The sequence below is a fragment of the Tachysurus fulvidraco genome, chromosome 18 (assembly GCF_022655615.1).
Source record: "Tachysurus fulvidraco isolate hzauxx_2018 chromosome 18, HZAU_PFXX_2.0, whole genome shotgun sequence".
Classification (NCBI taxonomy): domain Eukaryota; kingdom Metazoa; phylum Chordata; class Actinopteri; order Siluriformes; family Bagridae; genus Tachysurus; species Tachysurus fulvidraco.
In genome coordinates this window covers 17,891,342-17,963,430 of record NC_062535.1, presented here as the reverse complement: position 1 = coordinate 17,963,430, position 72,089 = coordinate 17,891,342, and the positions used below count along the sequence as shown (strand labels likewise).

Below are 72,089 nucleotides of genomic sequence, written 5' to 3'. Positions count from 1 at the left end.
CATCATAGTCTCTTGTTGGAACATTTTGCTTGGCCTGTTTTTTCTGCGACTGTTTATTTCTGTGTTGGATTATTCCCTGATATAATATAAATTCCCCTTATTAAACCTATTTTTGTGGAAGTCGTATGTGTTCTGCATTTTTGGGTCCATTCCCCCCTGCACTCTGACAGTATAATCTGGCCAACCATGGACTCAGCAGAAGCACCAGACTTGCCCACTATTCTCTCGAACCTATCACAATCTTCTGCAGCCCATGAGAAGCAGTTACAGGCTCATACTACGTGTTGGCTCTCTCTCCAGTCCCGCTGCTTCAGCCCCCACACCGCCCGAAACTCCTCCAGTCATGCCCCCTGTCCGAGAGCCACATCTGCTACCTCCTGAACGCTTCAATGGTGAACCAGGATTGTGCGGAGCCTTCCTCATGCAATGTGCGGTCGTCTTTGAGCTCCAACTCTCCTCTTTTCTCTCAGAGTGCTCCAGAGTGGCCTACATTATCTCCCTCCTGTCTGGCAAGGCAAAGTTGTGGGCCACTGCAGAATGGGAACGGCAGTCACCCATCTGCTCCTCAGTCGAAGCTCTCTCCTCTGAATTACGGAGGGTTATTGACACCACGCTCCCGCAGCAAGATGCAGCCCAGATACTGTTCGAGACTGCACAGAGAAGCTGTTCGGTGGCAGAGTATGCGGTCGGGTTCCGCACAGCGGCGGCTGATAGTGGATGGAATCCCACGGCCCTCTATGATGCCTTCTATCGGGGACTCTCTCCTAAGCTTAAGGACGAACTCGCTGGCCGGGAGCTACCCCATGGATTGGATGATCTCATTTCTCTAGCCACTCAAGTCGACCGAAGGATCCGGGAGCGAAGGGCCGAGAGAACTCCTCAGCACGTCTGGAGAACTACCCCTCGCCCCAGCTTTTCTCCTCTGCCAAATTCCCCACAACCCTCATCCTCTGCCATACCCATGGAAATTGGTCGGTGGCACATTCCAGCCAGTGAGAAGGAGAGGCACATGGTCAACAGACTATGCCTATACTGTGGACAGGCTGGGCATATGGCCTTCTCTTGCCCGGCAAAAGGTCGGGCTCGCCATTGAGCAAGGGGGCAGTGGTGAGCCAACAGCATTCAGTCCCCTCTAAGCCTCTTCTAAAGCTTCGGATCACGGTCGACAGCCAGACCCACGACTTGGCGGCCTTTTTAGATTCAGGAGCTGATTCACAATTCATGTACCATGAACTGGTACATCAACTGGGTATTGAGACTGAACATTTGCCGTGTTCACTCGTCGTTCGTGCCCTGGATGGTCATATCCTCCATCAGGCCACTCATCGCACCAAGCTGCTCCAAGTCACCATAGCAGAGCATCATCACGAGAGGCTGTCATATCTGGTCATTGCTTCCCCTCAGACACCTGTCATGTTGGGCTTCCCGTGGCTTTGCCAACACAATCCTCATCTGAGCTGGAGCAGTGGGTGTGTCCTTAAGTGGGGTACCCATTGTCAATCTCACTGTCTCCAGCCTCCTGCACCCAGTTCCTCCTCTGACCCCAATGATTTTCCGGACCTCAGTTCAGTGCCGCCTGTTTACCATGACTTCAAGAGGGTTTTCAGTAAAGCACAGGCCTCCTCCTTACTCCCCCACCGACCATTCGATTGCGCCATTGATCTCCTTCCCGGGACTTCTCCTCCTCGTGGTCATCTATTCAGCCTCAATGGGCCGGAATGGGAGGCCATGATTACATACATTCAGGAATCACTGGCTGCTGGTCTTATTCGTCCGTCCTCCTCCCCGGCTGGCGCTGGGTTCTTCTTTGTCGGTAAGAAGGATGGTTCACTGCGACCCTGCATTGACTATCGGGCACTTAATGCCATAACAATTAAGAACCGATACCCACTGCCTCTTATGTCTTCTGCTTTTGAACTGCTCCAGGGGGCCACTATCTTTTCCAAAGTCGATCTCCGGAACGCCTATCATCTGGTGCACATCAGGGAGGGTGATGAGTGGAAGACTGCTTTTAACACTCCCACTGGTCACTATGAATATCTCGTCATGCCGTTCGGCCTCACTAATTCCCCGGCGCTAGTAAACGACGTGCTACGGGAGATGCTGAACCAGTACGTCTTTGTCTATCTCGACGATATACTCATCTTTTCCCGTTCTCTGGAGGAACATCAAGTACATGTCCGGACCGTGTTGCAACGATTGCTGGAGAATCATTTGTTTGTAAAAGCTGAGAAATGCGAGTTTCATGTCAAACAGACCACCTTCCTGGGGTTTGTTCTCTCAGTAGGCAGCATCCAGATGGATCCAATCCGTATTACGGCAGTCAAGGATTGGCCGTGCCCTAGGTCACGCAAGGAGCTTCAAAGGATCTTAGGGTTTGTCAACTTTTATCGGCGATTTATACGGGGCTTCAGTGCGGTTGCTGCTCCCCTCCATCGGCTCACCTCCACTCTTCAGACCTTCACCTGGAACTCGGAGGCCGAGCTGGCCTTTAATAGGCTCAAGGAGCTCTTCACCTCTGCCCCCATATTGACTCTGCCTGATCCAGCCCTCCAGTTTATCGTTGAAGTCGATACATCTAATCAGGGAGTAGGAGCCGTTCTCTTTCAGAGGTCATCCAAGGACAATCGGGTCCACCCTTGTGCCTTCTTCTCTCGCCGTCTCACCCCAGCAGAACGGAACTATGCCATTGGGGACCGGGAGCTTCTGGCTGTTAAACTCGCCCTTGAGGAGTGGCGTCACTGTTTGGAGGGGGTGAATCAACTTTCCATTGTTTGGACCGACCACCGCAACTTGGAATATCTCAGAACGGCCAAACGTCTGAATGCACGCCAAGCTCGCTGGGGTCTCTTCTTTGGCCGGTTTAACTTCACACTGTCTTATCGTCCAGGATCCAAGAACGGTAAACCTGATGCCCTTTCAGGCTTATACTCCCCAGAAGAGGAGGATTGTAGCATCCGAAGGTGTCCTTCCCACTTCATTTAACGTCCGGATTCTTCAACTGGATATCGAGAGGAAGGTCCGTCAGGCCACCTCTGGGCAAGCCACTCCCAGCAATTGTCCTGCAAACAGACTTTTTGTCCCCAATAGTCTACGCTCCCAGGTTCTCCAGAGGTGTCATTGCTCGCCTTTGTTCTGTCACCCCGGTGTGTCCCGCACCTTGGCAACCGTTCAACATCATTTCTGGTGGCCCACCCTCCGCCGGGACGTTCGCCAGTTTGTGGGGGCATGTACCACCTGTGCTCAACATAAGAGCTCTCATACTCCACCTGCTGGGTTCCTTCGTCCTCTTCCGGTCCCTCGTCGACCGTGGTCTCACATTGCCGTGGTTTTTATTACTGGATTACCTCCCTCGGCTGGCCAGACCACCATCCTCTCTGTAATGGATCGGTTCTCGAAGATGGTGCACTTTATGTCATTGCCCAAGCTCCCTTCTGCCAAGGAGACTGCTCTGCTCCTCCTCCAGCACGTCTTTTGACTGCATGGCTTGCCTAGGGACATTGTTTCTGATCGAGGACCTCGATCAGAATTTTATAATTTTATATTCCGCCACACTATATAATCACGCGGTCTGCAAACACTCCTTGCCAGATTGTCTCATTGCGTTACCGCTCGTGTATGCCTTTTCGGCCTGTAAGTTTCACTTTCATTTCCCATGTTGGATTTCAGCCGGGTGTGTGTCATATCGTGGATTTTCCCTTTTGTTATTTTTTGGATTACTCATTTTTGACTTTGTCGGCCAGAGACCCTTTTTGTATTTCTGCTTATTTCGTTTGTGGATCAGTCCTATTTTTCTGACATTTTGGTGGGATTTATTTTTTGTTTTTCCTTCTGTGGACTTAAGGGCCTTGTTGGATTATTCATTTGTTTTCTTCAAGAATTTTTCCTGGACTTGCTCTTCTTGATTTTGTTTGTGGATTCTCATCATAGTCTCTTGTTGGAACATTTTGCTTGGCCTGTTTTTTCTGCGACTGTTTATTTCTGTGTTGGATTATTCCCTGATATATTATACATTCCCCTTATTAAACCTATTTTTGTGGAAGTCGTATGTGTTCTGCATTTTTGGGTCCATTCCCCCCTGCACTCTGATACATACTGTACAATATTTCAGTCGTTTGCTGTTTTTTCACAAATCCTATACATTATCTCAGGGACATGCTGCTAAAAAACTGTGTTCATTCTAGTATTACAGCACGCAATATTGTTAGAACATACAGTATTTACATACAGTATTGACACTGGTCGATCAGCACTTTTTCTGTTTATTGTCTTTTGTGTATTGTCTTGAAAATATTCGTCTGCAGTCTCTTTTGTTCTGCACTGTCTTGTCTGTCTTGTCCTGCACTGTTTGCACCAGGTTGCACAGTTGCACATTATGTGACTAGGACTACTTACTAAGTCCCCAGCCCTGTCTTTGTTTTATGTAGCACCACAATCCTGGAGAAACATTGTCTCATTTCACTATGTTCTGCAACAGCTATATATGGTTGAAATGATAAAAAAAAAAGCTTCTTGACTTGACTTTACATTATATTACATTTCATTTACAGCATTTGGCAGATGCCCTTATCCAGAGCGACGTACATAAGTGCTTAAATCTCTAACACTAAATATATTAATGCTGGTTCTCTAGGTTACATACTTAAGATACCTTGAGTTTAAAACATTCGTTCAAAGTTACAATGAAAAAGTGTCAAAGTTGTTGTTTTTTTTTTTTTTAAATGCAAAGGATAAGGAAAGAAGTGCTAGTTGAAGTGCTTCCTGAATAAGTAGGTCTTCAACCGCCGCTTGAAAATAGCCAGTGACTCAGCTGTCCGGACCTCTAGGGGAAGTTCATTCCACCACCTTGGTGCCAGAACAGAGAAGAGTCTTGTAGTATACTTGCCTCTTACCCTGAGAGATGGTGGAACCAGTCGAGCAGTGCGGGTAGATCGGAGGTTGCGGGGTGCAGTGCAAGGAATGATGAGGGCTTTGAGGTAAGAGGGAGCTGGTCCATTTTTGGCTTTGTAGGCCAGCATCAGTGTTTTGAACCGGATGCGTGCAGCTACCGGAAGCCAGTGGAGGGATCACAGCAGCGGAGTGGTATGCGAGAACTTTGGCAGGTTGAAAACAAGTCGGGCAGCTGCATTTTGGATCATTTGCAGAGGACGGATTGCGTTCATAGGTAGACCTGCCAGCAGTGCATTGCAGTAATCCAGTTTAGAAATGACAAGAGACTGAACAAGTACCTGAGCAGTCTGTGTGGACAAAAATGGCCGAATCCTTCTAATGTTGTAGAGAAGAAACCGACATGAGCGAGTCACATTTGCAACATGAGAGGAAAAGGACAGTTGATTGTCCATGGTTACCCCAAGGTTGCGAGCTGTGGCTGAAGGGGAGATCAGATCGTTGTGCAAGGATATAGCAAGATGAATCACCTGGGATGAACAGCAGTTCAGTTTTGCTAGGATTGAGCTTTAACTAATGAGCAGTCATCCATGATGAAATTTCTGCCAGACATGCTGAGATCCGGTCAGAAGCTGTGGCATCTGAGGGTGGGAAAGAGAAGATAAGTTGTGTATCATCAGCATAGCAGTGGTAAGAGAACCCATGTGATGAAATAACTTCCCCAAGAGAGTGAGTATACAAGGAGAAAAGAAGAGGACCAAGTACTGAGCCCTCATATCAAGTAACATGGAGGGGAGTGACATCTGCTCCACGCAGACTCAGCTGCTCCACGCGTCCCGCCAGTGGAGAGTCTGCATGGAGCAGATGTCACTCCCCTCCATGTTACTTGATATGAGCGTCCTTCCAGGTAGGAGGCCATTCCCAAGCTGATCCACAAATCCCAAAACTCTTGAGGGAGGATAAGAGAGTCTTGTGGTTGACCGTATCAAATGCTTCTGAAAGGTCAAGGAGGATAAGGACGGATGATAGTTTGGCTGATCTAGCAGTATGTAGCTTCTCAGAGACATCCAAAAGGGCTGTCTCTGTAGAGTGAGCTGCTTTAAAGCCAGACTGTTTGGGATCTTGGAGGTTGTTCTGTGAGAGATAGACAGACAGTTGATTATAGACAATGCGTTCAAGAATTTTTGAAAGAAATGAGAGAAGTGATACCGGTCTGTAGTTACTGATGTCTGATGGATCCAGAGCAGGTTTCTTTAGGATGGGAATAACCCGTGCTCTCTTGAAAGTAGTTGGTACCTGACCAGATGGTATGGATCTATTGACGATAGTGGAAATGAAGGGCAAGAGGTCTTGTGAGATGGTCTGGAGCATAGTGGTAGGGAGTGGATCCAATGGGCAGGTGGTAGGATTGCAGGACTGGATGAGTTGTAAAATCTCTTCTGCTGCCACAGTTGAGAAATGTGACAACGAAGGTCTAGGGGAATCCATACTCTGAAATGTAAGTGCAGTCGGGGCTGAAGTGAAGGTCCGGCAGATTTCCTCAATCTTCTCTTGGTAGAAAGAAGCAAAGTCTTCTGCAGTCAGGGAGGATGAAGAAGGTGGAGCCGGGGGGTTGAGCAGAGAAGAGATGATGTTGTGGAATTTCCGAGGGTCATGTGAGGAAGCTTCAAGCTTTTCCTTGTAGAAGGAAGTCTTGGCAGAAGTCACATCTGAGGAGAACTTGACAAGAAGTGTTCTGTAAAAATCAAGATCTGCATCAAGTTGTGATTTCTTCCACTTTCTCTCTGATGATCTTAGCTCTCTTCGATTGTTGCGCAGCACATCTGAAAGCCAAGGAGCAGAACCAGAAGTTTTCTTGGGTTTAGTGAACATAGGGCAGAGGAAGTCCATAGTTGAGGAAAGAGAAGAGAGGAAAGTATCTGTGGCTGAGTCTAAGGGTAGTGAGGAAAAAGACTCAGCATCAGGAAGGGAAGAAAGAGTGCCAGAAGCTACAGATGAAGGGGAGACAGAGTGAAGGTTGCAGCGAGTAAGAGCAAGGGGGTGAGAGGTAGTTTTAGGTAAGATAGGTAGAGTGATGGTGAAGGATACCAGGTGATGATCAGAGACGTGGAGTGGGGTAACAGTCATGTCTGTAGCTGGAGAAGGATGGGTGAAAACCAGGTCCAAGACATTGCCTCCTTTGTGTGTGGGGATGTAGCTGTTGAGTGTGAAGGTAAATGAGTCGAGAAGAGACAGGAGGAAAGAAGAATGTAGCTTGTCAGAGAGGAGGTTGAAGTCACCAAGCACTGTCAGGGGGGAGCTATCGGAAGTGAAAGCACTAAGCAGTGAGTCCATTTCTTCCAGGAAGTCTCCTAGGGGACCAGGAGGGCGGTAGACAACAATGATAACAAGGTTGATAGGAGAGGTAACTGAAATGGCATGAAATTCAAAAGAAGAGATGGTTAAATTAGAGAAGAGTAGAGGTTTAAAGCACCATTTCGTTGACAACAATAAACCTGTACCAAAGGAGTAATGGGAAGTTAAAGCAGAGATAAAATCAGCTTTCTTTACCGCAGACTGACAATTCCAGAGCCCACCTACCACTACTGTTTGAGACTTACACAACAGAGGAGGGTAGATGAGGTTATTGGGATTGTGACCTCTGCTTTGTGGATGAGAGCGTCTGCGAGAGTAGGCCTTGAGTACAGAGATGGGTTTAAGGCACATATTTGTAGTCAAACAAGAGTGAGAATTAAGGTCTGGTAGAATATATCAAAACAGTACTAGACACTAATGTTAGAGAGAGAGATACTAACAAACTGCTACAGACGCTATCGTCTGTAGCGGAGAACCTTCAATTTAAATAGGTAAGCCCTGCCCCCAATTCACACCTTAAGGGAGACTGAAACTACACCTGATTAATCAGCTGAGAGAACAACAAAAACCAACACTATAAAAATGAACAATGCTATAGAATATAACACAATTCAAATCACACTACTCTAGAACAAAGTGAGTTAACCAGATAGTATACAAAAGACAGGAACCTACTTTACCAGAAGACAATATAATCAAATGTAGAGAGTTAAAGCACACATGACTTTACTTGACTTGACTTTACTTGATGAGGAATATTCAAACTGAATCTGCATTTTGATCCTTTATTCACAGAGAAATAAAAAAAGCAAGCACATATTTTTTTGTGTATTTTACACATGATTCTTAAATGGACCTTAAGAATCACAGATTTGGTGATTAAATCAGTTTGTACTGTCTCCAGTGTGTGACTGTGATAATATAAAGGTAAGACTCACCTGGGATCATGAGGAGAAAGATCAGACAAAGCAGAGAAGACGGTTTAAGGGACATCATTCTTCTATAAAGATTCTATATACAACCTAAAACATAAAATAATCAAGGTGGAGACAGTTTGCTTCATCACACTACTCCATCACTCAGGAGTTTACACCACACACACTGTCTGTCATTTCTTACATAATAATCACACTATATTCTACCAATAATAGGAGACTCTTTAAACATTTACAGAAATATTAATAAATCACTGTACTGGAACATTCACATGCTACAAATGAAAATCTGTGCATGAATTCACTGATACCAGCTCTGCTCAAAGCAGATAATAAATGATACAAATGTGTTTAATTGTCATGCACTAATTACAGATTAATAGATTTAGCAGAATCTGATATTTGAAGGAGAGATTTTCTAAACACATCTAAAGTTAAACACAATACATTAAAATAAAGTTAAACATGAAGGCAGGTCAAAATAACCTCACTTTAAAGTTTGCATGTGTTTCTATGGACAGAAAGTGATTTATTCCTGTGCATGAGGATGTTTGTATATTTAGAACTACTCCTGAGCTGAAACCCCTAGTGGTAGGAAAGTGTAATGACAGTAAACTGATTATAAGTAGGCTTCAGCAGACGACTGTGCTCTTGATGGAAACTTGTATTCTGCAGCTTCTTTCTTTTGTCCTGCTCTTCATTAGCATTATAACTAGTGTATGATGTTATGTAAATATAAGATCATGGAGTAGTTGGACAAAAAGCAGTGATTATGATAGTAGCTGCTTTATTAATGTCAGTCGATGCATCACAATTCATCCTCTTACAGTCTACTGTGCACTTAAACTACTACAATTACATAGAATTGAGTGTGTAGTAAGAACCATGTTTGGTTTAATTTGGCAAAGAAAAATGTCACACAACCAAAATATCTCAATATAATCTCATGATACCTAAAAACCTTTTTGTGTTACATGATATGTGTCACAATAAAAATGTCTTTGTACTGTATGTTCTGCCTCCACAGTGCCTACATGACCCTCGTGTTCAACAGCCAAATAGCAAAGAAAGAAAAGTGTGAGTTAAAGAGTGTGTGCTTAAGATGTCTGGATGATTATATTTTGCATAAACACAATTTTCTTTACTTTAATTTCTGAATTAGTCACTTAAACAAGCTGCATTTTTACCACCAACACCACAATACATCAGAAATAACTGATCACAACATTTATATTCGAGCTCATATGTGATAATTAAAAGTTGCTAAACATAAAGAAATGAGACGTGAATTCAAGTATTTTGAACGGCAAACCTGTCAATGTTCAGGAAATGTAGATATTAGATTAATGAGAAAAAATTAGCCATTAAAGATATGAAGTTTGTTCTTACCGTAAGTTATAGACTCTTGTCTCCAACAACTGAGCATAAAATAAAGTGTGAAGAGGAGTGTGTGTGATTAACAAGTGTTGCTGTTGTCTTGTCTTGTCTTTCTGCTGAAGTCACTTCCTATAAAATGAAGAAAATATGAGAGAAATAAAATATAATAAAAAAATGCTGAAAATATTATTGAATATTTTACCAATATAAATATTCAGCTTCATGACTAAACGATATCCTCTACTATAAAATGCTCTTTGTAACAGAATTGTCACCATTTCCTTCTTCTTTATGCTACAACTGTGGGTTTACATTGTCAGTTACATTCAGAGCACGTCTATTAAAAAGCTGTTTTTATTTAAAAACCGAGAAAGGAAATCACTTAGCTTGTGACGCTAACATGCTCAGCACATCCTGTGTGTAATCATGCTAGCTGGTTCGTCATGCATCTTTGCTGACATTTACTTCATTAACTGGTGATGTTTTTGTATTGTGTACTTGTGTATTTAATACCACAGCTGAATTACTGCTGAAAAAAATGGATCACAACACAATGTTATTAAAGAGAGCAGGGTGTGTTAGCATGAGATTAAACACAGTTCATGTTCTGTGTACAGAGTCGTCTTAACACCTCAGTCTATATGTGTGAACACATGAACTCTCTATTTCATCCACACCCAGTAGGACAATGTGTCAAACTGTTTAACTACAGTATAAAACAAGAGCTAAACCACACCCTTATTATAATATCGATAATATAATATGTTTTCCTGTGTTCCTTAACATTAACTGGAACAGAACCGTTCAGTGTTATACTACTTTTTTTTACCCATGTTAATGTAGATCATACATTAAATATGAAATAAAACTGACCAAACCTATGTTAAATGTATTTATAGATTACTTACTGTCTCTTACTTGTGTGAGAGAAACGATGAGTGTATGAATGTGTCAGGACTTGGACATTCTCTGCTGGAACAATAGGGTGTGTTCTGGCAGTGTGTTTTCTGTCACTTCTTATAATACTCTCCTGGTTGTAATTGGTTTAAAGGCTGTCCTGCTGCCTTCCTGGTATTCACTCTCTTGAATGCCCTCCTCACGTCATGCTCCAAGATGGTAAACATGTTTACTTCTCTAGCTGTCTCAGCGTGAATGATGTTTGTGCTGCTAGCACCGCTAGCGTGGTTAGCTGCAGCCTCGAAGCGAGCGAAAAAGATGTTTAGCTCATCTGACAGAGAGGCATCCTCATTCCCAATTCTAGAAGATGGCATTCTATAGTCTGTGATGTTCCTCAGTCCCTGCCACAGGCTCCTAGAACCACCATGTTGGAATTGTGACTCTAGTTTCCTCCAGTAGCAATGCTTTGTTTTTTCACCGCTCTGCGCACACTGTAAGATGCGACCTCCCTCTGATCTGGAGCTTCCTGTTTCAGCCTTTGTTTGAATTCAGGCATGAGGAAGATGGCTGCATGGTCCGATTTCCCAAATGTTGGATGTGATTGTGCCTTGTAGCTGTTCTTGAATAGTGTGTAGCAGTGATCTAGTGTCCTTTCGCCCCTGGTGGGGCAGGTGATGTGCAGCTGAATGTTCGGTAGTGCGCACTTGAGGTTGGCACAGATAAAGTCTCCTACCACAATGAGGGCAGCGTTCCGATGCTGTGTTTGTGTAGCGTTAGTGTCTCATGTAAGTCCCATACTGCAGTGTCTGTGTCTGCTTGAGGTGGAATATAAACGGCACTGACTATGACCTAGCTGAATTCCGGAGGTAGATAGAACCGCCAACATTTTATGGTCAGATTTGTTGTGCAGGAGCGTGAAAGAGGAATGATGCTCGTGCTGTCGCACCAGTGGTTGTTCACCATCAGACTCACTCCACCTCCCCTTGATATTTCCCAGATAATCAGCATCATTGTCTGTAACTTAGCCAACAGTTTTACAGCCTGTTTACTGGCAACACCTTCTCAGAACAAGTAGTCTAGGCCAGTGGTTCTCAAACTGGGGGCCCTGAGATGGTGCCAAGGGGCCCCGGTTCACTGACAACACCTGCTCAGAGCAAGTAGTCTATGACAATTTGACAACAACAATTTATTTAATGCTGCAGCAAAAGGCGTCTTGCAAACAGTGTAGAGTGCCAAGTCTACACTGTGAACATGTGACTTGACATACGGCTGAGTATGCTGAACCATACTCAGAATTCATTCTCCGCATTTCACCCATCCAAAGTGCACACACACAGCAGTGAACACACACACACACCCGGAGCAATGGGCAGCCATTAATGCTGCGGCGCCCGGGGAGCAGTTGGGGGGTTCGGTGCCTTGCTAATGGGCACCTCAGTCGTGGCCCGCCCGAGACTCGAACCCACAACCTTAGGATTACGAGTCAGACTCTCTAACCATTAGGCCACGACTTGCAGAGGCACACTAGGTATGTGCTTGTGTAGCCTGGTATGTGTGTGTGTTTGTTGGTATGTGTGTGCTTGTGTTTATGTGATCTCTCAGTCTCCTCAATAAAGTCAGATCTTATCAAGCATGTGCACCCACACTCTCAAAACGTTCCCATCCTTTTATCACATAGAATGTTTATGGCAGGGAAGTTTATGGCAGGAACATTTGTGGTAGGATTGTTTATGGTAGGGACATTTCCTCCTGTTCTCTCTCTCCCTAGTCTGACACACAGAATTTACCATGGAAGCACATATAAGAATCATGATATTTAAAATTTCCACTACACAAGGCACATAGAAAGTAAAGGGGCTTGAGCCGAACTGTTATAAATGGGCGCCAACATCACAAATGATAAAGGAGTCCGAAAAGGCAACAAACGCTCACAAAACAACACCAGCCATCTCTCCTCAATCTCTCTCTCTCTCTCTCTCTCTCTCTCTCTCTCTCTCTCTCTCTCTCTCTCTCTCTCTCTCTCTCTCACACACACACACACACACACAAACACACACACACACAAATTAATAAATGGAAATTAATTAAAATCATTGTATTTGGTTAAATTGTTACCAAAACATTACCAAACATAACAACACCCCCATTGTTGTCTTTGGGTGAGGGGTTGGAGATGTCACTTTTGCACGTCTTCAAAACGTGAGAACCCTGTTGATGATGATCTATATGTTTTACCTCTTCTGTAGCTTGGAACCAGAACAAGTATTTAGAGGGGCAGATCCTCCACTCAGGGGTGCAAAATGGGGTTTTAAAAAAATGATAAAAAATAGATCATCGAGGAACGAAGCATTCTGGGGCACAGAACAGAAGGAAAAAAAGAAGGAAAAGAATAAAAAAACATCCAAACACAATACTTTTCTATATTAGAATACTGAGTATTATACTACTGTAGTATTATGCTAGTGTATAATATACTGTAATTATAATTGTGTAATGCTTAATATAATACTGTAATACGGAATATAATACTACAATACTGCAATTCTGAATATAATGATATAATACAGGATACAATACTGTAATATTAAATATAATAAGTGTAAAGATGAATTTATATAACACTTTATATTGCTATATTGTAAAATGACATAACAGGAAAAAGTCCATAATTTCTGACAACAGATTTTTATTTACAAATGAAAGGGTGTTTTTATAAAATAAAAGTTTAGACAGATTACATGTGTGTGAAACTGTTCTATCCACGTGACTGTGAGAAATGAACTCAACAGCTCCTCCTTCAGGACAAAGGAGTCACAGCAGGAGAACCACTATGACTCATTTAAAGACACTATGTAAAATAACTTATATATACTAACTTAATACTGAACTTTAAACTTTATATTCTGTTTCTATACTTATGTGAAGCTGCTTTGAGACAATGTGAATTGTTTAAGTGTTACACAAATAAATTGAATTGAATTAATACACCAGTGTAAACATGATATACACTATACACATACTGAATATTACACTGAATATTGTAAATCAGATTCAAAACGAACAGAAAACACAATATAGTCAAACATTAACAGAACAGCAAAACTAGCAAGTAAACCTGATTCTAAAATCTGAAATATATGTAAACAAAAAAATATTATATATAAAAAATGTAGTCTTTTTGAAAGGAAAAAAAATAACTCTTTATTATATATTTAAATATACCCATTTTCTTGTCTTTGAATTCTGAGATTCAAACCTCCCCATCCTCAGAAGTAGAAGCTTTCACTGCAGAACTCTTATGCTTTAAATTTGAAATAAAACAAATCAAACCTACATTAAATATATTTATTGATTATTTACTGTCTCTTACTTGTGTGAGAGAAACGATGTGTATGAAAGTGGACTTGGACATTCTCTGCCGGAACAATAGGGGGCATTCTGGCAGTGTGTTTTGTGGCTTGTAATACTCACCTGGTTGTAATTGATTTATTTATTATGTGTGTTTATTTCTGTCAGAGAACGAGGGTGTCTTCAAAGAAAAAAAGGCCCAAATGCGGGGATAACAAAATAAAAACAGATTTTTTTTCTGAAGCACAGAACCCGAGGGAAAATAAGGACACCGCAAAGCTAACCACAATACAGTGGATTACAAAACACACTGCCAGAACACCCCCTAATGTTCCGGCAGAGAAGTTCCAAGCAGAAATCCTGACAGAAAGTGTGAAAAATTAAATTTCAAGACTGTGATGTTGCAGCAGAAGTTTGCCCTTTATTCACAATAACAGTCATGTGGTTACAGAATTCACACACAGAGTGAATATATTTATAGTGTTCTTCATATCCAAAGGGACATCATATGTTTTAATTTGCAGTGAGACAAAATAAAACAATGTATTTGAGTAATTTTTGGCTGGTTAACCCTGATATTTTCCTCGGGTCAATCTGACCCAGCTAGAAAGTTTCATGTGTCATAACTTGGGTTTTCTTCCACATATTTGCCTGAAATTTACCAGGATTGTTCCAAATTATGAACTTTGCAAGTAAAATTAATTTTGTGTATTTTCATTGAATTATGTGCTCAGACTAGTATATACGACGCGTTTTGGATCCTCCCGGGTCATTTTGACTAGGCCACATTTATTGGGGTCATTGGTTACACTTTTGCCCTTTTCAGCACAATGAACATGCATACAGACACAAAACAGCACACACAAAATGTCCACTAACACACGCACCCAAAACACACACTTACACACCACACACACACACACACACACACACACACACACACACACACACACACACACACACACACACACACAAATTGTGCATTGCATTTCATTAGGCCTCCAGAAAAAAAATAGCCAAACAATTGTAAATATTTCACACTTTTGATATGTCTTTGCCTAGCAGAGGGCAAAATATGATCTACCGAAATGATACTACACACACACACACACACACACACACACACACACACACACACACACACACACACACACACACACACAAAAGCATTGGGCATTGCAATTCATTAGGCTTCCAGACAAAACAAAAGCTTCTCATTTGTAAATATTTCACACTTGCTATATGCATTTGTTCAGCTGGGGGCAAAATTTGATATACCAACAAGCTTCACACACACACACACACACACACACACACACACACACACACACAGAGAGAGAGTCAAACACTGTTCAAAGCATTGGGCATTGCATTTCATTTGGCCTCTAGACAAAACAAAGGCTACACATTTGTAAACATTTCACACACACACACACACACACACACACACACACACACACACACACACACACATGTTCATATTTCTCGGAGTTCAAAAATAAAATACATGTGTTTTGCAAATCATAATTGTTTCCTCTCTCTTATTTATACACTTAGTTGCATCAGTAAGCTTTGGCCTTTCTGGCCTGCTGAGTAATGTTTGACATTTATCAGTCAATGGTTATCCAAAATAATATTTCATAATTTCTGCATATTTTACTCAAAAACATGGCATAATTTCATAAGTTTTATCGTTCATGAATTAAGTATAATAAAAAGAAAAACATAAGGAGTGTAAAAGAGGTTTTATTCACAGGAAGATATGCCAGAGTGGTGTGTGTGTGTGTGTGTGTTTGTGTGTGTAGGCAAAATAGATATTACAAAAGTAAAATAGATATTACACAGAGAATGGTGATCATTGTAGAATTTTGGATTTATAAGCAATCAAGTAAAATTGGCCTGTAAAAAAACAGGTTTTATAATTTGCTGACATTAAATTGGTCAAAATGGTTTCAAAACAATCCTCTGCCTTTGAAATATACCAGCCTGTAATTGTGCATAAACTTTTGTGCCTCTATAGTGAAAATAATTCAAAATTCAAGTAGACTCGGCACTCCTAATTTGCATAGGAGGAAAATATAAGGGTTAAAGTAGCTGTACTGTGATATATACATGTGCTTCATCCTGGTCAGAGTCACAGTGAGTCAGGAGTCTATTCCAGGATCACTGTGTGCCAATCAGGACGTCATGCTGTGTTTGACTAAAGCTCAGAACTCAGAGGAAAAACAAAGAAAACTGGCAACTCAACTCAGAATTCCTACTCAGAGTCAGGAGGGTCTCTTCATCCCAGAGTTTATCATATGACTTCAGACCAACATGGTTAGCATGGCCACTCACCATCAACACATGATAAAGTATATAATAATGATCAATAAACTTAGCTGTCTAGCTGGTTGTTAAAAAAAAACACTTTCATAAAGCGGTGTAGGGGAAATAAAATAGATATGGACATGCTTTTATGAGAAAATAATAATCGTTAATTAACAGCACACACACACAGACATTTTTTTCTTACTAAATACACATTCTCTGATGAAAATGTACATTCAGGACTTCAGTTCAGGTTGAAATATTGACAATAAGTGGAAACTACAGCAGTTTACGTAGGTAACTTGGGTACCTGAGAAGGGAGCGAGACGTTGCATCATGCCCAACACTATTGGAACATTTCTTGCAGAATCAGAAATCATGGCAATCTATTGGCTAAGGAGGTCATATGATGAAGCGGAGCACACCAGCAAGACTATATGAGGGCTTTTGCGTCACATTACTCCAGCTTCTTCTAGTCTAAAGGAAGAATAAGTGGATGCCCAGAGTGTGGCAAGCAACACAACGCTTCGCTCCCTTCTCAGGGATCTGGGTTACATATTCATAGTATAATTCCTTTTCAAGGGAGCTATGTGCTGCCTCATGGCTGATGCTAAGTGAATGACAATACCAGTGCTGCCACACACCTAGAGATGTCGTTGCCAGAGGTCGTGAATGCGGACATCCCTAGAAACCCTATTTCTCATGCGTAGGGTTCCTTTCTGGGCCACCTGGCAGAGATTACTGCTGCTGCTGGCCAGCCGCTCAGATTTTACACAGGGGACTCTGGCTACAATGCTAGCGCATGTTAGCTTTAGCCCATCACTGCAGCAAGGGAAGCACCATCAGATTGCTTCTCTGTGGCAACCAATGCAGCTCTGAAATATATAGGTATAATTTTTCGCATATTGTCATACGATAACGTGGGCCATCTGCTTTGTGTGCTAAATGATGTGTCTTGGAGGAGTTCAGACCTCATTGGTGAGCAATTCACCACAGATGAGCACCTTTAAAACATAAGCTTGGTATGCCTGCAAAAGTGCCACTGAGTGCAGCATGTGGAGGTCTGGGAAAAATTGGAGACGCCAGAATGGAGGTGGAGGTGGAAGGTGGCGTGAAGTTAGGGAGCATTCATCAAGCTCAGTGCAGACAATGAAAACCACGCCAGGCCACAGATGCGGGAATCAAGCCACAAGGCACAGGGGCTTGGAATGCAGCCAAGCAAAAAGATTGTGAGGAGGAATCTCTCACAATGCATGCAGTCGGCTCGAGAGGTGAGCACATGCCATGATAAAGAAGAGAAGACCCTGTATTTTATATATATATATATATATATATATATATATATATATATATATATATATATATATATATATATATATTGTACTTGTCTCAGACAACTAGAGAGAAAATTGACACCAATATACACACAGCACTTCCCATGCCCAAGTCAAAGAAGCTGGAGTGATGTGATGTACATGCCCTTGCTTCTTGCTTGTCACGCTGTGCTTCATCACATGATCTCCTTAGCCAAAAGATTGGAGTGATTTCACACACACTTTCAGACTCCTCTTCCGTAATAATTCTTCCCGTAACACCAGTTATATTCTGTTTCTGATGTTGCTGAGTTTCCCACTTCAGTGAGGAGCTCTCTATTCATTATCTGTTTCAGGTTTCATTGTTTCTTAGATGTTTCTAAACAGCTGAAAGCAAAAATTAAAAAAAAAAAAAATCAGAACCATCAGAAATGTGTGGTAAAGCATTTTACTTACATTTATTTACATCTGTCATCACCACACACACTCTGATATATGATCACTAATTTTACTGATTAATAAATTAATATGAAATTACCTTTGGAGTTACAGCTGTGTATTGTAGCACATCTTCATATAAAACATTTATTATCAAATTAGTATTTAATCTAGTGGTGGTTTTGGGATAAACCTCACTGCAATATTCCCATAGTCAGAGGATGTGGGAGAGTCAGCATGAGAACTGGGATGAGGAATCTGTAACATCTCGAGATTTTGGTAAATGTCATCTTTAGCACTCGACCCAGTGTTCTACAGAGAGGAGAAGTGGCGAACATGAGCAGGTTCTACTGAAGATTTACAGGTAGCCAGTATTATTATAAACAAAGCAGCCACCTGATGGACATTTCTGGAATAACTTACCTGATTGTCACCTTTATCTGCCTTCCTCTTCTTCTGTCTCTTGCTTCTGATCACACAAAGTCAAATATTTACCCACCATCAGCATCTTCAGAGTCATTAGTGATAAATTTATCAGCACAAATATTCTCACCTCAGCCAGAAGAGTGCAGAGAGAAGAGCTGCAAGCCCAAAAGGTCCGAGTCCAACAGCCACATACACAATCACAATCACAGTACCTGCTGGTACACACACACACACACACACACGCGCGCACACACACACACACACACACACACACAGATTTCATTCAAAATCTCACCCACAGCACATAATGTAGAACAGAGCAGTGATCACACAGCAATGAAAAATCATCACCTCACCATTAATAGTGACAGACACTGCAGCTGATCTCTCAGAGCCGTGTTTATTCTGAGCCTCACAGTAATACTGTCCACTCTGTACAGCTCTATAACTCTGTCCAGATCCTACAGGTGATGATTCATTCACCTTAAACCAGGTGTAGTTCTGCACAGGTGGGTTAGCATCACTACTACAGGTCAGAGTCACTGAACTGTCCTCCACTATCTCACCAGAGGGACTGATAGACACTGAGACATTCTTTGGAGGATCTAAAATGAACAGAATGATAACACTTTAAAGTAAATAATGTGAGTTTTATTTCTAATTATCTATGAGGAAATCTTCAGCTTTAACTTACACAGAATATTCAGAGTCACACTGTTGGAGTCCTGATGTCCGACTTCATTACTACATTTGCACTTGTACTCTCCACTGTCCTCAGAGCTGATCTTGGAGATGTTGTAGGTCTTTTCGTTTCCTACTGATGTCTTCCCCTTAAACCAGGTGTAGTTCTGTACAGGTGGGTTAGCATCACTGCTACAGGTCAGAGTCACTGAACTGTCCTCCACTATCTCACCAGAGGGACTGATGGACACTGAGACTTTCTTTGGAGGATCTAGGGAGTTCCATGACCAGAGTGAGGAAAGCAGTTAATGGTCATAATTAATGCTTTTTTTGTCATTTGAATGCAGTTTTTAACTATTTTTTCTGCCCCTTTTTTCATTAATACATTTGGCTATATATATATATATATATATATATATATATATATATATATATATATATATATATATATATATATATATATTTTAATCTTTATTATCTGGATAAATCAGAGACACCTTTCTGTAAATGGCTGTATTTCTTTCCGTTGGTGTCAGAATGGGATTCGACAGATATTTTATCAAATTTTCTGAAGTTCTTAGAACTAAAATTAAAACTCTTTCAACATGAAAATCACACAGATCAATAATAATATTATTAACTCCAATGCCACAATAACAAATCACCAGGGGCAGGTTGAGAGTCTGGAGCTTGAATGACTGCAGAGAAAAGCAAACTCGGCTTTTTGCAGAGTAGCTTCAGGCGGATGTTCCTCGTGGACAGCGATACCTTCTGACCTACTTGGTAGGACGGAGTGGATGAACAACGAGTATCTGCTGCCCTTTTGTTTCTTCTAATGGCTCCCTCCAATTGAAGACGAGTTCCATACCCTCTCACTCTCACGGAACCAATAGCCAATAGACGGAACATCTGTAGGTTCATCCGACCAGTGAATGAAACAGTGAAACAGTGAAGTGATATACGGCTAAGTAAAGTGACCCATACTCAGAATTTGTTTTCTGCATTTAACCCATCCAATGTGCACACACAGCAATGAACACACACAGCGTGAACACACACCTGGAGCAGTGGGCAGCCATTTATGCTGCGGCACCCGGCGAACAGTTGGAGGGGTTTGGTGCCTTGCTCAAAGGCACCTCAGTTGTGGCCGGCCTGAGACTCGAACCCACAACCTTCGGGTTACGTGTCAGACTCTCTAACCATTAGGTCACGACTGAAAGGTGGCTGGTAGCAGAGAACACACTGGAAAGGCATTAAGCCAGTAGAATGACTTCCAGACTCTTTAGGTGAATTGGATACCACAATCAGACACAATGTCTTCAGGAATACCAAAATACCTGAAAACCTGCTCGAAGAGGAGTCCTGCAGTTTCCATTGCCGTGGGGAGGCCTTTGAGGGTGATTAACCTGATTTAGAGAAACGGTCAACCACAATGAAAATGCAGGTCTTACCCTCAGAGGCAGGCAGATCTGTGGCGAAATCGACCCTTGTGACCATGGACGGTTGGGAATGGGAAGACGATGAAGTTTACCAGTGGGTAGATCATGAGGTGTCTTGGTGGTGGCACAGACTGAGCAGCCTAAAACGAACCTCCTGACATCTTGGGCCATCTCAGGCCACCAGAACTTCTCCTGGAGGAGTGAGAGGGTACGACTAATGCCAGGGTGACCAGTGCCAACAGAGGTATGTATTTGGTTGATGAGGGGCATGCTCATCATTTTTGGACATTCTGGTGGTGGGTGGACAGTATTTTCCCCTTCAAGTGTCCACTGAATGGGACTGACGATCATGGAGGATGGAAAGATTGTTTCTGTTCGGTCAGATACTTCGTCAAGCGTGTGGATGCGGGATAAAGCAACAGTTTTCTTGTTCTTCACTCCTGAAAACACTCACCAGTAGGTGATGGTGAAGTATGGTGAAGTGATGGTTGATGAGCAAGAACAGGGCCCATCAAGCTTGAAGAGGGTTCAACCTTTTAGCGTCTCGGAGATATAGTAGATTCTTGTGATCCGTGAAAACTGTGAATGGGGATTTGGTGCCCTCTAACCAGTGTCTCCATTCTTCGAGGGCAAGTTTTATGGCCAGGAATTGACCTCTGCCAGGGTGAACTTGCGGGAGAAGTAGGCGCATGGATGGAGTACCTGGGTTTTACTGTGAGGTTGTGAAAGAACTGCCCTGTCACCTGTAGTGGATGCATCGACTTTTACCATGAAGGGAAGTTGTGGATTGGGATGAGGACTGGAGCCTGGGTAAAGGCTTCTTTCAGCTTTTCAAAAGCTGTTGTAGCTAAGGGGACCAGCACAGAGATTTCGGTTTGCCTCAGAGGAGTAAGGTGAGGGGTGTGACTATGAGGCTGAAGTTGTGGATATACCGTCTGTAGAAGCTAGCAAATCCCAGAAAGCGTTGAAGCTCCTTGATGGTGTTTGGAGTTGGCCAGTTCTGAACAGCTTGTACCTTCCCCTCATCCATAGAATTTCTGGATGATGACACCTCATAACCTAAAAAGGCTATCTGGGAGCCATGGAACTCACACTTTTCAGCTTTGAGGTACAAATGGTGTTCCCGGAGCTTCCTTAGGACTTCAGTGATGTTGGATATGTTCCGGTAAAGAATTGGAAAAGATGAGGAGATCCCCGATATAGATGATCACAACTGATTCAGGAAGTCCCGGAACACATGGTGCATGAAGTGCTGAAAGACAGATGGCACGTTTACTAAGCCATACGGCATCACTAAATATTCATAGTGGCCTATCGGGTTCACAAATGCTGTCTTCCACTCATCCCCAGAGCGGATTCTGACCAGGTTGTACGCACTTTTTAGATTGTTAGTTTTTAGTTGTTCCAGGGCAGCTGGGACGAGGGGAAGGGAGTAGCGGAAATTGGTGGTGATACTGTTGAGTAATCGGTAGTCAATACATGGTCGGAGGCCTCCGTCCTTCTTGGCTACAAAGAAGAAGCTGGATGCGGCTGGAGAGGTAGATAGACAGATATAGCCTTAAGAGCCTCTTGAATGTACTATTCCATGGCCTTTTGTTCAGGAATAGAGAGCGGGCAGATCCTTCCCCTTGGAACTGGTTCACCTGGTTGGAGATCAATCGCACAATCCCATGGCCTATGAGGTTGTAGCTGCACAGCTCTCTTGGGACAGAATATGTCAGCATACTCCTCATATTGGACTGGAATCCTGGAGGGAATATTCTGGTGAGGGCTTTCAATGGAAGTGGTACATACTCGTACTCTGGATATTGATGGCCTATGTCGTAAAGGCAGTTGAGGGAAACAGGTCGACACACAGTGAGAACCACCTCTTCACCTCACCGGTTTCCCAAGAGAGCTCCGGGTGGTGTTGTATAAGCCACGGCTGCCCGAGGATGATATCCAAGGACCTGGTGACTCCGTGACACACACATGAATTCCACTTTTCATAAACCAAAAATCAAATAAAATATTTGCTCTAATTATCACTCTATTTCCCTAATCAACACAAAAATGAAATTGCTTCAAGAATTATTAATAGATTCAGTTAATACAACAATAATAGAACAATTTTTTATTGTAAGTATTAATATTGACAACAAATAGAATTTGAAATATGTATTTAAATATAAGAGGATTTGGGTCTTCCCGCATTTACTTTAATGACAGTTTGCACTCGAGTTGGCATGGACTCCACAAGTTTTTTATAAAACATACTGATAACATTTTAGATCAAATCTATGGGACTGTCATCTGATCTCAGGCTTCAAGCTATGAATGTCCGTCAATGTCATTTTGTATTTTCTTTACTTTCACCAGTACTTTATTTTGTTTTCCTTTATTAACTATCAGGATATAAAGTATATATAAGAAGGTAAATAAAGCTCACATCTGACTCTGAGTGTTTGAACAGGAGAGTGGAGATGTTCATATCCTCTTACAGCACATCTATAACTGCCTGCATCCTCACTGCTGACCGACTGCAGACGGACTTCATTGTCCTTGTTGGTCTTTGTGGTTAAATCTCTGCTGTTTTTGTACCAGATGAATGTTGGATCAGTCAGACTGCAGGTGGTGTTACAGGTCAGAACGACTGATTGTCCTTCTGTCACTTCTGCAGGAGCGATCTGAAGATCAAGATCTTAAACAACCAGAGAAATATTAAATCATGAAAGTCGTCCTGAAGCCAGTAGAGCGTCTACTTCTAAAACTCTGCTCTCAAAGTGGTTTTCTATCTGGAGACTAGTCACTATTTACCAGCCCCTTAATGATCAGATCAATCAGACAAAACACTTTGTACTTTGACAGAAAAACCTTGACATGTAGCAGTATAAATGTTTCAAGGACTCTTCATTAAGAAACTTTTTCTGTAAGAACATTGTCTTAGTCTTCAATAAAAATGTACCACATGCAAAACATTTCCCCAAAGAGAACAAGGTGAAATTTCCCCAAAGAGACCAAGGTGAAATGTACAAAACATTTTATTTTCAGTCTAACAGAGGAAATTCTGTAAAACAATGGATGGCAAACAACACAAAACCACTGTGAGTGTATGGAAGTGTGGCTGTGGTCGAGTGCTGGTTTGTGAATAGAGGGCAGTGAGTGGTAAGGTTTATACACCTGTGGAGATTTGTGTTAATAACTGTTATCTGTTGCAGTGAGCTGTGGAAGGGATGGAAGGGGAATGAGGAAGAGTGTGTGTGTGTGTGCGCTCGATTGTGTGTGTGCATGAGTGTGTGTGTGTGGGTATGTTTGTGTGTGAGCACGAGTTGCACGAGTGTGTGTGTGTGTGTGTGTGTGTGTGCGAGTGCATGTGTGCGAGTGTGTGTGTGTGTGTGTGTGTGTGTGTGCGAGTGCATGTGTGCGAGTGTGTGTGTGTGTGTGTGTGTGTGTGTGTGTGTGTGTGTGTGTGTGTGTGTGTGTGTGTAGAGACATAATGTGTGGACTGAAAACTGAATTCTAAAAATAAATAAAGGTTAAATAACGATCTCCAATCCTGCCTCTAGTTTCCTCTTTCCCTGAACCCTCCAAACACGCTACACTGTGATCGGTAATGAAGCCACTACTGAGTGTCCACTTACTTTCTGTCTAATTATTATGTAGATTTTTAAACATTTATAATGTTTTGGATGAAAAGTGAGCTTGTGGTGTCTTTCTTTAAAATAAATGGTGTTTGGTTTGAGATGTTTTCTAATGTAGAAAACTAGATGACTATGTGCTGCTTAAGGGTCCAAATAAATTCTGATGTAATTATATAAAAAAGATGCTTTTATTTACCTGTAACACTGAGTGTAACTCCAGGTTTACCCAGGTATCTTTGTTTCTGTTCATTTGTTCTGATTCTGAAGCAGTACATCTGTTCATCTGTTTTCTTCACATCACTCAGACTGAGGGGGAAGTGATTCTGTACATCTGTTAAATACGTCACTCTGCCTGAGTAACCTGGTTCATTATACAGATCAGTCGGCTCATCAGGCTGAACTGGTTTTATTACCCAAAACCTCTGTGTCACGGTAAGACCTGGTGGGTGTGTGTAAGTGACGTTCATAATCACTGTAGATCCTTTTAAAGCACAGAGATTAAGTTGGCTGTATTTCACACTCCATTCATTCCCAAGAGCTGAAACATGATACATAAAAGAGGTGAATAGAGATTATTATCCTGAACCCCATCAAACACTCAGTTCACTCACAAATAAAAACTATTCTTTACGACTGGAAGAAAACTGTAATGTGGAATTAATATTCAAACTGAATCTGCATTTTGATCCTTTATTCACAGAGAAATAAAAAAGCAGGCATATATTTTTTTTGTCTATTTTACTCATGATTCTTAAATGGACCTTAAGAACAAGCACAGATTTGGTGATTAAATCAGTTTGTACTGTCTCCAGTGTGTGTGACTGTGATAATATAAAGGTAAGACTCACCTGGGATCATGAGGAGAAAGATCAGACAAAGCAGAGAAGACGGTTTAAGAGACATCATTCTTCTATAAAGATTCTATATACAACCTAAAACATGCAATAATCAACTTCGGTAAGGTGGAGACAGTAAGTTTGCTTCATCACACTACTCCATCACTCAGGAGTTTACACCACACACACTGTCTGTCATTTCTTACATAATAAGCACACTATATTCTACCAATAATAGGAGACTCTTTAAACATTTACAGAAATATTAATAAATCACTGTACTGGAACATTCACAAGCAACAAATGAAAATCTGTGCATGAATTCACTTATACCAGCTCTGTTCAAAGCAGATAATGAATGATTCAAATGTGTTTAATTGTCATGCACTAATTACAGATTAATAGATTTAGCAGAAACTGATATTTGAAGGAGAGATTTTCTAAACGCATCTAAAGTTAAACACAATACATTAAAATAAAGTTAAACATGAAGGCAAGTCAAAATAACCTCACTTTAAAGTTTGCATGTGTTTCTATGGTCTGAAAGTAATTTATTCCTGTGCATGAGGATGTTTGTAAATTTAGAACTACTCCTGAACTGAAACCCCTAGTGGTAGGAAAGTGTAATGACAGTAAACTGATTATAAGTAGAAGCAGCTTAGAATATGTGTGATTTATCAAAGTCCATTACATACTGCTGTGTGATCAATGACAGTTTATTTATGTATCCTGCAGCTTTGTTCATTAGCAGTATAACTAGTGTATGATGTTATGTAAATATAAGATCATGGAGTAGTTGGACAAACAGCAGTGATTATGATAGTATTGATTGTGCAAGAAGAAATTCCGCAAGTACTGGCACAAATTCAAATGTCATGTAATGGAAAACCCATCACCTTAACCTTAAAAATGAACCTATAAAAAAACTAAATGAATTAATGAATTCCCAGCTAGTAAAAAAAAACCAAAAAAAACCCTCCAAATATTTAGTGTAACCAGGAAGATGACGCTTACTGAGTCTCATCTGGCCTTACATGACTTGAAAGAAAGTGTGAAAGTACACCCTTGTACTGCAAAACTGATTTTATGACTGCTTGATTAGGACTAATCCCAGTAAGCGTGAGGCCAAAAACGCGGTTATAGTCCAATTAATTTTTCAAAGTTGTGGCCCACCAACACACACACACACATACACACACACACACACACACACACACACACACACACACACACGCATGCACACAAAGAAGCAATGAATTTGATTGTTTTACTGCTGGCCCGGTGTATGAGCATGTGCGTGTGTGTGTGTGTGTGTGTGTGTGTGTGTGTGTGTGTGTGTGCGTGCACTTAATGGCTTATTGTTTTTCTCTCTATTATTAACAAGCGTCTGGATGTTTTTCTCTACCACCTGCGTTATCCATATTTTTAGTTCACAATTTATAAATCCACGCATGTTCCTTGCTTTAATTTTTTTTGTTTGTGTATTTAAAGCCTTTAAAACCGATTAACACAGCACTGTACACAATGTGGTAAAAATCTTTATCTTGGTAAAATAAATGCTATTTATTTATACATATTTTCAATGTGCAATAATCAATTTGTTTTCATATTTCTGCAAATAATTATGTAAGACACATTATGTAGAACATGATACAAATGCATTAATCTGTAGGCTTAATTTGAATCCAGTTATTTTAATACATAAAGCTTGTTTGTATTTGGATACGCCTTCTGACAGTCATTTTATTGACACTCTTTCTAGACGTCATCGTAGATTCTAGGGGCGGTGTCTTGTGAATATGGGTGGCAATCATTTAATTTATTGGATAATTGTTATTATTGAACCAAACTAAACTCTAGAGACATAATTTAAAAAAATAAGCAAACGAAGAAAGAAACAAAAAATAATTTCAGTTTTACTTCATTCATTATTCATCACATAATTTATACGAGAGAAGTTAATTTACTCTTCCCTTGGTTTAGTTTTCAACATTTATGCCACACAACCAAAATATCTCAATATAATCTCATGATACCAAAAACCATTTTTGTGTTACATGATATGTGTCACAATAAAAATGCCTTCGTACTGTATGTTCTGCCTCCACAGTGCCTACATGACCCTCGTGTTCAACAGCCAAATAGCAAAGAAAGAAAAGCCTGAGTTAAAGAGTGTGTGCTTAAGATGTCTGGATGATGATGTTTTGCATAAACACAATTTTCTTTGCTTTAATTTCTGAATTAGTCACTTAAACAAGCTGCATTTTTACCACCAACACCACAATACATCAGAAATAACTGATCACAACATTTATATCCGAGCTCATATGTGATAATTAAAAGTTGCTAAACATAAAGAAATGACACGTGAATTTAAGTATTTTGAACAGCGAACCTGTCAATGTTCAGGAAATGTAGATATTAGATTAATGAGAGAAATTAGCCGTTAAAAATATGAAGTTTTTTCTTACCGTAACTTTTAGATCTTGTGTCCAACAAATGAGCAGAAAATAAAGTGTGAAGAGGAGTGTGTGTGATTAACAAGTGTTGCTGTTGTCTTGTCTTCTCTTTCTGCTGAAGTCACTTCCTATAAAATGAAGAAAATATCAGAGAAAATATTTTGTTCATCTGTTCAATTAAAATATAATAAAAAAATGCTGAAAATTATTAAATATTTTATTAATATAAATATTCAGCTTCATGACTGAATGATATCCTCTACTATAAAATGCTCTTTGTAACAGAATTGTCACCATTTCCTTCTTCTTTATGCTACAACTGTGGGTTTACATTGTCAGTTACATTCAGAGCACGTCTATTAAAAAGCTGCTTTTATTTCAAAACCGAGAAAGGAAAGCACTTAGCTTGTGATGCTAACATGCCCAGCACATCCTGTGTGTAATCATGCTAGTTGGTTCGAGTCATGCATCTTTGCTGACATTGACTTCATTAACTGGTGATGTTTTTGTATTGTGTACTTGTGTATTTAATACCACAACTGAATTACTGCTGAAAAAAATGGATCACAACACAATAGTTCTCTAAAAAGACTATAAAAACTAGAACAATTCTCAGATGTTATTAAAGAGAGCAGGGTGGGTTAGCATGAGAAACACAGTTTATGCACTTTGTACGTCGTCTTATGCACTTTGTGAGTCATCTTAACACCTCAGTTAATATGTGTGAACACATGACCTCTGTACTTCATAAACACTCAGTAGGACGATGTGTCAAACTGTTTGACTGTAAAACAAGAGCTTAAACACACTTTTATTATGATTTGGATACAGGGCTCTCAAGTATTGAAGACAGTCAGGCGTGACATCTCAAACACCCCCAACCCCCCCTCGGCCCCCTCACCGAAAAAAAAACAATGATGGGGAAGTTGTTGTTTTTGGTAAGGATCACTGACTATTTCGTTAATATTCATGTATTAATTTGTGTGTGTGTGTGTGTGTGTGTGTGTGTGTGTGTGTGTGTGTGTGTGTGTGTGAGAGAGAGAGAGAGAGAGAGAGAGAGAGATTATGACTGGTGGTGTTTATTGTAAGTGTTTGTTACCTTTTTGGACCCCTTTATCATGTGTAATGTTGCTCCCATATAAAACAGTTCAGCACAAGCCCAGTCATTTTTAGGGACATGATTGAGGACAATGTCCAGTCCAGACACAAGCTTTTTCGTGTTAAGGTTTTGTTCAAACCTACCATAGAAAATATCCTCGCTAAGAATGTGGTTGGTTGTTGCTAAATCTTAAATGTTAAATCTTACACAGATAGTGCTATTTTCTGATTGGCTATTGTGTAGCCTCTTTTTTTTTGATTGGCTGATAATGTCAGGCTCGACTAAGATCTCCAAGGGAGACGCGCTTGATTCCTGCCCAGTTCCATAGAGACAGCGGTGCAGACAGATACATTTTGGGTACTGCGGCATATTAAATATATGACAGCCCTGCGCACACACACACACACACACACACACACACACACACACACACACACACACACACAAACACACACACACACACATAAGCACACATACACACTTGACAGCCCTGTGGATAATATAATATGTTTTCCTGTACTCCTTAACATGAACTGGAACAGAAATGTTCAGTGATGAAGTACATTATTTTTAACCTCTTTATGAGATGGCCCACTTTTGCAGGTTTTCCGCCTACATGACCTACCCAACAAAAAGTGGTACAGCTCCCACATACTTTGAAACACAGGGGTGAGCCTGATCTCATTAGAAAGAAGAGATTCAGAAACTAGTTTCAGATTGATTCTAGGCCTTACTGGCACAAAGTTACAGAGGCTAGAATGGAAGGTTTTCATTTCTGCCTGGGTTGTTTACCTGATAAACTGATTAATCTTATTTTTCTGGAACATGTTAGGGACCAAATAACAACTGAGGGTCATAGCCAGATGTCTTGGCTTTCAACAAAAAAAATTTCAAGTCAAAAGACCCAAAAATGGCTTCAATAAAAATATTTTTCTACGGGCATGGTCGTCTGGTGCAGCGTTTTTGTGTACTTGTTTACTGTATAACTTTGAATTAAAAGGCTGCATGCTCAGTTTAAAAGGCCTAAGACAAGCAGAGACTCTTTCTCTATCACTCTGGTGTGAAAACAGGCCTGTAACTTGACACCCTGAGCTGTGAGAGGGACAAAAGGTCAGGGATTACGCAAGAATTCTTCTGCGCAGATTTTTCATGGCAGAGAAGACACGGCATGTTGCATATCGTTGGAATCGTCTCCTTATTGGCTAAAGAGCTGTAGAGGTCCCGGCCCATTTCATTGCTATTGGAAGGAGTAATTGTCAGTCAAAGGCGGGTTCCCAAAAATGATGTCATGACATTATTGGCTTCCCAGCCGTCTATCTCTGCAATACAAGCACCGATTGGCTCAAGTGAGGGCTTGTTTGATTCGTTAGGTCCTGGGCTATAAATAAATTTAGAATTTTTGAATATCCCAATGAGAAGTTAGAGCGGCAAAACAAGATAGAGCGGCAAAACAAGATAACGGCAAAACAAGATAATAATAAAAGATAACACTACTGTTTCCAGTTTTCTGAACACAAACGGAATATTTGCGAGGCGACCAAAGCGTTTTGGATTAAAAGGCTTACAGATTCCAGTTCCTTGGACCTGTGTGGATTTTTGTGGAATATTTGTTTTGGAATATATTACCCCAGTGAAGAAAGGGACGCGTCTAAAGGTAAGGGAAAAACCGGTCTAGCGCCACCTAGGTGTAATGATGAGTCGTAAGACTGAGGATCCATTTGCAGCTTTAATAGATAATCTCGGAAACAACAGGCAGAGTTCAGTACCGGTAAACACGACAGTGTAGGTAAGGCAAAAACGTAGTCAGAACAACAGGCAAAAGGTCAGGGCAGGCAGAAATCAGTCGTGAGGCAAAATACAGAAACAGATCAAAAAACCAGAAACAGGAATAATCAGACAACGCTCAGAATGATAGCCGTAGCAAATCAAGACTTCGCAATGGGATCAAGGTCGTTTGCTTATTTAAGTGCGCCAGCTGATAGAGAACAGCTGGTGCACTGATTAGGCTGAGCGGGGTGTAGTGGGAAGTGTAGTCCGGGAGCGCTTAGTACTCCGGAGACGATTCTCTCCATTGTGGGTGCGGAGGTGAGGCAGGTGTGCTGATCATGACAGAGCCCCCCCCCTGCGAGCGGCTCCTGACGCGAGGACGTGTGCGACGTCGAGGTCTACCACGAGACCGGGGAGCGGGCCTGTCTGGGTGGCGTAGGTGGAAGTCGGTGGTGAGTGAAGGGTCCAGGATGTCCCCTGCCTTGACCCAGGAGCGTTCTTCCGGGCCGTACCCCACCCAGTCGGCTAGGTATTCCAGGCGGCCCCGTCGGCGCCTGGAGTCCAGCAATTCGTGGACCTGGTATGCCTCTCCCTCGTCGACCAAGAGGGGTGCTGGTGGTTCGGCGGAGGTTTCTGGGTCTCTCGGTGGTCTCTCCGCGGGTTTCAGCAGTGAGGCGTGAAAGGTGGGAGATACGCGGTATGACAGGGTAGTGCCAGGCGGTAGGAGACTGGATTAATCCGTCTGATGATTCGGAATGGGCCCACAAACCGTGGGCTGAGCTTACGACAGGGCAGACGGAGGCGGAGGTCACGGGTGGACAGCCAGACCCACTGTCCGGGCTGGTAGTCGGGGTGCTCATGGCGGCGTCTGTCGGCCTGTGTCTTTTGCCTGCGAATGGCTCGCCGTAGCTGCCGGTGCGCCGCGCTCCACGTGTCCCCGCTGCGACGAAACCACTCGTCAACGGCCGGTAAGTCCGAGGGTGTGTCGGACCAGGGGAACAAAGGAGGTTGAAATCCCAGGACGCACTGGAATGGGGTTAGACCCGTGGCGGGTTTGAGGAGAGAATTCTGAGCATACTCAGCCCACATCAAGTATGTGCTCCAGTCGGTCTGGTTATCGTGGCAGTAGGAGCGTAGGAACCGGACGAGGTCTTGGTTCAACCGTTCCGTCTGTCCGTTGGCTTGCGGGTGGTACCCCGAGGTGAGGCAGATGTTCACGTTGAGCTGTTTGAAGAATGCCGCCCAGACTCGTGAGGTGAACTGGGGACCGCGGTCGGACACGATATCCTCAGGCAGGCCATAGTACCGGAAGACAAAGTTGCACAATGCCTCCGCGGTCTCGAAGGCTGTGGGAAGTTTCGGCATGGGGATCAGACGGCAGGCCTTGGAGAATCGGTCTATCACGGTGAGGATAACCGTGTGGTTGTTGGAACGGGGAAGGTCGGTGACAAAGTCAATAGCAATGTGGGACCAGGGGCGTTGAGGCGTGGGCAGAGGAAGCAGTAAGCCCGCGGGGAGCTGATGAGAGGGCTTAGAGGTATTGCAGATTGTACAGGCTCGGACGAATTCGCGCACGTCTGTGGCTAGAGTCGGCCACCAAAACTGGTTCTGAGCCAGGTGTAGGGTGCCTGTGACACCGGGGTGGCCGGCGCTGGGGTTGGAGTGTAGGAGCTCCAGGAGGTTCGTGCGCCAGTTCTCGGGCACATAGGTCCGGGATGGAGGGCAATTGGCAGGTGGTGGTGTGTGGGCGTTGGCCTGGGTTATTTCCGTCATGATGTCCCACTGGATGGGCGCGAGGATGTGGGCTTCGGAGATGATGGGTTCAGGGCTTGTGTCCGGGCCGGGTTCACGGAACATGCGGGACAGGGCATCGGCCTTGATATTCTTGGTCCCCGGCCTGTAGGTCACCGTGAATCTGAACCTCGTGAAGAACATGGCCCACCTCGATTGACGGGGATTCAGGCGTTTGGCGGCGCGAAGGTATTCCAAGTTCCGGTGGTCGGTGAGCACGGTGAACGGGTGTACCGCGCCCTCTAGCCAGTGCCGCCACTCCTCGAATGCTACCTTCATGGCTAGCAGCTCTCGGTCCCCCACGTCGTAGTTGCGTTCCGTCGGGGATAGCTTGCGAGAGAAGTAGGCACACGGAAACATCTTGTTGGCCGGGCCCTGGCGTTGAGACAGTATGGCTCCCACCCCCGTATTAGAGGCGTCCACCTCTACTATGGCCGGTCTGGGTCCGGGTGGTGGAGAATGGGAGCTGAGGTGAAGCTCGCTTTCAAGCGCCGGAATGCCGTTATAGCTTCAAGGGACCAGGTAAGCCGAGTGGATGCTTTTTTGGTCATCGAGGTGAGCGGGGCCACAATCGTGCTGAAACCACGGATGAAGCGGCGATAGAAATTAGCGAACCCCAGGAAGCGCTGTAACTCCTTCAGGCTCTGTGGTCGGGGCCACTGTAGTACTGCGCGCACCTTGGAGTCGTCCATGGCGACCCCCTCGGCTGAGATGACGTAGCCTAGGAAGGTCGTGGAGGTCTGGTGGAATTCGCATTTTTCGGCCTTGGCGTACAGACGGTGTTGGATGAGACGGTTAAGGACTGCCCGCACGTGCTGGGTGTGTTCCTCCATGGTCTCTGAATATATAAGGATGTCATCGATGTATACGACCACCCAGCGGTCCAGCATGTCGCGGAACACGTCATTAATGAATGACTGGAACACCGCGGGACTGTTCGAAAGCCCGAACGGCATGACTAAATATTCATAATGGCCTGATTGGGTCGAAAAGGCGGTCTTCCATTCATCCCCCTCTCTGATCCGGATGAGGTTGTAAGCGCTGCGTAAGTCCAATTTCGTGAAGTATCGGGCCTGGCGGAGCTGTTCAAGAGCCGACGGCACGAGGGGAAGAGGATACCGGAACTTGACTGTCATGTCGTTCAGCGCCCGGTAGTCAATGCATGGGCGGAGGCCTCCATCTTTTTTCTTCACGAAGAAGAACCCGGAGGATGCCGAGGAGACAGAGGGTCGGATGAAGCCCTTCTGGAGCTCCTCCTCGATGTAGGTTTTCATGGCTGCCATCTCTGGTTGCGACAGCGGGAAGATTCTCCCTCTGGGTGGAGTGGAACCAGGCAGAAGTTCTATGGCGCAGTCACTGGGCCGGTGTGGTGGCAGTTCGGTGGCCCGAGTCTTGCTGAAGGCCGCCGAAAGGTCTTGGTATTCCGCTGGGAGTTTAGAGGTGGTGGAAGTGGAGCATACAGAGAGCGTGGTGCTGGGTCGTGGGGTTTTCGGAGGCAGTGGCTGGTGTCGGTGGCATGCTTCGCCCCAGCTTGAGATGTGCAGGTCTCTCCAGGAGATGACGGGGTTGTGAAGTTGGAGCCAGGGGAAGCCTAGGATGAGGGTGTGACGCGGGGAGCGGATGATGTGGAAAGGCAGGTATTCTTGATGGTGAGGACCCACCTGCAGCCGGAGACGCCTGGAGATGTGCGTGATGTGGCCCTCACTGAGCGGTCTGCCGTCTACCGCCTCCACTGCCAAAGGAAAAGCACATGGGGTCACTGGCACGTTATAGGCTTGCGCAAACTCCCTTGACATGAAATTGCCCGCGGCGCCGGAGTCGATTAGAGCAGACAGATTAATCATTTTCCCCCGTATTTCAACTTGTACTTGTACTACCGCGCAGTTCGAAGATTGAGGAATGAGCGGGTCAGGACTCACCGATGTGTTCCGTCTGCCGGGCGGCTTGTTGGGGCAGGCGGCCAGTCTGTGACCGGCTTCTCCGCAGTAGAGGCAGAGTTGGAAGCGGAAGCGTCTTGCTCTCTCCTCAGGCGTGAGGTGCGTGGCGTCGAGCTGCATGGGCTCGGGGTCCGCCGGTCGGGCTGTGCGAAGTGTCTCGTGCGCGTGTCGGGCGGTGTGCGTAGGAGGTCGACGTGTCCGCATCAAATTGTCAATGCGGATGGACAGGTCAATGAACTCCGTCAAATCTCTCCCTTCATCACGGCAGGCGAGCTCGGTTTGTAGATCCGGATGCAGCCCTTTGCGGTAGATCACCTTTAGGGGTCGCTCCTCCCAACCTGTCTCGGCGGCGAGCGTACGGAATGTCAGCGCGTACTCAGCGGCAGGACGGTCGCCCTGAGATACGGCCAACAAACGCTCCTCTGCGCTCTCACCCGTGGCGGAGTGCTCGAAGACGGCGCGGAATTGGGAGAGGAAGTGTTCAAACGTGGGGAAGGCGGAGCCATCCTCTTGCCAAACCGCCGTGGCCCACTCCAGCGCTTTCCCGGTGAGGAGCGTGCACACAAACGCTACGCGGCTAGCGGCGGTCGGATACAGGGACGGTTGTTGCGCCACAAAGAGCTGGCATTGCATTAAGAAACCTCCGCATTTTCCAGGATCTCCGTTAAACTTTTCCCGGAAACGCGAGCCGCGGGCTGGTGACAGCTGGGGTCGCGATTGGATCGGTCGGCGGACGGGGCGCCGGTGCCGGAGGGTTTGGAGCCGCAGCGGAGCCTCGCAGACCTTGTAACGCCGCAGCGAGCTCTCCGATGAGCGAGGTAAGTCGCGTTAGTTGTTGGTGGTGTCCGGCGAGCTGCTGGGCTTGAGCGGAGAGCTGGGTGGCAAGCTGAGAGACGGCTGCTGGATCGCTTGGCGGCGAAGTCTTCTGTAATGATGAGTCGTAAGACTGAGGATCCATTTGCAGCTTTAATAGATAATCTCGGAAACAACAGGCAGAGTTCAGTACCGGTAAACACGACAGTGTAGGTAAGGCAAAAACGTAGTCAGAACAACAGGCAAAAGGTCAGGGCAGGCAGAAATCAGTCGTGAGGCAAAATACAGAAACAGATCAAAAAACCAGAAACAGGAATAATCAGACAACGCTCAGAATGATAGCCGTAGCAAATCAAGACTTCGCAATGGGATCAAGGTCCTTTGCTTATTTAAGTGCGCCAGCTGATAGAGAACAGCTGGTGCACTGATTAGGCTGAGCGGGGTGTAGTGGGAAGTGTAGTCCGGGAGCGCTTAGTACTCCGGAGACGATTCTCTCCGTTGTGGGTGCGGAGGTGAGGCAGGTGTGCTGATCATGACACTAGGTCAGTTTTCTCCAAAAAAATTTTTCTAATAGTATGAAGGCTGTGAATCATATTATGCTTTGTGTGTGGGCTTAAAAAATATTGAGAGTATAAACTTTACTAGGTAAATAGTTTTTTTTTCGTGTTTTTAGAGGATTTGATGCTTTAAAGATGAAATGAAGCTTGTTTCTGGGTCATCCCCTAGTGGTCACTTTGACTTCCGTGCACGGCACGGCGACCCGTATGTTTTCCCCATGTTAATGTAGATCATACCATACATATGAAATAAAACTAATCAAACCTATGTTAATTGTATGTATGGATTACTTACTGTCTCTTACTTGTGTGAGAGAAATAATGATCAAATTTCAAGACTGTGATGTTGCAGCAGAAGTTTGTCCTTTATTTATAATAACAGTCATGTGGTTACAGAATTCACACACAGAGTAAATATATTTAAATACTGACACAAGTTTTTCATATACAAAGTGACATCATATGTTTTATATGTTTATTTGCAGTGAGGCAAAATAAAACAATGTATTTGAGTAGCTTTTGGCTGGTTAATGTAGCTGTACTGTGATATATACATGGGCTTCATCCTGGTCAGAGTCACAGTGAGTCAGGAGTCTATTCCAGGATCACTATGTGCCAATCAGGACGTCATGCTGTGTTTGACTAAAGCTCAGAACTCAGAGGAAAAACAAAGAAAACTGGCACCTCAACTCAGAATTCCTACTCAGAGAGTCAGGAGGGTCTCTTCATCCCACAGTTTATCATATTACTACAGACCAACATGGCCAGCATGGCCACTCACACCATCAGCACATGAAAAAGTATATATTAATGATCAATAAACTTAGCTGACTAACTGATGGCCCTAAAGGCACTTCCCTAGAAACCCTACACCTCGTGTGTAGGGTTCCTTTCCCTGCCTGGTGGAGCTGACCGCTGATGCTGGACGGCAGGCTCAGAATGTACACAGGGAATTTGGGCTGCAATGCTAGCCCATGATAACCCAAGCCTCTCACTGCAACAAAGAAAGAACAGGCCATTAGGAAAATCAAGGCTGTTTAAAAAATTGTTTTATATGTGACCCAGAGGGCATAATCGGCTCTCTAGAGAGGTGAGAACATGCCATGATAAAGAAGAGAAGACCATATCCTCTTGTTTTGTACTTGTCTAAGACAACTCGAGAGACAATTGACACCAATATACACAGAGCGCTTCCTAAAATTAAAAAAGCTGGAGTCATGTGATGTACATGCCCTTATATGGACTTACTGGCACTCTATACTTCGTCACATGATCTCATTAGCCAATAGATTGGAGTGATTTCACACAGAGCTTCAGAGCTTCCACAAGGAGGTTCCCATAGAGTTATATTCTAAGTTGCTGATGTTACTGACGCCTGAGATAGGCACAGGCTCCCCGTTTCTCTATTCAAGAAGCTCTCTATTCATTATCTGTGTCAGGAATCATTTTATCCACTTTACAATGTTACTAAATGTCTGAAATCAAAAACAGAAAAAAATCAGAAACATCAGAAATGTGTGTTAAAACATTTTACTAACATTTATCTACATCAGTCATCACAACACACTGATATATGATCATTAATTTTACTGATTAATAAATTAATATAAAAGTACTGTTGGAGTTACAGCTGTGTATTTTTTCAGTTCAATTCAAGTTTATTTGTATAGCGCTTATTACAATTGACATTGTCTTAAAGCAGCTTTACAGAACATAAACATAGAACAAAAGGTTATTATAAATAATAATATAAAGATTAATATAATTACAAAATTCAAGATTAATATTAGATATATTTAAACATTTTTTTTATATTTTTTTATATTTATCCCCAATGAACAAGTCTGAGGAGAGTCAAGTGACTGTGGGGAGGAAAAACTCCTTTGAATAAAAGGAAGAAACCGTGAGAGGAGCCAGACTCAAAGGGGAACCTCATCCTCATCTGGGTGACACTGGGGGTGTGATTATAAATATACAGTCTGATAAATTTTGTATTGATGTAAAAGACCATATGGAGATCACATCTCCTCTTTAGTATCACAGAGTCTAACGAGCTGGTAGATCTCTAGATGTCTCAGGATTCTCACAGAGTCGGCCTCATTGTATTGTAGCACATTTTCATATAAAACACTTATTAGTAAATTAGTATTTAATCTAGTGGTGGTTTTGGGATCAAAATGCTCAGATTCACTGCAATATTCTAATATTCAGAGGATGTGGATGCGTCAGCAGGAGGACTGGGATGAGAAATCTGTGAAAACCCAAAGAGGTCACACCTTGTTGTATTTATAAATACTGTATTTACAACATTGTACAAAGCTCACATTGTAAAAAGCTGTGTTTAATGTGACAGATTTACAACAATGAAATATTTTCATGATCATAATCATTTCATCATCATAAACGATAATAAAAATAACTGTGTTTTTGAGTAAACACTTATTGCAAGTGTGTGATACACATCATCAGCTGCCCGGCCTGTGGAGTCTAGAGCTGCATACGTGTCGTCTTTAGCACTCGGCCCAGTGTTCTGAAGAGAGGAGGAGTGGAGAACATGATTAGGTTCCGCAGAAGATTTAAAGTAAGTCACCACTGTTATTAGTCAATTCAAGCCAAGTCAAAAAGCTTTTATTGTCATTTAAACCATAAATAACTTGCAGTACACAGTGAAATGAGACAACGTTTCTCCAGGACCAGGGTGCTACATTAAACAAAGACAGAGCTAAGGGCTTAGTAAACAGTCTCAGTCACATAAAGTGTATCTGTGCAAACTGGTACAAACAGTGTGAGACAAAAGACAAAAAGACAGTGCAGGACAAAAGACAGTGCAAACAAAAAAAGGAGCTGGTGTTGAGTGACCAGGTGAAGTTCTCTGCAGATGAACACCAATAAATTTGCTGCTCTTGATGATCCGTACAGGTGATTTGTCAATGTTCAGCAGAGAGTGGTCGCTCTGTGCTCTCCTGAAATCAACAACCATCTCTAGTTTTATCAACATTCAGAGAAAGGTTGTTGGCTCTACACTAGAGAGTTAGCCGTTGCACCTCCTCTCTGGATGCTGACATCTCTGTTCTTGCTGATGAAACCCACCACGGTCGTGTCATCGGCAAACTTGATAATATGGTTCGATCTATGCATGGCTACACACTCAGCAAGGTGAACAGCAGTGGGCTGAGCACCCAGCCCTGAGGGGCTCCAGTGTTCAGTGTGGTGGTGCTGGAGATGATGTTCCCGATCCAGACTGACTGAGGTCTCCCAGGAAGTCCAGTATCCAGTTGCAGACGGAGGTGTTCAGTCCCAGCAGGCTCATCTTCTCAATAAGGTGCTGTGGGATGACTGTGTTGAATGCTGAAATAAAGTCTATGAGCAACATTTGTACGTGTGTTTATTGTCCAGGTGGGTGAGGGCTAAATGAAGGGCAGTGGCAATGGCATTATCTATGGAGCGTTTTGGAAGATACACAAACTGTAGGGGGTCCAGTGAGGGTGGTAACTGGGTCTTGATGTACCTCATGACAAGCTTCTCAAAGCAATTTATTACAATGGATGTGAGGGCGACAGGATGATTGTCACTGAGGCAGGACACTGTAGACATCTTTGGGACGGGGATAAAGGTGGTTGTGATAAGGCACAAAGGCACAACAGTTCAGGGAAATGTTGAAGGTGTCAGTGAAGATATCCGTGGGTTAACTCTGCATATAGTTGTTCTCATGCCGGCCGTGGATAGACAGAGTACCTGAGTGTTAGGTGGAGGGATAGTCTTCCTTGCTGCTTCATTGTTCTGCACCTCAAACTGAGCATAGAAGTCATTCGGTGCATTTGGGAGGGAGGCATCACTATCACAGGCAGGTAATTCATGATTGCCTGTATGCCCTGCCACATGCGGAAGGTGTCTTCTCTGTCCTAGAAGTGGCTGTGGATTGTCTGGGATGTGCTCGATTTGCTTCTCTGATGGCTCAGGACAGATTGGCCCTTGCAGTTGTTAGGGCCGCCCTGTCCCCTGCTCCTAAGGCTATGTTGCAAATGTTGGTTGCAGCATCCCTGAAGATGTTCCAGTCAGTCCTGAAGTGCAGAGGTGGCTCCTGCTGGCCAGGTTTTCACCTGCTTCAGTTTAGAGGATCTGACGAGTGGTCTGTATGCTGGAATTAGCATAACAGAGATGTGGTCTGAATAGCCGAGGTAGGGCGGGGTTCCGCACGATACGCGCCCGGAATGTTTGTGTAAACAAGATCCAATGTGTTTTCCTCTGTCTTTGCAGTCCACATACTGATGGAATTCATGGAGACTTGAGATTTGCATGATTGAAATCTCTGGTGATGATAAACATTATGATGTTAAATGATGATAAAATTGGGGTGAACATTCTGCAGATAACTAAGAGCCCGATAGATTTCACATAGAGCTCCTTTAACATTAGCGTTGGGGGAATGTACACTCCGACAATGAAAACCGTGGTGAATTCCCATAGTAAATAAAATGGCCTGCATCTAACAGTCACAAACTCTATTAACGATGAACAGTATATAAAAACAAGCACAGAGTTCTTGCACCATTCTGTGTTTATGTAAACACACAAACCACCACCAAGAGCCTTAATGCACAATGCCACATTTTTGTTGGTGTGTAATGTTATTATGAACAAAGCACCTGACAGATATTTCTGTAATAACTCACCAGATTGTCACCTTCATCTACCTTCTTCTTCTGTCTCTTGCTTCTGCTCACATAAAGACAAGTATTTACCCACCGTCAGCATCTTCAGAGTCATTAGTGATAAATTTATCAGCACAAATATTCTCACCTCAGCCAGAAGAGTGCAGAGAGAAGAGCTGCAAGCCCAAAAAGTCCGAGTCCAACGGTCACATACACAATCAAAGTCACAGGACCTGTTGGCACACACACACGCACACACGCACACACACACACACGCACACAAACACACAAAAACAAACAGATTTATTCAAAACTTCACCTACAAGTGCATAATGTAGAACAGAACAGTGATCACACAGCAATGAAAAATCATCACCTCACCATTAATAGTGACAGACACTGCAGCTGATCTCTCAGAGCCGTGATTATTCTGAGTCTTACAGTAATACTGTCCACTCTGTACAGCTCTGTAACTCTGTCCAGATCCTACAGGTGATGATTCTTTCTCCTTAAACCAGGTGTAGCTCTGTACAGGTGGGTTAGCATCACTGCTACATGTCAGAGTCACTGAACTGTCCTCCACTATCTCACCAGAAGGACTGATGGACACTGAGACGTTCTTTGGAGGATCTAAAATGGACAGAATGATAACACTAAAATAAATCCATAATAGTTTTATCTCTAATTGGCTGTGAGGAAATCTTCAGCTTTAACTTACACAGAACATTCAGAGTCACACTGTTGGAGTCCTGATGTCCGACTTCATTACTGCTCTTGCACTTGTACTCTCCACTGTCCTCAGAGCTGATCTTTGAGATGTTGTAGGTCTTTTCCATTCCTACTGATGTCTTCCCCTTAAACCAGGTGTAGCTCTGTACAGGTGGGTTAGCATCACTGCTGCAGGTCAGAGTCACTGAAATGCCCTCCACTATCTCACCAGAGGGACTGATGGACACTGAGACGTTCTTTGGAGGATCTAGAGAGTTCAATGACCAGAGTGAGGAAAGCAGTTCATGGTCATAATTAATGCTTTTTTTCTGTCTTTCATCAAAAATTGAATGAAGTTTGAATGAACTATTATTTCTGCACCTTATTTGATTATTACATTTGGATCTATATTTTATTTTAATCTTTATTATTGGGATAAATCAGAGACACCTTTCTGTAAATGGCTGTATTTCTTTCCTTTAGTGTCAGAATGGGATTCAATAGAGTTTTTATCTACTTTCCTGAAATTCTTAGAATTAAAACTAAAACTCCTTCAAGATACAAATCACACAGAACAATAATAATATTATTAACTCCAACACCACAGTAACAAATCACCAGGGGCAGGTTGAGTTCCTGCTAAATTCTATAAGTATTTTAGGACAACAGTTCATTAGAATTACAGAAGAAATAAAGAAATAACCAGTGAATTTACCACCACACATGAATTCCACTTTCATAAACGAAAAAACAAATAAACTATTTGCTCTAATTATCACTCTATTTCAATAATCAACACAAATATGAAATTGCTTCCAGGATTAATTCATTAATAGATTCAGTTAATGCAAAAATAATGCAAGACTTTTTATTGTAAGTATTAATATTGACAACAAATATAATTTTAAACATGTATTTAAATATAAGAGGATTTGGGTCTTCCCCCTTTTGCTTTAATGACAGTTTGCACTCGAGTTGACATGGACTCCACAAGTTTTTTTATAAAACATTATGATAACGTTTTAGATCAAATCTATGGGACTGTCATCTGATCTCAGGCTTCAAGCTATGAATGTCAGTCAATGTCACTTTGTGTTTTCTTTACTTACACCAGTACTTTATTTTGTTTTCCTTTATTAACTATGAGGTTATAAATTATATATAAGAAGGTAAATAAAGCTCACATCTGACTCTGAGGGTTTGAACAGGAGAGTGGAGATGTTCATATCCTCTTACAGCACAGCTATAACTGCCTGCATCCTCACTGCTGACCGACTGCAGACGGACTTCATTGTTCTTGTTGGTCCTTGTGGTTAAATCTCTGCTGTTTTTGTACCAGATGAATGTTGGATCAGTCAGACTGCAGGTGGTTTTACAGGTCAGAACGACTGATTGTCCTTCTGTCACTTCTGCAGGAGCGATCTGAAGATCAAGATCTTAAACAAAGAGAGAAACGTTAAATCATGAAAGTCGTCCTGAAGCCAGTAGAGCGTCTACTTCTAAAACTCTGCTCTCAAAGTGGTTTTCTATCTGGAGACTAGTCACTATTTACCAGCCCCTTAATGATCAGATCAATCAGACAAAACACTTTGTATTTTTGACAGCAAAACCTTGACATGTAGCAGTATAAATGTTTCAAGGACTCTTCAGTAAGAACCTTTTGCAGTAAGAACATTATCTTAGTCTTCACTAAAAAGGTACCACAAGCAAAACATTTCCCCAAAACAGTTCTGTGTAGGAATATAAAAATAATAGATAGTAATAGTTAGTCCATAGTTAATATTATGAACTACACCATGTGTTACTCTGCTAGCGACACTTGAATGAAACAGGTAAGTGATTACATACATCCATTAGCTTGGGACCAGCTTAACGTTTAGAGATGTGTGAATGAAAACAGACAATAAACAGGCAGAAACCGAAAGCAGGATTATTGTGAATAAAATCAAGAAAAACAAGAAAGAAACAGAAGCAAGGCTTGTGTCAGACATCAATGATACAGACACGACTTAAAAAAGGAACAACGAGCATGGGCACAGAGGGAGAATAATTCAGCAGAACCATCATTAAGGAAAGAACCATCATCATCAGCCCCATGGAAAAAAGAGCAAGGTGAAATGAACATCTTATTTTCAGACTAACAGAAGAAATTCTGTAAAACAACGGATGGCAAACAACACAAAACCACTGTGTGTGTGGAATTGTGGCTGTGGTCGAGTGCTGGTTTGTGAATAGAGGGCAGTGAGCGGTAAGGTTTATACACCTGTGGAGATTTGTGTTAATAACTGTTATCTGTTGCAGTGAGCTGTGGCAAGGACGGAAGTGTGTGTGTGTGTGTGTATGTGTGTGTGCGCGTGTGTGTGTGTTTATGTGTGTATGTGTGTGTGTGTGTGTGTGTGTGTGTGTGTGTGTGTGCGCGTGTGTGTGTGTTTTTGTGTGTATGTGTGTGTGTGTGTGTGTGTGTGTGTGTGTGTGTGTGTGTGTGTCTGTAGAGACATAATGTGTGGACTGAAAATTGAACTATAAAAATAAATAAAGGTTAAATAACGATCTCCAATCCTGCCTCTAGTTTCCTCTTTCCCTGAACCCTCCAAACACGCTACACTGTGATCGGTAATGAAGCCACTACTGAGTGTCCACTTACTTTCTGTCTAATTGTGTAGTATTTTAAACATTTATAATGTTTTGGTTGAAAAGTGAGCTTGTGGTGTCTTTCTTTAAAATAAATAGTGTTTGGTTTGAGATGTTTTCTAATGTAGTGAAAATTATAAGTGTAGAAAATAAAAATTAAAGACAAAGTGCTGCTTAAGGGTCCAAATAAATTCTGATGTAATTATATAAAAAAGATGCTTTTCTTTACCTGTAACACTGAGTGTAACTCCAGGTTCACCCAGGTATGTTTCTTTTTCTTCATCTGTTATGATTCTGAAGCAGTACATCTGTTCATCTGTTTTCTTCACATCACTCAGTCTGAGGGGGAAGTGATTCTGTACATCTGTTAAATACGTCACTCTGCCTGAGTAACCTGGTTCATTATACAGATCAGTCGGCTCTTTACCGGGTTTACTGGGTTAATTAACCAAAACCTCTTTGTCACTGTAAGACGTGGTGGGTGTGTGTAAGTGACGTTCATAATCACTGTAGATCCTTTTAAAACACAGAGCTTAAGTTGGCTGTATTTCACACTCCATTCATTCCCAAGAGCTTCTGAAACATGATAGATAAAAGAGGTGATTAGAGATTATTATTACTATCCTATACCCCATCAAACACTCAGTTCCCTTTCGAGGGAACTCGACTCTGCGGCAGTGCTGACGCTATGGTTACGCTTCTGTGAGGAAGTTGTGTCTGAAGATCTGTGTGCACACACGCCATTTTAATGGCTCTGGAAGGACATGTGACGGAGTGATTACGTGCCAGCAAGTCCATATAAGGGCATCTACGTCACAATACACCAGCTTCTTTGTCTTCAGAAAGCACTCTGCGTATGTGTGTCAATTGTTTGTCCTGTCTATCTAGTGCAGGGAGAGAAAAAATATATATTTTAGGTAAAGCTAGGTGAGAAAACAATAATATGTTGCAAACTAAGCATTTTAAGAGATGCGTGCATCCGTGCCCCACTTTATTACAGTGGACGACACGCAGTCTCTTTGCGTTGTTTGTTTGGTAGAGGTGCATGCCCGGTCGGCTCTCGAGGGAGCCGGCCTCGTGCATTGTGAGGGATTCCCTCCGCATACTCTCCGGTCTCGACTGGCTGTATCTTTCAGCTTCAGCTGCGCCTCGTTGTTCGGGTCCCGTGTCTGCCGAGGTGGTGTGGTGGCTTCGATCACAGGGTTCACAGGTTGAGTTAGCGGAAATGGAGCAAGAGACAGGTTTTTACCTTTCTCTTTCCCTCTCATCTAATTCCGTTCACTCGGTTTCGGTTTTTGGGAGCTTGCGCTGCGATTTCAAGTCAAGTCACTTTTATTGTCACATCAACACAGCACATGTGCCTTAGTGAGTGAAATTCTTATGAGTGAACTCTAGAAATCGCAGAACAATTTACATACAGTAATTAAACAGAAATTAAGAACAGCTTAAGAACAGTTTACATACGGGTGAAAATGTGCAAAATGCTCAATACCAAGTGAAATGTGTAAATGTGAAAAAGATGCAATATGCTCGTACATAGTCAGTACACACATAGTGTACTATTAGACATATTTACAATGCACTACACATTATATACATTATGTACGTTTTATATATAACTTCAGGCCACAGGCCACCTTCATGCAGGCGGCTGGCGTTTTTCCCAGACCTCCATGCCGAGGGGTCGAGGTCTTGGAGATATCCATTTTCAGCGCATGTTTTCCTCCTGCCATGTCTGACTATTCAGCCATTATAAGGCTTGAAAGCCATGATATGGGGCGATTCCTGGGATTGAAGAGACGCTTACGGGCTATCTGTCACCCACATCACCCACATAGGGGACACCTGACTTCCATCCAAGCCTTGTAGGACTACATCAGCCCTTGTGGGTAAGAAATACACGGCAGCAGGTCAGCCTGGTAGGCCTGCAAAACTGCCATGGTGTGCAGGGCCACACCTGCTTGGCCTGCTGCCGTGTAGGTCTTACCCACAAGGCCTGATGCAAGCAGCAAGCAGCCTGGGTCATCTTCCAGCCACACCCATCCCCCTCCTAGCTCACTCACTGCAGTAAGGAGGGTTAGTGTGGCTGCCCGTGCTTCCCGTCTAAGTCTAGGGAGGCCGGTCGGCGTACCCGGGCCCAGATCCGATGCCTGAGGGCTGGGGTTTCTATGAGCATCACATTCAGGTAGGCTCCCCTACTGCTTGCCCCGCCACCTCCAGAGTTTCAGGGAGCAGTAGGTTCCTTGCACAGATCTCCCTAGGTCAGCACCTACCAGTGCGCTGTTTCAGGGCACCCGGGAGGTCTGCGCAAGGTCGACACCACCATCAGACAGCCAGACAGCGTGGAAACTTCTGCCAGGTGTGTCTGAATGGGTCCTGGGGACTGTAGAAAAGGCTACAGGATCCAGTTCTATTCCCGTCCTCTGTGTTTTCAGGGTGTCTTGCCCACAATCGTTGGCAGGCACCAGGCGGTGTTCCTCCAAGAGGAATTTCTCTTGCTCCTGAGGAAAGGGGCCATAGAGCATGTTCCCCTCCCAGAGTGGGACTCCGGCTTTACAGCCAATATTTCATTCTTCCAAAGAAGAGGGATGGGCTTCGTCCGATTTTGGACCTGCGGGCTCTGAACTGTACTCTGAAGACTTACAGGTTCAAGACGCTCACTATCAAGGTTATCGTGTCCCAGATCAGGTCCAGAGACTGATTTGTGATCAACCTTGAGGACGCTTATTTTCACATAGGCATTCTGCCAGAGTACAGGAAGTTCCTCAGGTTCACTTTTGGGGGCAAAGAGTACTAATATTGTGTTCTTCCTTTTGGCCTATTCCTTTCACCAAGCACGTTTACAAAGTGCATGGATGCTGCCCTGGCGCTGTTGTGTCTACAGGGCATCCATGTACTGAATTACCTGGACGACTGGCTCATTCTGGCCCAGTCAAAGGCTATGGTGGCCAGTCATCGAGATGCTGTGCTTGCCCATATGAGGTCTCTAGGCCTCAGGTTGGACCCAGATAAGTGTGTGCTTTCTCCTTCTCAGAAAACCACCTTTCTGGGGCTAGTTTGGGACTCCACCATGATGCGGGCACATCTGTCTCCCACTCGGGTGGCTTCTATCTTATCAGCGGTGGAAGCTAGTTGAGGGGTGCATTGCTTCATGTCGGCAGCAGCCAACGGTATCCCTTTGGGTCTGCTTGACATGATGCCATTCCAGCACTGGCTCCGGGGTGTGGGCTTTCATCTTCGCAGACATCCCCTCAGGGTCATAAGGGTTATGCGCTGTGGGCTTTGTACCCTTATGTGGAAAAGACCTCAGTTTTTGGCCTTGGGTCCCACTTCAGGGGCGTGTCACCATCACAGGACTCTTTCGACAGACGCCTCGCTTTCGGGCTGGGGAGCGGCCTAGGATGGCCGTCCTGCCCAGGGTCTATGGGAGGGCCTCTATCTCTCATAGCACATAAACTGCCTGAAGATGAGGGCTGTGTTTCTAACACTTTCTTCCACACCTCAGGGGCTGCCATGTCTTAGTACGAACAGACAGCACTGCGGTGGTTTCCCATATCAATCATCAGGGCAGTCTACGTTTGTGCCCCATTTCAGGTTGGCCTAGCAGATTCTGCTCTATGCAGAGAACAGGTTCCTTTCGCTAAGAGCGATTTTCATCCCAGGGCATGTAAATCGGGAGGCAGACTTCCTGTTGAGGCAGGTGCTGAGGCCCGGGGGGGTGATGTCTCCACCCCCACGTGGTAGAGCAAATTAGCGCTGGAAACCCATTTTGAGCCGATAGAGCCAGGCTCTGAAAAGTTTCTAACCCTGAAGTTGGCTCTGCTCCTAGCCTTGGCCTTTCTCAAAAGAGTGGGAATTGTCTCATCCTTGGCCAGGGGTGTTCCCTTTGAAGATGTTTGTGTTGCGGCAGATTGGTCCTCTCCGCACACCTTTATCAGGTACTATAACCTGGACTTGGACCCCACACCACGGTCCCAGGTCCTGCAGGGCCTTTGATGGTCTGTTCTCAGTCTGCTTGTGCTCTCTCACGGCCTCTGGCACAGTCATCGAACGGTGCATGGCGACGCGGGTATTGCCGTTCCCACAGCGTCTCAAAAGGGAACCACACCAGGTTACATATGTAACCCGGTTCCATGGGAACGAGACGCTGCGTCGCTGGCCATGCCCCGGGCATCCTCTTGCGCTTCCTTCAGACAAAGAGAAGTTGGAGTAGTGTGACGTAGATGCACTTATAATGGACTTACTGGCGTGTAATCACTCCGTCACGTGTCCTTCCCGAGCCATTAAAATGGCGTGTGTGCACACAGAGCTTCAGACACAACTTCCTCACAGAAGCGTTCCCATAGCATCAGCAATGAAGCAGCGTCTCGTTCCCTTCTCAGGGAACCGGGTTACATACGTAACCTGGTGTAGTTCACTCACAAATAAAAAATATTCTTCATGACTGGAAGAAAACTGGAATGTGGAATTAATATTCAAACTGAATCTGCATTTTGATCCTTCATTCACAGAGAAATAAAAAAGCAGGCATGTATTTTTTTTGTCAATTTTACTCATGATTCTTAAATTGGACCTTAATAACAAACACAGATTTAGTGATTAAATCAGTTTGTACTGTCTACAGTGTGTGTGACTGTGATGATATAAAGGTAAGACTCACCTGTGATCATGAGGAGAAAGATCAGACAAAGCAGAGAAGACGGTTTAAGAGACATCATTCTTCTATAAAGATTCTATATACAACCTAAAACATGCAATAATCAACTTCAGTAAGGTGAAGACAGTAAGTTTGCATCATCACACTACTCCATCACTCAGGAGTTTACACCACACACACTGTCTGTCATTTCTTACATAATAATCACACTATATTCTACCAGTTATGCAAACAACATCCAACATGCAGAACAGCAGAATAACTAGTAAAATAAATAAAAAACTGCAAAGTTTCCTTGGAGCTCGCAACACGGCTGCCATGCTCGGTGCCATCTGGCAGTTATTGAACATAGAGAGCATCCTGACGGTCTGCATCACTGCCTGGTTTTGAAACAGAACTGCTGGCAACCGCAAAGCCCTGAAAAGGTTCGAGGCTTTTTCCCTCAGGCTATCAGACTAATTAACAGCCAAAACTAACACAGCCTACAGCATACTTCCGCAACATGGTATGCTACACACTGCACTCTAACTTCAACAGTTCAACACTGGACTACACCAACACTGCATTCATACTGCATTTATACACACTGGACTATACACACACACACACTCATTTAATTTAATATAATAATGGATATATATATATATATATATATATATATATATATATATATATATATATATATATATATATATATATATATATATATACTGTACATACTGTGTATAATGTGTAGTGCATTGTAAACTGTGTGTACTGACTATGTATGAGCACATTGCATCTTTTCCACATTTGCACATTTTTCACCTGTATGTACATTGTTCTTAATTTCTGTTTCTTAACTACTGTATGTGAATGGTTCTGCAATTTCTGGAGCTTGTTCCCAAGAATTTCACTCACCATGGCACATGTGCTGTGGTGTTGTGACAACAAAGGTGACTTGACTTGACAACAGGAGACTCTTTAAACATTTACAGAAATTTTAATAAATCACTGTACTGGAACATTCAAAAGCTACAAATGAAAATATGTGCATGAATTCACTGATACCAGCTCTGTTCAAAGCAGATAATAAATGATTCAAATGTGTTTAATTGTCATGCACTAATTACAGATTAATAGATTTAGCAGAATCTGTTATTTGAAGGAGAGATTTTCTAAACACATCTAAAGTTAAACACAGTACATTAAAATAAAGTTAAACATGAAGGCAGGTCAAAATAACCTCACTTTAAAGTTTGCATGTGTTTCTATGGACTGAAAGTGATTTATTCCTGTGCATGAGCATGTTTGTATATTTAGAACTACCCCTGAGCTGAAACCCCTAGTGGTAGGAAAGTGTAATGACAGTAAACTGATTATAAATAGGCTTCAGCAGACGACTGTGCTCTTGATGGAAATTTTGTATTCTGCAACTTCTTTCTTTTATCCTGCTCTTCATTAGCATTATAACTAGTTATGTAAATATAAGATCATGGAGTATTAGGACAAACAGCAGTGATTATGATAGTAGCTACTTCATTAATGTCAGTTGATGCATCACAATTCATCCTCTTACAGTCTACTGTGCACTTAAACTACTACAATTACACAGAATTGAGTGTGTAGTAAGAACCATGTTTGGTTTAATTTGGCAAAGAAAAATGTCACACAACCAAAATATCTCAATATAATCTCATGATACCTAAAAACATTTTTGTGTTACATGATATGTGTCACAATAAAAATGCCTTTGTACTGTATGTTCTGCCTCCACAGTGCCTACATGACCCTCGTGTTCAACAGCCAAATAGCAAAGAAAGAAAAGTGTGAGTTAAAGAGTGTGTGCTTAAGAGGTTTGATGATGATGTTTTGCATAAACACAATATTATTTGCTTTAATTTCTGAATTAGTCACTTAAACAAGCTGCATTTTTACCACCAACACCACAATACATCAGATATAACTGATCACAATATTAATATTTGAGCTCATATGTGATAATTAAAAGTTGCTAAACATAAAGAAATGAGACGTGAATTTAAGTATTTTGAACAGCAAACCTGTCAATGTTCAGGAAATGTAGATATTAGATTAATGAGAGAAATTAGCCATTAAATATATGAAGTTTTTTATTACCGTAACTTTTACATCGTGTCCAACAACTGAGCAGAAAATAAAGTGTGAAGAGGAGTGTGTGTGATTAACAAGTGTTGCTGTTGTCTTCCTTCTCTTTCTGCTGAAGTCACTTCCTATAAAATGAAGAAAATATGAAAGAAAATATTTTCTTCATCTGTTCAAGTAAAATATAATAAAAGAAATGCTGAAAATATTATTACTTTTTTATTAATCTATTCAGCTTCATGACTGAATGATATCCTCTACTATAAAGTACTATTTGTAACAGAATTGTCACCATTTCCTTCTTCTTTATGCTACAACTGTGGGTTACATTGTCAGTTACATTCAGAGCACGTCTATTAAAAAGCTGCTTTTATTTAAAAACCGAGAAAGGAAAGCGCTTAGCTTGTGACGCCAACATGCTCAGCACATCCTGTGTGTAATCATGCTAGCTAGTTCAAGTCATGCATCTTTGCTGACATTTACTTCATTAACTCGTGATGTTTTTGTATTGTGTACTTGTATATTTAATACCACAGCTTAATTACTGCTGAAAAAAATGGATCACAACACAATGGTTCTCTAAAAGCCTATAAAAACTAGAACAATTCTCAGATGTTATTAAAGAGAGCAGGGTGTGATAGCATGAGAATAAACACAGTTCATGTTCTGTGTACAGAGTCGTCTTAACAACCTCAGTCTATATGTGTCAAACTGTTTAACTGTAAAACAAGAGCTAAAACACGCTCTGAAAACGTTCCCATCCTTTTAACACATAGAACGTTTATGGCAGGGATGTTTATGGCAGGAACATTTGTGGTAGGATTGTTTATAGTAGGGACATTTCCTCCTGTTCTCTCTCTCCCTAGTCTGACACACAGAATTTACCATGAAAGCACATATAACAATCATGATATTTAAAATTTCCACTACACGAGGCACATAGAAAGTAAGGGGCTTGAGCCGAACTGTTTTAAATGGGCGCCAACATCACAAATGATAAAGGAGTCCAACAAGGCAACAAACACTCACAATAAACAACACCAGTTATCTATCTCTCTCTCTCTCTCTCTCTCTCTCTCTCTCTCTCTCTCACACTCTCACACACACACACGCATTAATAAATGGAAATTGAGTAAATACATTGTATTTGGTTAAATTGTGTTCAGTGATCCTTACCAAACACAACAATACCCCAATTATTCTATTTCGGTAGGGGGTTGGAGATGTTACTTTTGCCTGTCTTCAAAATGTGAGAATCCTGTGATGATGATCTTTATGTTTTACCTTTTCTGTAGCTTGGAACCAGAACAAGTATTGAGAGGGGCAGGTCCTCCACCCAGGGGTGCAAAATGGGGTATGCAATACATGCAGTACTTTGGGGAGGCAAAAATCATTTAGATAAAAGATTATTTAGAAAATTTATTTATTTATTTAATATTTATTTAGAAAACTTCATACATAATGAAAAACTTATTTGTTAGAAAGGAAAAAACTTTAGCATTTGAAATCCATTAAAAGAATTATGTAAACAAACCGACATAAGTCTGTCATAGTCAAATGATAAAAAATAGATCATCAAGGAGCGAAGCATTCTGGATCACAGAACAGAGGGAAAAAAGAGGGAAAAGAATAAAAAAACAGCCAAACACAATATCAGAAACCATTGGAGGTGGTGTGAGTAAATTACCACATCCAGATGTAATTTAATAGTTCCACTGACTTGACAAACCTTTTTATTTCTATGTACATGGTTAAAAATGTCTTAAAGACCTGATCAGCTATCTTGTAGTTTTTAATACTATACATCTTTTCATTGGGAGACGTTGATCAACACTGATCTTGCAAACCTCACAGTAAACAGGCACTTCTGTTCATTCTGTTAGAAGTTAATATTTCCAATTCTGAACTACATTCATTTCAGTATTTTTTAAACAGTTCAGTGAGTAAAGAAAATTCACATACTGAACCCAAATACTCCACATTACTTTAGTCTTCACCATCACAGCTTGAGTAGGAAGTGTTGAATTGTGCTGAAGTGTAGCATCTGTTTTGTGTAGCATCTGTTTTTGTGTAGCCTAGCATCTGTTCACTGTAGCATCTGTTCTGTGTAGCATGTGTTCTGTGTAGCATCTGTTCTGCCACAAGGGCCAGTCGTGAACACTTATTTTCTAAGCTCTACTCATACTTTTCACACTGTTTTCACTCAGAATTGTGTATCACCTACATCACACAGGTGTGTGTGTGAGTTGTGTGGAGAAGATTTTTCAGTGGATACACTCAACACTGAAAGTAAAAACACTGCAGTTATACAGAACATCAGAACTAGAAATAACCACAAATGAAGGTAATTAAATTCAGTACTGAATATTTAAGCTGCTGTATTGACAATACACTATTATACTAAATAAAATACTTCAATACTCTTTATTATATTAGAATACTGAGTATTATACTACTGTAGTATTATGCTAGTGTATAATATACCGTAATCATAATTGTGTAATGCTTACTATGATTCTGTAATACGGAATATAATACTGCAATTCTGAATATAATGATATAATACAGGATACAATACTGTAATATTAAATATAATAAGTGTAAAGATTAATTTTTTAACACTTTATATTGCTATATTGCAAAATATGAAAAAAATATGAAAAAAGTCCATACTTTCTGACAACAGATTTTTATTTACTAATGAAAGTATGTTTTATAAAATGAAAGTTTAGAGAGATTACATGTGTGTAAAACTGTTCTTTCCACGTGACTGAGAGAAATGAACTCAACAGCTCCTCCTTCAGGACAAAGGAGTCACAGCAGGAGAACCACTATGACTGTACAGGACTATTAACACTGTTATACAGTACACCACATGATGAAGTAAAAGAACAATATATATTTACATAGTTTATTATAAATACTTCAAATGAATGGCCTCATTTAAACAGTCTATGTAAAATAACTTAATACTAACTTAATTCTGAACTTTAAACTTTATATTTAACGTTTCAATATTTATGTGAAGCTGCTTTGAGACAATGTGAATTGTTTAAGCTCTTCACAAATAAATTGAATTGAATTAATGCACCAGTGTAAACATGATAAACACTATACACATACTGAATATTACACTGAATATTGTAAATCAGATTCAAAACGAGCAGAAAACACAAAATAGTCCAAAATTAACAGAACAGCAAAACTAGCAAGTAAACTTAACTCTAAAATCTAAAAGATATGTAAAAAAATGTATATATATATTAAAAATGTAAAGTCTTTTTTGAAAGGAAAAAAATATATGAAATCTTTATGTAGAGGTTATATATTTTTATATACCCATTTTCTTGTCTTTGGATTCTGAGCTCAGATGCAGAGTTTATACCGAGTCATCTTTATATAACAGAACTGACTGGATATGCTGTTAAATATTTACACGTATCCAATATTCTCTACTTATCATGGTTTGAGATTTGAGTGGTTTTTAATCCAACAAGTGTCCAGAAGACTTCAGACGTCTTTCAACCTAGGTTTAAAGCTAACACTAGCGTACTGAACCTCCACCTCCTCAGAAGCTGAAGCTTTCACTGCAGAAGTCTCAGCAGTCCTGGGATCAACTGCCCTCTGATGTACAACACTCGCATACAGAACTTCATCCTGATTGGCTGAGGCTGAATCAGATACGGTGTTGTCTGGATTTGTCACTGCTATATTTTCATAAAGATTCTCCTGAGGTGGGGAACATGACATCCAGAGGTGGGTAGAGTAGCTAAACATTTTACTCCAGTACAAGTTAAAACTACTTACAAAAACATTTCCTCAAGTAACAGTAAAAGTAGAAATGTTCACAGTTAATTGAGTAAGAGTAATAAAGTAATCAGTGAGAAGACTATTCAAGTAAATGTAAGACAGTAAATGTATATATTTTGTCTGCTATATCTGCTTCTAGCTGCTACACTGTAAAAGAGAACAGGAAGTGGCTTGTGTCATGGATGTTAAAGGAAATTAATTTCCATTGGGGTTGTAACAGTAACTCACAAACCTGCTGCTGATTATTTCCCTACAACAGAAACAAAGTGTTTAAAAAGTCTATAAAGGATATTCAAATACAAGTATTTATTTACCTGATTTAAACTTTGGCCAGCTGTTGAACCAGTTTTCTTTTTCCTGTTGAAAACGAAATATAATATTTCCATTAGTCCTGTCACGGTAAACAGTAAACTTAGACTGCCTGGACTGAGAAGCACTGATCCTCACACCACAAGGACTGAAGCAAACAATTCTACAGAAAGTCTCTGTAACATTACAAGTTATCTTCACTGGAACTAAGAGGCCCAAACACTGTTCCAGCATGATACTGTCCCTATGCACAAGGCCACTGAGCTCCATGAAGACATGCTTTGAAGAACTCGAGTGTCCTGCACTGAGCCCTGACTCTGACTCAATCTCACTGAACACCTTTGGGAAGAACTGGAAATGGAGTCTCCTCAACATCTCCACATCAGAGTCTGATCTCATTAATGATCTTTAGCTGAATGAACACTAATCCCCACAGACACAATCCTAACATCTAGTGGAGAACTTTCCAGGAGAGAAGAGTGGAGCTGATTATAACAGAAAAGGGAATAAATCTGGAATCTGGAACTGTGTTTACTGGGAAAATATTTAAACACAGATCTGTACAACAGAAAAGTCTTTTGGACTCCACTTTTTATAATAAGGTGAAAATATTCTGTAATTTCTTACCTTATAGACAAGAAGGTGACAGTTAGACAAATACACACAACCAGAACAACACCAAGACCTGCGTATACACCTGAGCTCAGGGAGTCTGTGTGGATGATAATGTAATAAATATCAGTGTTAAATATTTATCAGTTTCTTATTTATAGATTTACATCATCACCCTCACCATTAATAGTGACAGACACTGCAGCTGATCTCTCAGAGCTGTGTTTATTCTGAGCCTCACAGTAATACTGTCCACTCTGTACAGCTCTGTAACTCTGTCCAGATCCTACAGGTGATGATTCTTTCACCTTAAACCAGGTGTAGTTCTGTACAGGTGGGTTAGCATCACTGCTGCAGGTCAGATTCACTGAACTGTCCTCCACTATCTCACCAGAGGGGCTGACGGACACTGAGACGTTCTTTGGAGGATCTAAAATGGACAGGATGATAACACTTTAAATAATGTGAGTTCTATCTCTGATTGTCTGTGAGGAGATCTTCAGCTTTTACTTACACAGAACATTCAGAGTCACACTGTTGGAGTACCGATGTCCGACTTCATTACTGCTCTTGCACTTGTACTCTCCACTGTCCTCAGTGCTGATCTTGGAGATGATGTATGTCTTTTCCTTTCCTACTGATGCCATCCCCTTAAACTATGTGTAGCTCTGTACAGGTGGGTTAGCATCACTGCTGCAGGTCAGATTCACTGAACTGTCCTCCACTATCTCACCAGAGGGGCTGACGGACACTGAGACGTTCTTTGGAGGATCTAAAATGGACAGGATGATAACACTTTAAATAATGTGAGTTCTATCTCTGATTGTCTGTGAGGAGATCTTCAGCTTTTACTTACACAGAACATTCAGAGTCACACTGTTGGTGTACCGATGTCCGACTTCATTACTGCTCTTGCACTTGTACTCTCCACTGTCCTCAGAGCTGATCTTGGAGATGCTGTATGTCTTTTCCTTTCCTACTGATGCCATCCCCTTAAACCAGGTGTAGGTCTGTACAGGTGGGTTAGCATCACTGCTACAGGTCAGAGTCACTGAACTGCCCTCCATTATTTCACCAGAGGGACTGATGGACCCTGAGACGTTCTTTGGATGATCTAGAGAGTTCCATGACCAGAGTGAGGAAAGCATTTCATGGTCATAATTAATGCTTTTTTCTGTCAATAATTAAATGCAGTTTATAACTATTATTTCTGCACCTTTTTTGATTATTACATTTGGCTCTATATTTTATTTGAATCTTTATTATTGGGATAAGTAAGAGACACCTTTCTGTAAACAGCTGTATTTCTTTCCTTTGGTGTCAGAATGGGATTCAATAGAGTTTTTATCTACTTTCATGTCATTCTTAGAATTAAAACTAAAACTGAAGATACAAATCACACAGATCAATAATAATATTGTTAACTCCAACACCACAATAACAAATCACCAGGGGCAGGTTGAGTTCCTGCTCAATTCTATAAGTATTTTAGGACAACAGTTCATTAGAATTACAGAAGAAATAAAGAAATGACCAGTGAATTTACCACCACACATGAATTCCACTTTCATAAACCAAAAAACAAATAAACTATTTGCTCTAATTATCACTCTATTTCACTAATCAACACAAATATGAAATTTCTTCCAGAATTAATTAATAGATTTATTTAATACAATAACACAACAATTTTGTAAGTACTAATACTGACAACAAATAGAATTTTAAATATGTATTTAAATATAAGAGGATTTGGGTCTTCCCCCATTTTGCTTTTATGACAGTTTGCACTCAACTCGACTGGCATGGACTTCACAAGAATTTTATAAAACATAATAATGTTTTAGATCAAATCTATGGGACTGTCATCTGATCAGCTATGGGACTGTCAGGCTTCAAGCTATGTCATAGTCATAGTCAATGTCATTTTGTGTTTTCTTTACTTGTCAGGATCTTGCCCGGACTTTGGCCACGTGCTTTTGTTTATGTTCTGTGTTCATGTGTCTGCCCCGCCCTTGTCTCTTCCTCCATGCCTCTGCATACATGTTCCTCACGTGTTTAATTTTGTTGTGTATTTAACCGTGCCATATTGCCTATTGCAGCGCGGAATACTCGTCTTATGTCGTCATCTCGTGTCTAATCCGGTATCGTCTGCGTCCTTGTTTTGAGTTTTTAGTTAATAAATCCTGTTTCTTTTTATGCTATCCTGCATTTGGGTCTGTTTCTCTCCCCGCGCCGCTGACATTACTTACACCAGTACTTTATTTTGTTTTCCTTTATTAACTATCATGTTATAAAGTATATATAAGAAGTTAAATAAAGCTCACATCTGACTCTGAGGGTTTGAACAGGAGAGTGGAGATGTTCATATCCTCTTACAGCACAGCTATAACTGCCTGCATCCTCACTGCTGACCGACTGCAGATGGACTTCATTGTTCTTGTTGGTCTTTGTGGTTAAATCTCTGCTGTTTTTGTACCAGATGAATTTTGGATCAGTCAGACTGCAGGTGGTTTTACAGGTCATAACGACTGATTGTCCTTCTGTCACTTCTGCAGGAGCGATCTGAAGATCAAGATCTTAAACAAAGAGAGAAACGTTAAATCATGAAAGCTGTCCTGAAGCCAGTAGAGCGTCTACTTCTAAAACTCTGCTCTCAAAGCTTTTTTCTATCTGGAGACTAGTCACTATTTACCAGCCCCTTAATGATCAGATCAATCAGACAAAACACTTTGTACTTTGACAGAAACACCTTGACATATAGCAGTATAAATGTTTCAGTAAGAAACTTTTTCAGTAAGAACATTATCTTAGTCTTCACTAAAAAGGTACCACAAGCAAAACATTTCCCCAAAACAGTTCTGTGTAGGAATATAAAAAAAAAAGATAGTAATAGTTAGTCCATAGTTAATATTATGTACTACACCATGTGTTACTCTGCTAGCTACACTTGAATGGAACAGGTAATTGATTACATACATCCACTAGCTTGGGACCAGCTTAACGTTTAGAGATGTGTGAATAAAAACAGACAATAAACAGGCAGAAACCGAAAGCAGGATTATTGTGAATAAAATCATGAAAAACAAGAATGAAAAAGAAGCAAGGCTTGTGTCAGACATCAATGATACAGATACGACTTAAAAAGGATGAACGAGCATGGGCACAGAGGGAGAATAATTCAGCAGAACCATCATTAAGGAAAGAACAATCATCATCAGCCTCATGGAAAAGAGATCAAGGTGAGATGAACAAAACATCTTATTTTCAGTCTAACAGAAGAAATTCTGCAAAACAACGGATGGCAAACAACACAAAACCACTGTGAGTGTGTGGAAGTGTGGGCGTGGTCGAGTGCTGGTTTTTTGAATAGAGGGCAGTGAGTGGTAAGGTTTATACACCTGTGGAGATTTGTGTTAATAACTGTTATCTGTTGCAGTGAGCTGTGGCAGAGACGGAAGAGGAAGAGTGTATGTGTGTGTGTGTGTGTGTGTGTGGAGACATAATTTGTGGAATGAAAAGTGAATTAATAAATAAAGGTTAAATAACGATCTCATAAGGGTTTTTCGAAAAACCCTTATGAGTAAAGTAAAATCAAGGTCCGTGACGACGCCCGGTAAGGCGCAACCGGGGCCCCGCCCTGGAGCCAGGCCCGTGGTTGGGGCTCGCATGCGAGCGCCTGGTGGCCAGGTCTTGCCCCACGGGGCCCGGCCGGGCTCAGCCCGAAAGAGAAACATGGGGCCGATCTCCTGTGGGCCCACCACTTGCAGGAGAAACCGTAAGGGGCCAGTGCAATGTGGATTGGGTGGCAGTCGAAGGCGGGGGCCTCGGCGACCCAATCTCCAGACACGGAATCTGGCACTAGGGACATGGAATGTAACCTCACTGGGGGGAAGGAGCCTGAGCTGGTGCGGGAGGTTGAGAGATACCGACTAGATATAGTTGGGCTCACCTCCACACACAGCTTGGGCTCTGGAATCCAACTCCTTGAGAGAGGCTGGACCCTCTACTACTCTGCAGTTGCCCATGGTGAGAGGCGGCGGGCTGGTGTGGGCTTGCTCATAGCCCCCCAGCTCAGCAACCATGTGTTGGAGTTCACCCCGGTGAACGAGAGGGTCGTTTCCCTGCGCCTTCGGGTCGGGGATAGGTCTCTCATGGTCATTTGTGCTTATAGGCCAAATGGCAGTGTAGAGTACCTGACCTTCTTAGCGTGTCTGGAAGGGGTGCTGGAAAGTGCTCCGACCGGGGACTCTGTCGTTCTACTGGGGGACTTCAACGCTCACATGGGCAGTGACAGTGACACCTGGAGGGGCGTGATTGGGAGGAACGGCTCCCCCGACCTGAACCCGAGTGGTGTTCTGTTATTGGACTTCTGTGCTAGTCACACAATTATCAATGATCGACTTTGTGGTTGTTTCATCTGACCTCCGGCCGTATGTCTTGGACACTCGGGTAAAGAGAGGGGCAGAGCTGTCAACTGATCACCACTTGGTGGTGAGTTGGGTCCGATGGTGGGGGAGGAAGTCGGACAGACTTGGCAGACCCAAAGTACTGTAAGGGTCTGCTGGGAACGTTTGACAGAGTCCCCGGTCAGAGAGATCTTCAACTCCCACCTCCGGCAGAGCTTCAACCAGATCCGGAGGGAGGTTGGAGACATTGAGTCCGAGTGGACCATGTTCTCCACCTCCATTGTCGACGCAAGCGCTCGGAGCTGTGGCCGTAAGGTCTCCGGTGCCTCTCAATCCCCGGACCCGGTGGTGGACCCCGGAAGTAAGGGATGCCATCAAGCTGAAGAAGGAGTCCTATCGAGCCCGGTTGGCTTGGGTGACTCCGGAGGCAGCTGATAGGTACCGAAGGGCCAAGCGAGCTTCAGCCCGGGTGGTTATGGAGGCAAAAACTTGGGTCTGGGAGGAGTTCGGTGAGGCCATGGAGAAGGACTATCAGTTGACCTTGAACAAATTCTGGCAAACCATCTGGCGGCTCAGGAGGGGGAAGCAGTGCCCTGCTCAAACTGTTTACAGTGGGAGTGGGAATCTGCTGACTTCGATTGGGGACATCCTCGGATGGTGGAAGGAATACTTCGAGGTTCTCCTCAACCCCACCGACATGTCTTCCACTGAGGAAGCAGAGGGCGGGGGCTCAGTTATGGACTCATCGATTCCCCAAGCTGAGGTCACTGAGGCAGTTGAGAAGCTCCTCAGTGGCTAGGCACCGGGGGTGGAAAAGATCCGCCCTTAGTACCTCAAGTCTCTGGATGTTGTGGGGCTGTCTTGGTTGACACGCCTCTGCAACATCGCGTGGAGGTTGGGGACAGTGCCTCTGGACTGGCAGACTGGGGTGGTGGTCCCTCTGTTTAAGAAGGGGGACCGGAGGGTGTGTTCCAACTATAGGGGGGTCACACTCCACAGCCTCCCCAGAAAAGTCTATGCCAGGGTACTGGAGAGGAGAATTCGGCCGATAGTTGAACCTCGGATTCAGGAGGAACAATGCGGGTTTCGTCCTGGTCGTGGAACACTGGACCATCTCTATACCCTCGCCAGGTTGCTGGAGGGTTCATCGGAGTTTGCCCAACCAGTTCACATGTGTTTTGTGGATATGGAGAAGGCTTTCGACTGTTTCCCTCGTGGTGACCTGTGGGGGGTGCTCTGGGAGTATGGGGTCCGAGGCCCTCTGTTAAGGGCTGTCCGGTCCCTATATGACTGGAGCAGGAGTTTGGTTCGCATTGCCGGCAGTAAGTCAGACTTGTTCCCGGTGCATGTTGGACTCCGGCAGGGCTGCCCTTTGTCACCGGTCCTGTTCATTACTTTTATGGACAGGATTTCTAGGTGCAGTATGGGGCCGGAGGGAGTCCGGTTTGGGGACCACAGGATTTCGTCTCTGCTTTTTGCAGATGATGTCCTGCTGGCTTCCTCAAACCAGGACCTTCAGCGTGCACTGGGACGGTTTGCAGCCGAGTGTGAAGCGGCGGGGATGAGAATCAGTACCTCCAAGTCCGAGGCCATGGTTCTCAGTCGGAAAAGGGTGGCTTGCCCCCTTCAGGTTGGTGGAGAGCTCCTGCCTCAAGTGGAGGAGTTTAAGTATATTGGGGTCTCGTTTACGAGTGAGGGAAGGATGGAGCGGGAGACAGACAGGCGGATTGGTGTATCTTCTGCAGTGATGCGGTCGATATACCGATCTGTTGTGGTGAAGAAAGAGCTGAGCCACAAGGCGAAGCTCTCTATTTAACGGTCGATCTACGTTCCTACCCTCACCTATGGTCATGAGCTGTGGGTCATGACCGAAAGGACCCCGGATACAGGCGGCCGAAATGAGTTTCTTCCGCAGGGTGGCTGGGTGCTCCCTTAGAGATAGGGTGAGGAGCTTGGTCACTCGGGAGGAGCTCAGAGTAGAGCCGCTGCTCCTCCACATCGAGAGGAGTCAGCTGAGGTGGCTCGGGCATCTGTTTCGGATGCCTCCTGGGGAAGACCTAGGACACGCTGGAGGGACTATGTCTCTCGGCTGGCCTGGGGGAACGCCTCGGTATTCCCCCGGAAGAGCTGGAGGAAGTGTCTGGGGAGAGGGAAGTCTGGGCATCCCTGCTTAGACTGCTGCCCCCGCGACCCGGCCCCGGATAAGCAGTAGAAGATGGATGGATGGATGCATGGATAAATAACGATCTCCAATCCTGCCTCTAGTTTTCTCTTTCCCTGAACCCTCCAAACACGCTACACTGTGATCGGTAGTGAAGCCACTACTGAGTGTCCACTTACTTTCTGTCTAATCATTATGTAGATTTTTAAACATTTATAATGTTTTGGTTGAAAAGTGAGCTTGTGGTGTATTTCTTTCAAATAAATGGTGTTTGGTTTGAGATGTTTTCTAATGTAGTGAAAATTATAAGTGTAGAAAATAAAATTAGAAGACTAAGTGCTACTTAAGGGTCCAAATAAATTCTAATGTAATTATATAAAAAAGATTATTTTATTTACCTGTAACACTGAGTGTAACTCCAGGTTTACCCATGTATCTTTGTCCCTCTGTATTTGTTATGATTCTGAAGCAGTACATCTGTTCATCTGTTTTCTTCACATCACTGATATTGAGGGGGAAGTGATTCTGTACATCTGTTAAATACATCACTCTGCCTGAGTAACCTGGTACATTATACAGATCAGTCGGCTCTTTACCCTGAAAAGGGTTAATAAACCAAAACCTCTGTGTCACTGTAAGATCTGGTGGGTGTGTGTAAGTGACATTCATAATCACTGTAGATCCTTTTAAAGCACAGAGCTTAAGTTGGCTGTATTTCACACTCCATTCATTCCCAAGAGCTGAAACATGATAAAAGAGGTGATTAGAGATTATTATCCTGAACCCCATCAAACACTCAGTTCAGTCACAAATAAAAACTATTCTTCACGACTGGAAGAAAACTGTAATGTGGAATTAATATTCAAACTGAATCTGCATTTTGATACTTTATTCACAGAGAAATAAAAAAGCAGGATATATTTTTTTTGTCTATTTTACTCATGATTCTTAAATTGACCTTAAGAACAAGCACAGATTTGGTGATTAAATCAGTTTGTACTGTCTCCAGTGTGTGTGACTGTGATAATATAAAGGTAAGACTCACCTGTGATCATGAGGAGAAAGATCAGACAAAGCAGAGAAAACGGTTTAAGGGACATCATTCTTCTATATACAACCTAAAACATAAAATAATCAACTTCAGTAAGGTGGAGACAGTAAGTTTGCTTCATCACACTACTCCATCACTCAGGAGTTTACACCACACACACTGTCTGTCATTTCTTACATAATAATCACACTATATTCTACCAATAATAGGAGACTCTTTAAACATTTACAGAAATATTAATAAATCACTGTACTGGAACATTCACAAGCTACAAATGAAAATCTGTGCATGAATTCACTGATACCAGCTCTGTTCAAAGCAGATAATGAATGATTCAAATGTGTTTAATTGTCATGCACTAATTACAGATTAATAGATTTAGCAGAATCTGATATTTGAAGGAGAGATTTTCTAAACAAATCTAAAGTTAAACACAATATATTAAAATAAAGTTAAACATGAAGGTAAGTCGAAATAACCTCACGTTAAAGTTTGCAGGTGTTTCTATGGGATGTGGTAGCTCAGTGGTTAAGGTGTTGGGCTACTGATAGGAAGGTCATGAGTTCGAACCCCAGGTCCACCAAGCTACTGCTACTGGGCAAGCCCTTAACCCTCTGCTAAATGGCGTAAATGTCTATGGACTGAAAGTGATTTATTCCTGTGCATGAGGATGTTTGTATATTCAGAACTACTCCTGAGCTGAAACCCTTAGTGGTAGGAAATTGTAATGACAGTAAACTACACCAGGTTACGTATGTAACCCGGTTCCCTGAGAAGGGAACGAGACGCTGCGTCAGTGCTGATGCTATGGGAACGCTTCTGTGAGGAAGTTTTGTCTGAAGCTCTGTGTGCACACACGCCATTTTAATGGCTCGGGAAGGACAAGTGACGGAGTGATTACGTGCCAGCAAGTCCATATAAGGGCATCTACGTCACACTACTCCAGCTTCTATTTGTCTGAAGGAAATGTGAGAGGATGCCTGGGGCGTGGCCAGCAACGCAGCATCTCGTTCCCTTCTCAGGGAACCGGGTTACATACGTAACCTGGTGTAGTTCCCTTTCGAGGGAACTCGACGCTGTGTCAGTGCTGACGCTATGGGAACGCCGATACCCACGCTGCCACGCACCGGCCGATGACTGTGCCAGAGGCCGTGAGAGAGCATGAGCAGACTGGGAACAGCGCGTCACAGGCCCCACAGTACCTGGGTCCCTGGAGTGGGGTCCAAGTCCAGGTCATAGAATCTGATAAAGATGTGCGGAGAGGACCATCCTGCCGCAGCACAAATATCTTCAGTTGGGACACCCCTGGCCAAGGCACTGGATGAGGCGATACCCCTAGTGGAGTGGGCCCTGATGCCAAGAGGTGAGGAATGACCGCGCACCTCATAGGCCTCCACCATCCAGTGAGCCAGGCGCTGTTTGGAAACTGGATTACCCTTATTCCGGCCACCAAAACAGACAAAAAGGACGGAGGAGTTACGCCACAAGCTAAAGCGGTGGACGTAAGTCCTCAGGGCCCTTACTGGGCAAAGCAAGTGCAGCCTCTCCTGTTCCGCCGACTCATGGGGCAGGGGACAGTAGGCCTGCAGGATGATTGGACATCCCGCCATCCTGGGCAACTTAGGGACATATCCTGGCCTGGGGTGCAGGATAGCCTTGGACATGCCGGGGGCAAATTCTAGGTAGGCGGGGGCGATCGACAAAGCCTGCAAATCCCCGACTCTTCTGAGAGAGGCCAAGGCAAGAAGCAGAGCCGACTTCAGGGTTAGAAACTTCTCAGAGGCTGACTCCATGGGCTCAAAGGTGGCTTCCAGCAGCCCCTCCAGGACCACAGAGAGGTCCAAGGAGAAAAGGCGCAGTCTGCAGGAAGGTCTCAGCCGCCTGACACCACGCAGGAAGCGAGAGACCAGAGGGTGCCCACCAAAGGAGGCCCCGAGGACAGGTTTGTGGTTGGCAGCAATGGCGGCCACGTACACCTTTAAAGTAGATGGGGACAAGCCCAGAGAAAAGAGAGACTCAGGAACTCCAACACTGTACTGACCAGGCAGTGAACTGGATTCTGAAGGTGTTCATCACACCAGAGGTGAAAAAGCCTCCACTTCAGAGCAAATAGCTTCCTAGTGGAGGGATCCCTAGCATTCAGTAGGGTTTTGGTCACCTCAGATGAGAGGCCTGCTTCTAGGAACTGGTCCCTCTCATAGGCCAGACCCGAAGCTTTCATATCTTGGGGAGAGGGTGTAGGATTGCCCCCTGCACCCGAGAGAAGAGATCTTCCCTGACGGGAACCTCCATGGAGTGCCGTTCAGGAGAGAGGACTGAGAACCAACTCAAGAAGGCCAACGAAGGGCAACTAGGAGTAGGTTGACCCGGTCATGGCGCACTCTGGCTAGGGCTTGTGGGAGCAGAGCTACCGGGGGAAAGGCGCACCGACGGAGCCTCGGCCACGTCCACACACATTTTATGGCATCTACACCACTCCCTGGGCCTCAGCACCTGCCTTCACAGCAAGTCTGCCTCCTTATTTACATGCCCTGGGATGAAAATCGCTCTCAGCGAAAGGAACCTGCTCTCTGCCCAGTGCAGAATCTGCTGTGCCAACCTAAAACAGGGGCACAAATGCAGACCGCCCTGATGATTGATATGGCAAACCACCGCAGTTCTGTCTGTCTGTACTAAGACATGGCAGCCCCTGAGGCATGGAAGAAAGTGTTAGAAACACAGCCCTCATCTCTAGGCAGTTTATGTGCCATGAGAGATAGGGGCCCTCCCATAAACCCTGGGCAGGATGGCCATCCTAGGCCACTCCCCAGCCCGAAAGCAAGGCATCCGTCGAAAGAGTCCCGCGACGGTGACACGCCCCTAAAGTGGGACCCAAGGCCAGAAACCGGGGTCTTTTCCACAAAAGAAGGGTACGAAGCCCACAGCGCATAACCCTTATAACCCTGAGGGGATGTCTGCGAGGATGAAAGCCCGCACCCCTGAGCCAGAGCTGGAATGGCCTCATGTGGAGCAGAACCAAAGGGATAACGTTGGCTGCTGCCGACACGAGGCTGGGCACCCTCTGTGCATCGGCGACAGAGAGGCATCGGCCTAGCCGAATAGCTTTCACCGCTGACAAGATGGAAGCCACCCGAGCGGGAGACAGATGTGCCCGCATCGTGGTGAAGCCCCAAACTAGCCCCAGAAAGGTGGTTCTCTGAGAAGGAGAAAGCACACCCATTTCTGGGTCCAACCTGAGGCCTAGAGACCTCGTATCAAGGTCGATAGTCACAAATCAGTCTTTGGACCTGATCTGGGACACGATAACCTTGAGCATGAGCATCTTGAACCTGTAAGTCTTCAGAGTACAGTTCAGAGCCCACAGGTCCGAAATCGGACACAGCCCCCGTCCTTCTTAGGAACAATGAAATATCGCTGTAAAGCTGGAGTCCAGCTTTGGGAGGGGAACATGCTCTATGGCCCCTTTCGTCACGATTGAGAGAGTTCCTCTTGGAGGAACGCCCCCTGGTGCCTGCCAACAATCGTAGGCAGCACACCCTGGAAGAGGGGAGGACGGGAGAGGTATCCAGGACCCACTGAGACACCCCTGGCAGAAGTTTCCACACTGCCTGGCTGCCTGATAGTGGTGTCAACCTTGCACAGACCTCCCGGGTGCCCTGAAACTGGCAGGTGCCAACCCAGGGAGACCCATGCAAGGAAAAGAAGCAGGCACAGACCCCACTGCTCCGTGAAACGCCGGAGGCGGCAGGGCAGGCGGTAGGGGAGCCTTAACGTCGCCGACTGTCATTTGGTGCCTGTCGACGACAATATTCACTGCATCGCCGAACAAGCCCTGAGGTGACACCGAGGCCTCCAGGAGAGAGGACATATCCTCATCTTTAGTATTGCTTTGTGGCACAGAGCGCAAAGTCAATGGCTCGGTGGAGCTCAGATACCACCTGAAGGCAGGTTTCCTCCGTGTGGGTGATGTAGGTGAGAGATGTATGTGTGGTGATGTATGCCTCAATCTCAGGCATAGCCCCATACCATGGCCTTCAAGCCCTATAATGGCTAATTAGTCTGACATGGCAGGAGAAAAGACCTCGACACCTCGGCATGGAGGTCTGAGAAATACGGCAGCCGCCCGTGGTCGTCTAGCTTATAATGGGCGACACTTACTTCCTCTTCGGGCCAATCTAATTTTAGCTTAGACATGTCACAAGGAGCGCCTCGAACGCAGCTGATTGTGTCGGCTATTCAGCGGGGGGAAGCCTCTCTTTTAGCGACGTGGAAGCAACATGCTTTCTTCCTGGTTGGGAGTTAGGGAAGAGGGAAAGAGAAAGTGGAAAAACCCGTCTCTTATTCCATATCCGCTAATTCAACCGGCAAAAATACAGCCAGGCGAGCGCAGAGGGAATCCCTCACAATGCACGCAGCCGACTGTTCAGAGGGGGAAAGCCCCTCCTTGCCCCATTGAGCTCCTGAGAGCCTGACGTGGAAGCAACATGCTCTCTTCCGGGTTGGGAGAAATCGCAGCACGAGCTCCCGAAAGTGAAATCGAGTGAACGGAGTTAGGGAAGAGGGGAAAGAGAAAGGTAAAAACCCGTCTCTTGTTCCACATCCGCTAACTCAACCTGCGAACCCCGGCGATCGAGGCCGCCGCCCCGCCTTGGCGAACGCGGGACCGGAACAACGAGGCGCAGCTGCAGCTGAGAATTACAGCTCTAAAATATATATATAATTTTTCCCTGTACTAGACAGACAGGACAAACAATTGGCACACATACACAGAGCGCTTCCTGAAGACAAAGAAGCTGCAGTAGTGTGACATAGATGCCCTTATATGGACTTGCTGGCGCGTAATCACTCCGTCACGTGTCCTTCCCGATCCATTAAAATGGCGTGTGCACACAGAGTTTCAGACACAACTTCCTCACAGAAGCGTTCCCATAGCGTCAGCACTGCCGCAGAGTCGAGTTCCCTCGAAAGGGAACTGATTATAAATAGGCTTCAGCAGACGACTGTGCTCTTGATGGAAAGTTGCTGACCATAGATGGTGATGTGGAAATGAATGTAGTTGTGCATAAGCAGAGCAGCTTAGAATGTGTGACATTTATCAACATCCATTACATACTGCTGTGTGATCAGTGACAGTTTTTTATGTATTTCATCCTGCTCTTCATCAGCATTATAACTAATGTATGATTTTATGTAAATATAAGATTATGGAGTAGTTGGACAAACAGCAGTAATTATGATAGTAGCTGCTTCATTAATGTCAGTTGATGCATCACAATTCATCCTCTTACAGTCTACTGTGCACTTAATCTACTACAATTACATAGCTTTGAGTGTATAGTAAGAAATTAAGCAAGTACTGGGACACACTCGAATGTCATGTAATGGAAAACTACTTGTTGCATTTCAGGTTTACTTCATTCATTATTCATCACATAATTTATACGAGAAAATTTCATTCACACTTTTCTTGGTTTAGTTTTCAACATTTCCGCAATGTTTGGTTGAATTTGGCAAAGCAAAATGTCACACAACCAAAATATCTCAATATAATCTCATGGTACCTAAAAACATTTTTGTGTTACATGATATGTGTCACAATAAAAATGTCTTTGTACTGTATGTTCTGCCTCCACAGTGCCTACATGACCTTCATGTTCAACAGCCAAATAGCAAAGAAAGAAAAGTGAGTTAAAGAGTGTGTGATTAAGATGTCTGGATGATGATGTTTTGCATAAACACAATTTTCTTTGCTTTAATTTCTGAATTAGTCACTTAAACAAGCTGCATTTTTACCACCAACACCACAATACATGAGAAATAACTGATCACAATATTTATATTTGCGCTCATATGTGATAATTAAAAGTTGCTAAACATAAAGAAATGAGACATGAATTTAAGTATTTTGAACAGCAAACCTGTCAATGTTCAGGAAATGTAGATATTCGATTAATGAGAGAAATTAGCCTTTAAAAATATGTTTTTTTTTCTTACCGTGACTTTTAGACTCTTGTGTCCAACAACTGAGCAGAAAATAACGTGTGAAGAGGAGTTTTTGTGGTTAACAAGTGTTACTGTTGTCTTCCTTCTCTTTCTGCTGAAGTCACTTCCTATGAAATGAAGAAAATATGAGAGAAAATATTTCGTTCATCTGCTCAAATAAAATAAAATTTCTGAAAATATTATTGAATATTTTATTAATATAAATATTCAGCTTCATGACTGAATGATATGCTCTACTATGAAGTGCACTTTGTAACAGAATTGTCACCATTTCCTTCTTCTTTATGCTACAACTGTGGGTTTACATTATCAGTTACATTCAGAGCACGTCTATTAAAAAGCTGCTTTTATTTAAAAACCGAGAAAGGAAAGCGCTTAGCTTGTGACGCTAACATGCCCAGCACATCCTGTGTGTAATCATGCTAGCTGGTTCAAGTCATGCATCTTTACTGACATTTACTTCATTAACTGGTGATGTTTTTGTATTGTGTACTTGTGTATTTAATACCACAGCTGAATTACTGCTGAAAAAATGGATCACAACACAATAGTTCTCTAAAAGCCTATAAAAACTAGAACAATTCTCAGATGTTATTAAAGTGAGCAGGGTGTGTTAGCATGAGAATAAACACAGTTCATGTTCTGTGTACAGAGTCGTCTTAACACCTCAGTTCATATGTGTGAACACATGAACTCTGTACTTCATCAACACACAGTAGGACATTGTTTCAATCTGTTTAACTGTAAAACAAGAGCTAAAACACACTCTTATTATAATATGGATAATATAATATGTTTTCCCGTGCTCCTTAATGTGAATAGAAATGTTAGGAGTGGAGTAACTGCCATATCACATGTAACTGCCATACAACGTACACATTGTTATCCTTATGTAACAATCTCATCCAATACTATAAAGAAACAAAGTGAAATGAATGCAGCAAAAAGAGAGAAAAGAAATAAAAGTTAACGAAGACGAAGAGCGAGGAAAAAGGTAGCTGTGGACAATAAACTAAAAGAAATGGAGAAATTGTTATTTGACATAAAGAAATTGAATATATCTGATTAAAACTGTAAAGAAAAAGATCTAGAAGGAACCTGATTCAACACAAAGAGGAACAGACACTGTACCTACTGTAGACAGTTGGATCAAGACCCATCATCTTGCTGAAAGAAGATTATAGAATTGTTATAAGTTTTCTTTTCCATTTTTTAGAATGATAAGTTTCCTTTACCTTTATATGAATTTTCTTTTTCATTTCATAAAATGACAAGTTTCATTTACCTTTATATGAATGTATGTAACCATTATGTGATTAAGAAATTATATAATGTTCATTGGTATGTTTTAGATATTAAGACAGAGAGTAACAGTGAAAGCTTAAAAAGGAAATCTCAAGGCTTTGTGTCAGCAGCTTTGTGTCAGCAGCGTAAGAACACACAATAGGCCATGCAGCCTAGGAGACTTCTCAGGATGTTTTGCAAAAGCATGAGATCATGAGAGACCTGACGGTATGCTGACAGAGGCAGAATGACGTTATGAGATCATACTAATAAATGGTATAAATACGGTTTTAGAATCAGTTATCAGTGTGCATTCACCTAGAGGCAAGCTCATTGTGTTATACAGTACTTTGTTATTGCTTATAGAGAGTGCATCAGGAGAACAAATGCAGGCTTACACTCGGAAAGTGTTTCTTGGTTTGTTTTATCTTTGCATTTTACTTATTTCTACTTACGCTAGAATTGTTTGACTATTTGAAGGAGATTTTTGTTTGTAATTTTCTTTTCTTTTACCTTACATATATTATACAGGTGACAGGCCAGACAAAGAGCGGTTCAAAAAACCCTTATGAGTGAATTAAAATCAAGGTCTGTGACGTCGCCCGGTAAGGCGCAACCGGGGCCCCGCCCTGGAGCCAGGCCCGGGGTTGGGGCTCGCATGCGAGCGCCTGGTGGCCGGGTCTTGCCCCACGGGGCCCGGCCGGGCTCAGCCCGAAAGAGCGATGTGGGGCCGATCTCCTGTGGGCCCACCACCTGCAGGAGAAACCGTAAGGGGTCGGTGCAATGTGGATTGGGTGGCAGTCGAAGGCGGGGGCCTCGGCGACCCAATCCCCAGACACGGAATCTGGCACTAGGGACATGGAATGTCACCTCGCTGGGGGGAAGGAGCCTGAGCTGGTACGGGAGGTTGAGAGATACCGACTAGATATAGTTGGGCTCACCTCCACACACAGCTTGGGCTCTGGAATCCAACTCCTTGAGAGAGGCTGGACTCTCTACTACTCTGGAGTTGCCCATGGTGAGAGGCGGCGGGCTGGTGTGGGCTTGCTCATAGCCCCCCAGCTCAGCAACCATGTGTTGGAGTTCACCCCGGTGAACGAGAGGGTCGTTTCCCTGCGCCTTCGGGTCGGGGATAGGTCTCTCATGGTCATTTGTGCTTATGGGCCAAATGGCAGTGTAGAGTACCCGACCTTCTTGGCGTGTCTGGAAGGGGTGCTGGAAAGTGCTCCGACCGGGGACTCTGTCGTTCTACTGGGGGACTTCAATGCTCACATGGGCAGTGACAGTGACACCTGGAGGGGCGAGATTGGGAGGAACGCCCCCCCCCACCTGAACCTGAGTGGTGTTCTGTTATTGGACTTCTGTGCTAGTCACAGTTTGTCCATAACGAACACCATGTTCAAGTATAAGGGTGTCCATCAGTACACGTGGCACCAGGACACCCTAGGTCGGAAGTCGATGATGTGGTTATTTCATCTGACCTCCGGCCATATGTCTTGGACACTCGGGTAAAGAGAGGGGCGGAGCTGTCAACTGATCACCACCTGGTGGTGAGTTGGATCCGATGGCGGGGGAGGAAGTTGGACAGACTTGGCAGACCCAAACGTACTGTGAGGGTCTGCTGGGAATGTTTGACAGAGTCTCCGGTCAGAGAGATCTTCAACTCCCACCTCCGGCAGAGCTTCAATCAGATCCCGAGGGAGGTTGGAGACATTGAGTCCGAGTGGACCATGTTCTCCACCTCCATTGTCGACGCGGCTGCTCGGAGCTGTGGCCGTAAGGTCTCCGGTGCCTGTCGTGGTGGCAATCCCCGAACCCGGTGGTGGACCCGGAAGTAAGGGATGCCGTCAAGCTGAAGAAGGAGTCCTATCAAGCCTGGTTGGCTCGGGGGACTCTGGAGGCAGCTGATATGTACCGAAAGGCCAAGCGAGCTTCAGCCCGGGTGGTTACGGAGGCAAAAACTCGGGTCTGGGAGGAGTTCGGTGAGGCCATGGAGAAGGACTATCGGCTGGCCTCGAAGAAATTCTGGCAAACCGTCCGGCGCCTCAGGAGGGGGAAGCAGTGCCCTGCTCACACTGTTTACAGTGGGAATGGGAATCTGCTGACTTCGAATGGGGACATCCTCGGACGGTGGAAGGAATACTTTGAGGTTCTCCTCAACCCCACCGACATGTCTTCCACTGAGGAAGCAGAGGGCGGGGGCTCAGTTGTGGACTCGTCGATTCCCCAAGCTGAGGTCACTGAGGTAGTTGAAAAGCTCCTCAGTGGCAAGGCACCGGGGGTAGATGAGATCCGCCCTGAGTACCTCAAGTCTCTGGATGTTGTGGGGCTGTCTTGGTTGACACGCCTCTGCAACATCGCAGGGAGGTTGGGGACAGTGCCTCTGGACTGGCAGACTGGGGTGGTGGTCCCTC

The 72,089-nt window shown here is 43.3% G+C and overlaps 1 protein-coding gene and 1 pseudogene across 1 annotated transcript; both read right to left on the bottom strand.

Moving 5' to 3' along the window:
* Positions 1-17,920: 17,920 nt before the first annotated feature.
* LOC113636346 (B-cell receptor CD22-like) lies at positions 17,921-24,959 on the bottom strand. The gene is made up of 8 exons (XM_047803551.1): positions 24,875-24,959; positions 24,223-24,564; positions 22,835-23,086; positions 18,981-19,238; positions 18,643-18,891; positions 18,414-18,501; positions 18,284-18,329; positions 17,921-18,172 (listed from the first exon to the last, which is right to left on the bottom strand). The coding sequence occupies exons 1-8, from the start codon at positions 24,930-24,932 to the stop codon at positions 18,026-18,028; spliced, it is 1,440 nt and encodes a 479-aa protein (XP_047659507.1). The 5' UTR covers positions 24,933-24,959; the 3' UTR covers positions 17,921-18,025.
* A 12,360-nt stretch (positions 24,960-37,319) lies between these two features.
* On the bottom strand, positions 37,320-68,664 carry LOC113636348 (annotated as a pseudogene).
* Positions 68,665-72,089: the final 3,425 nt, after the last annotated feature.

Bases quoted from the DNA above. Each gene is read 5' to 3' on its own strand.
- LOC113636346 (XM_047803551.1), bottom strand. From the start codon at position 24,932: ATGATGTCTCTTAAACCGTCTTCTCTGCTTTGTCTGATCTTTCTCCTC. The intron at 24,565-24,874 runs GTGAGTCTTACC...ATCATGTTTCAG, and splicing joins CTTTCTCCTCATGATCCCAG to CTCTTGGGAATGAATGGAGT. The intron at 18,892-18,980 runs GTAAGTTAAAGC...TGTTCATTTTAG, and splicing joins TGTGACTCTGAATATTCTGT to ATCCTCCAAAGAATGTCTCA.